The following is a 55,435-nucleotide window of genomic DNA, read 5'->3' as shown; positions in this document are numbered from 1 at the left end:
TAAGATTCGGCCATCATAAATCAGCCATGAACCAAACTGTTTTTGATATATTTGGGCTGTTTTTGAATTTGGATATTGAGGAAATTAATGTGGGTTGGTAGTTCAAAAGTTAAATTGAAAGTTGTGTTCGATAACCGTAAAGCTCGAAAATGAACTTAAAAATCAAGTAGAAAACTTGAAGAATTTTGGAAATAGTATTTGGTCTTTTAGTAAAGTCAAAATCATGGAAATAAAATTTATTTTTGATATTAAAATAGTAATTTAATAAAAATTGAAGTTAATTTTGTAATTATGTATAAGTTTGAAAGTATTTTGAGTCAAAAGTAAAAGTTTCGGGATAAACAGAATATTTTATAAAAGCTTAAGGTTATTTCAGAAATATGAAGTTAAATTAGTAATTTTATAAATATGAAGCTAAATTAGTAATTTTATAAAATATTGGGATAAACATAAAAATTTTAAAAGTTTAAAGAATAAGACGTCAATAAACAAGTTTTGATATAAAAATAATAATAGTAATACTCTTTTATTATTAACACTAGTTTACTTATAGCAATATAAACTATTATCTTTTTATTAAAGATATTATTTTATAATTAAAGAGTAAAACATTAATATTCCCTAAAAATTTTAGAAAGTCAGAATTAATCTAAGAATTCTATAATTCTCCCTTCACAAAACATCTAGGAAAATGTGAGAACAAAGTGTGAAGTTTAAAAGAGAAAATTAAAAAAAAGATAACAAAGAACTGATAACTAAACGAAAGAAAAGAAAAGAAAAGAATGAAAGATTAAAGAGATCTCTACCATAGTAGAGTAGAGAGCAAAAACTAAAGAGAATCTAAAAAATCTCTGTCATATGAGAGTAGAGACCAAAGATAAAAAAAAAAGAGTAATTGATGCTGAATAATAAAAAAGATTATGTGAGAATCTGCTGCAGAATGACAGTTAGATAGATGATGGTGCAACCACTAATATTTTCTTTCCAGAAAATCTTCAGCTTAGGGTCGCAGCCTGTGACGATAGCGGGTGTTCACAGAAGTTTTGTTAGACATATTTTCGACCTGCGGCCGCAACCTGTGATGATAGGGGTATTCATAGAGGTATGTCAGGCATAAGTTAGCAAAGAAAAGCCACTATGTATTGACAGGGGGTGTGTACAGGAGGTATGCCAAGCTGAAAGTCGTATTCAGATGTGATTATCTAATATTGTCAGGAGCAAGTATGTAACCGATAAATGAGCTCATTACCTGCACTAGGGATAGATATGCATCACAGTTGTTTGCGCATATTTCCTGTTAATTCTATTTTCTGTGATTGTGTATGTAATGTGCTTGATTTTCTATATTTTTTAGTTATTATGCCTTGTTGTGTTTGTTGAATGTTGTTGTTGACTGAGTATAGTATTAAAACGGACTTAACTAACTACCTCGGCCTTACTAAGAACTTCTCAGTTTTTACTCCATATTTCCACCCCTTTCATCTAAGGTGCGAAAGCTTATTGCGAAGTTGTAGGAGTATAGAAGAATATGCTTGCAAATTGAGTTGTTGTTAGAATTTATTTTTTTCCTTACCTTGTTAGTTGAAGTTTTATTCAGAAGGATAGGTTTTATAATTGGTTTTGTATGTAATACTATAATATATTATTAATATTAAATATATGAATATGCGTTATTTGTTCTTGATGGAAAAGTTTTAACCTTTTAAAAAGGCTGTCTACAGATTATTGCGTAAAGGCTCAATATTAAATAGATAATATAGGAATTAGGTTAGCAACGCCATACTTTTCGTACGATCAATGCCCCCCTTTGGCCACCCAACACTCTATACCATAATGCATAGCCAGCCTGATAATAGTGCGATAGAATTTACCTTTAAGTTTTAAATGCACTTTTTTTATCACATATAAAACCAGACGTACTTTGCCATTTTGACCAACCTGCTTGGATCCTGTGATTTACATCATGTTCAATTTTTCCATTATCCTGTATGATGCACCCAAGATACTTAAAACTTTTAACTTTTCGTAAGATGTTTTCTCCAATCTTTACCTCTATATTAAGGTTTTTCCTTTGGTGACCAAACTTACATCCTATATATTCCGTCTTGCTAGGGTTTATGCGTTGACCATACACTTCTAGAGCTTCTCTCCATAGATTCAACTTCGTATTTAGGTCTTTCCTTAACTCTCTCATAAGGATGAGATCATTGGCAAAAAGCATACACCATGGCACAAGCTCTTGGATATGCTATATGAGTATTTCCAAGACTAATATGAAAAGATATGGACTTAAGGATGATTCCTTGTGTAATCTTATCCGAATAAGAAATTCTTCTGTCACACCACCTTAAAGCCTTCACACTAATTGTAGCTCCATCATACATGCCTTTAATTGCACAAATATATGCGATCCTTACTCTCTTCCTTTTCAAAACCTTCCATAAGGCCTCCCTTGATACCTTATCGTACGCTTTTTCCAAATCAATAAACACGATACGTAGATCTCTTTTATTACTATGATACCTCTCTATTATCCTTCTTAACAGGTATGTAATTTTAGTGTGGATCTTTCTGACATAAAAACCAAATTGATTATCTATTACATGTATCTCTTATCTCAGCCTTCGTTCTATCTCCCTTTCCCATAACTTCATAGTATGGCTCATGAGTTTGATCCCTCTATAGTTTTTGCAACTCTGTATATCTCTCTTATTCTTGTAGATAGGCACCAAGATGCTCTTTTTTCACTCATCTGACATTTTTTTACCTTAAAAAAATCTCATTAAAAAATTGATTAACCAGTTGATGCCTTCTCTCCAAAGCCCTTTCAAACTTCAATCGGAATATTATCGGGTCTTATTGTCCTACCATTTTTCATCAGCTTTAGAGTCTCTTTTACCTCAAAGTCTCAAATCCTTCGATAGTGGTTGAAGTTTTGATCTTCTTCCTTTGTGCAAAACTGTTGAAGGCTCGGAAGAGTCTTTTATCCTTCATTAAATAACTCGTAGAAGTAACTCTTCCACCTTTCATTGATCTTCTCATCTTGAGCTAAAATCTCTTCGTCTTTGTTCTTTATGCACTTAACCTGATCTAAGTCTCTTGTTTTTCTTTTATAGTTCTTTGCGATTATATATATACCTTTTTTTCCTTCTTTCATGCCTAAAAACTGGTAGAGACCTTCATGTGCTCTTATTCTTGCTTCACTTATAGCCACTTTTGTCTCTTTCTTAGCTGCCTTATAATTTTTCCAATTATCTGCATTGCGGCACAAAGACCACCCTTTAAAGCACTTTTTTTTTGCCTTTATCTTTTTTTGTACACGCGCATTCTACCACTAGGACTCCTTGTCTCTTGATCCTATTCCTCTAGATTCACCAAAACTTTCTTTTGCTATTCTTCTAATTCTGCCATCTTTCTCCACATCTCCTCTGCACTTCTATCCCATTCCCACTTTGCCTATTCTCTTACCCGTCTTAGGAAGTTTCTTTGTTTCTCACCTTTTATTTGCCACCACCTCGTCTTTAGATTTTCTCATATGATGTCTTTTCCTTAACTTTTGCTCAATATGAAAATTCATTACGAATATCCTATGTTGTGTTATTAAATTCTCTGCCGAAATAATTTTACAATTAATGCAAAATTTCTGGTTGACTCTCTTCAATAAGAAGAAGTCAAATTGAGAACTTGTTATGGCACTCTTATAGGTTATAAGATGTTCGTCTCTCTTTTTTAAAGCATGTATTTGCAATGAGAAGATCAAAAGTTGAGGAAAAATCCAAAATAGTTTTACCCTCAGTATTGATCACCCCAAAACCATGACCTCCGTGAATACTTCCATATCCAGTCATTTCTCTTCCAACATAATCACTTCCTACAAAAAATCTTATCTTCTGAAGGTATGTCTTGGACCAAACTCTCTAGATTCTTCCAAAACCTTATCTTGTGTTGCTTGTTCGAACCCCACTTGCGGTGCATAGGCACTAATCACATAAAAAGTACCTCCTTCCACCACAGATTTGATAGAAATGATCTGATCACCCATTCTCTTAACATTCACTATGTCTTTCTTCCACTGACTTATCCACGATAATACCAACTCCATTCTTATTTTTCACCTTTCCTGTATACTAAAGTTTGAACCTGGGGTATCCAACTTCTTAGTCTTTGCGCCGACCAATTTTGTTTCTTGTAGGCATATGATGTTAATCTTCCTCATTATTTAACACTACACCCAGACACCGATGCAGCGGCTCTTGCTCATTTGACACTGTACGCGAGCCATACAATGCGTTTCTTCCAGGCAATGACCTAATTTTAGCACAATAACATTTTTAATTCATGTCATGAAGATTCAGCTAAGTTTTTATGTTGGTTGTCGAAGACCTAACACAACTTTTCTCCGTTATCAGGATTTGAGACTGACTATGTACGGTAGGTATAGTATAAGCGGAGTTAGTGATAGAATATAATAAAAATATAAATTAATAATTTAAAAAAATAATAAAATTAAAGATCATTCAAGAAATTAAATATAAAATTAAAAAATAAATTATTTTTTATTCATTAGAATTATACATAAAAATAAAGAGTATTTTGAATATAAATTTTTATCTCTTTTTCAAATTAGATACTATTAAAAAATAAATAAATAAATTTAATAATATTTATAAATAATTAAATTATAATATTTATAAATTTTTATCTTAATTTTGTTACATATAATAATGACATAATAAATTTTTTAATATCATATTTAATTTAAATTTATAAATTTAATACATTCTAAAAATTAACTAACTTATAAAATTTTTATATTTATTTTTAAATTTTAAATTATTTTATTGAATTTATAATTTTAAAAATAAAAATATAAAAATGAATCTTTTAAAAAGCAACAAAAAAGTGATTCTAGTGTTTATAACGTGGTTACCTATTGCGAAATATAAATTGTCACGTATTTATGTGAAAACTTTTTTTTATAGGTTGAAAAATAATATAATTTTTAAATTTATTTAAATAAAAAATCTAATATTTATGATATGCTAATTGATATATTTATAAAAATAAAAATTTATTCACAATTATTTTTATATAAATTTAATAATTAAAAATAATTAATAATTTAATAAATTTAATTAATTATTATTTAACTATTTTCAAGTATTAACTTCTTACGAAGATTGAAGAATTTGAGTTTTTACCGTTTATGAATTTATCAAACAAATACTTTTTACGTAAACATGTGGTATATTAGTCATTTCGTTGCGGAATCAACTCTCATCGTCCAACGCCACACGAAACAGCGTTCTATTCGAATGCGAAGAAGGGGAACAGTTTCCATAGAAAGAAACGATACTCTCGCCATCATCGACATCCGCTTCCTTCTCTCAAAACTTCCGAACTTCCTTTCTTTTGTTCTCTTAAAGCCACCACCGCCACCATCATCTTCGTTGCTTCTTCTTCTACTTCTTCCATTTCGGGTTTGATATGGGTGCCGAGGTTAAGATCTGGAATCCCGTGGAAGTAGCAGAGCAAGCCCGCAAAGACTATGCCTCGCAGATTCATTCTTCTCAGCTCATCATTGACCCTTCGCTCTCTTTCTCTCAAATGAAGCCTCTGATCATGTTCGTATTTCTAACGTTTCTTTTCTTTTTTTTTATTTATTTTTTTCGTGTGCTTCTTGGACCTGCCTTGTTTGCTTCGTTTCGTTTCTTGTTGGATTTCCTTTCTTTCATTTTATGGTGCTTTGAGTCGAAGCTTTTTCCATGAGAATGGGGAGCTTACTTTCAGTTGATATTGACTGAGTCAGATTTTTGCAATTCCCGAGTTTTGGGAACGATTCTATTCCTTTTGATTTGGTATTGTGTGGGTCTTGTAAATCGTTGTTTGTTAGGGTTGTTTATTAGTTGAAGGTTACTTCCCTGTTTCTTGAATTCTGTTCGTTACATCCATGCTACGCCTATATATATGATTTTTTGATACGTCGAGTTGTGGCTTTGTGCAGCAAGTTGTGTAAGGATATGTTCAAGGATTGGTCAAATTTGGATGATTCTTGCTTTGATGTTGATAAAATATCTGGAGGCATAACAAATTTGTGTAAGTAATTTCTCGTTATTCCTTTAGATTTGATTTTCCACTAAATGAATCGCTTTCTATGGCAAAGGCTTACTTGTTAGATATCATATAAATATAAATAACGTTGAGATTGATTTTTGTCTGGTTGCTTAGTTAAATCTTATTCGCTGTTACCATTTTGGTTATTGATATAGAACCTAACTAGTAATTTGGCATTGTCAGTACTCAAGGTTAGAGTTAAGGACGGAAATTCTGTTGATGACATTATTACAATCAGACTGTATGGACCAAACACTGAGCACATTATTGATCGTCACAGGGAGTTGCAGGTTAGACACTATAACCATTACTATCTTAGTCACTGAATTGTTCTGCATGGCATAATTGAGTGAAATTTTGGTTCATTGTGCATTATTTTTTTATTTTTTATGTTTTGTTTTCTTTTTCTAATGCACTGAAAACGTTTAAAAGTTTGTTATAAATATTCAATCATGTATTGTCAACAACCAACTAGTTTGAAACTCTTAAGAGTACAAATATATAATTAGATTTCTGTTTCCATTGGAAAAAAAGAATTATGTGATTTAATGTTAAAAATCTTATTATAAAACCAGAGCTTTTAGGATAGAGGATGTTGCATATAAAGGTTCAAGTTATTTGTAGTTTCCTAGAGTTTGCCTATAAATTTGATTCACTATTAATACATCAATGCTTTTTATCTATTCCTGAAATTCCATTATTCCACAATATGCTTGATAGGTCAAATTTTTCAAATAAGTTAGCAAGGGATAGGCAGACTTAAACTCCCGATAACAATAATCTCAACTTGAAGAATAATCCCTTTTAGATGCAATGGTTCTGAGGCTTATTTACTTTTGGAAGAGAAACTCCCCCAAGGAAAACCAATGAGCTTTGTTCTACTCATTAAGAAAAAAAAAAGTGAGCTTTGTCCTACCCAATGAGGTTGCACACATATCTGACACACCAATGTCTTTGATTGTAAACTAGTAGGCTGTTTTGGTTGATGTCCATGTCTACCAAAGACAGGGACATGGTGGTATGCATCTACCTTTGGTTAGAAGACTCAAATTTTGTTGGGACAGGCTGATGCAGAAATGCGCCCAAAATCCATTTATTCTAGTCCTTCCATAATTCTTAGATACAGAAATTGGACATGACTAAGATATGTATTACAAGTTTGTCCCTTAATTGGTAGATTATTGAATGTGCACATAGTATTTCAGTTTTGATCGAAGAAAAGTATGATTCTTAATTGTTCACATGTCTGCCAAACGTTGTGGTTAGATTGATTTCTTCGCTGCATATACTCATTAACTGCCGTTTTACTTTGTGAATGCTTGTGAAATTTGGTGTTTAGGCTACCAAATACATCACATCTGCAGGATTTGGTGCTAAGTGGCTTGGAATTTTTGGAAATGGCATGGTGCAATCTTTTATAAATGCACATACTCTCAGCCCATCAGGTACCCAAAAAATAAAAACTATTCAAAATCCTGTTTGGAGAAGGACTGACATGTCATAAATGTGGGTTTTTTCAAACTACTCACTTTGGAGTGTTAATAAATATCTGTTAGACACTAAGTATCTCTAAACAGTGTATCTCTACCCTGTATTGCATTTATTATATAGACATTGTTGTAGGATATATGTGACATTCTTGGCTGTATATGTTTCATTATGGGAATAGTGTGAGGGACTATAGCTTCTACTTAAGTCCTTACTGGAAAAATTTAACTCTTACCATATTGCAATCACTGGGTTTTTACCATATGATTGGAATCACTATATTGCACCTGATCCTATTATTGCCTAGAATAAATGCTGAAAGTTTGAGCTTGCCTTCCCTTAACAGAGAATATTGTTGTTTACTCTTAACCTGATAAGGCTCCTTGAAAAGTTGTAATTATTACTTAATACTAATTTTGTAACTTAAAAGCTAAATATTTTATGTTAGCATGATATATATAATATTTCTTCTTTCTTATGTGTTTATGAAGTACCATGCGGTGTAAAGCTTTGAGTCTGTTAGTAGCTCACATAGATCATACTTAACATGTTCCTTAATAAATGCTTTTGGTGAACCCTAGACCTGTCTAGAGTGTGTTTCATACTGATTAGTTATGGAAATAAGAGTATTTCAATAATGGATTATAAGCTTAACTAATTACTTTATAATTAATTAATATTAGTGTAAAATCATTCTTATGTTTGGATATATGAAAACATTATTCAATAATGGTAGGAAGTGATTTCTTTATGATTTATAATGTTTGATATTTAAGATTCATTCTTTGAAAATTTTACAACTCCCAAATAGTGCTTAAAATGCATTCCTTAAAAGAACTTTATATTGTCTTGTGTAAGTAAGATACATACCACTTTTGCCTATATTTCTGAAATTCATCAAATTGCATTCAAAACATTTTCTATGTGAAAATGCAAGTGATAACTCTCCCGAACATGCCCAAGTGATGAATTCTTTTATATTCTGGCAGATATGCGAGAGCCAAAGTTGGCTGCTAAAATAGCAAATGCATTGAGAAGATTTCATCATTTGGAAGTTCCTGGTTCTAGGGAACCCCAATTATGGAATGATGTTTGGAAGTTCTTTGAGAAAGGTCCCTTAAATTTCCTTCTCTATGTTGGATAGAACTCCTTTGACTTTCTAACTATAATTCTAATATAGAATCTATTTCGATCAAGGAAAAGTGTATCTATTTGTTCGTTTGGCATTAATCTTAGTAGTTGATTTAGACATTTTTCATATGTTTGTTTTACAGCTTCCACTCTAAAGTTTGATGATAGCGAAAAGCAAAAGGCTTATGATACTATTTCATTCAAGGAAGTTCACAATGAAATTGTTGAACTGCAGGTGCTACCTTGTTCCCAAAAATATCTTGATGTTTTGTGTTTGTATTTATCTTTCATTTAGTCAGCTTTCAACATGAACAGTTTCAGATATTAGAAACTGGTTCTCAGTTAGTTAGAAAAAGAGTTATAAAAGGTGTTAGAGAAATAGAGAAGAGGTTGAGAATTTAGAAATTGGGAAACTAGGAGAGCAAGGGCCTTCTTGAATATCTATTTTTAGCAATAATAAATACTTTGTAGCATATTCTAACCCAGTTCCTTTCAATGTATTTACTATACCAATTGAATGAAGGTATTTAATCATTTTACCTTTTATGTTATATATTCTAGTGGATTAATTGGCACATTAATTGATCCTTTTATTTATTAAATGTGTGTAACCTGCACACTAATCTTCGTAACCTGGATACAAGATTTGGCTCTGATATGAACCCATCAAGTAAAAATAAGAGGGGAGGTGTGCCTGCAGCCATGTAGGCCTATTTGTAGTCACTCATAACAGAGAAAATTGGTTTAGAGGGATAAGCCGTGTACATCAGATAGTGAAGGGGATAGAGACAAATAGTGATATAATAGAATGGACAGAGCATAGAGAGTATTTGGCAGTAATGGCATATGGAAAGGGGCAGAGGAGATAAGTACTCAAGAAAAGTGTGGAACTACACTTTAAGAGGTAGCTCTCTCCTCAAATACAACATGAAGCATCCCATAGTATGATACCACCCCCCCATGGAAAGCTGTCGCCCACAATGGCTTCACTCTATCGGCACTCTATCGCTATTTGGTATTCACCTTAATCCAACCTAGAGGTAGCCCCCTTTCTATGGCGCTAACAACCTAGCCTTGATGTCATTGTTAAGTACTAGAAAAAATGGTAAACCACTTGGTATTTGGTTATCACTACTTGGTATTCACCTTAATCCACAGTAGCCATTGTTAACTATCTAAGGAAAGTGGAGAACCACATGTTTAAAAGCTAGCCCTTGAGGGTGTAAGAACTTCTCTCTCAACATCAAACATCTCATGCTACTTGATGTGTGACTTTGGGCACCCACTCCCATGATACCCAAGTCCATAACAGAAAGCCTCAGAAATTTTCCTCCATAGTCTTAAAGGGGATTAATTGGGAAAATAAGGTATCAATAAAAGTTAGACTGCAAACATAAAGCAAGGCATGGGTTTAAATAATTTCATATAGGCATTGTTCATGATAAAATGACGTCATTTATGAAAAAAGTTAGAAAAACTTGAATTCAGTAGCTAACGACTCATTTTATTTTTGTCAACAATTTATTCTAGACTGAATTTTATTTTATTTTATTTTTTTGGGTTGTGCGACAGGAGTTGACTGACTGTCTCAATTCTCCAGTCATCTTTTCTCACAATGACTTGCTTTCTGGAAATATAATGGTTAATGCTGAAGAAGGTATTAATATTCTTTGATTATAATAAGCATGTTTGTGCTTCCACCCTATGATTTTAGAAGTAAAAGCATGTTTCCACCCCTTCCCCTCTTTTTTCTTTTTGGGGCAATGAACTATTCCGTGGTTAGTGCCTTAAGTAGTTCACTTTGACATCTATTTTGCTAAAATGCATGCATGGTATTGAAAAGTCACCACTTATGAGCCAACTGTCAATGCAGTTTACTTATTAGGGAGCATATTTAAATGTAATGATGTAGCACTGCTTGTTAATAAGGTCTAGCATTTAAATTTTACTTAAAATGTTGCTTTGTTGATTAGTACAAAATTAGTCCAAAGTTTAGGAACATGACCTTCGATTTTCACCAATATTAACTTATTGGGTTTATTTGTTTACTTACTCTTGATAGAAAACTGAATTTTATTAAGATAGAGAATACTATACAAAAGAGGATGAGGATTAGATATCCTCACAAAAATATAAAAACGGTTAAGACCGTGTAGTAGAGTATGCCAATCCCTTTGAATGTCGGCTAAAGGAACTCCCTTAAACGAACCATGTGCAAAGTACCAAAGGGAAGCATCAAGGTAACCCCCTATCCTAGATAAAGTCAAAATTCGAAAGGAACTATTAATTGGAGTATGATTACTGGTGATACTGGATCTCAGCTCACAGTTGAAGGGAAGATAGAAGACAATTAGCAAACGGGCAAAGGGAATCAGGGAACTTAGCAGCCCTACTCTCTGAAGCCAATTCCCAAATTCTGCCTCCTCTTTCTTCTTTTTCTCTACCCACTTGTATCATTCTTTCCCATCACAGAAAACATACATGCAGTCTGAGCGCACTCAGTGGCATTCTGATGCTCTCAATTTCTGCCTAACTTAGTTAGGCCTTGGGGACCCACTCAGTTCTCTCACTCCCTGATATTGCTTAATTCCCAAAATGCCTCTGAACCTCTTATGCATATACACTGGCAGCTCTTTGTAGATATTATCCTTAAAGCTAATACTCTCCTTAGGAACTACTCCCTTGTCCTCAAAATGGAAGTCAGGGAAACTGATTTTAATATCAGCTGCCAGCACCCAAGGAGTTTCAAACTCTGCAATGTTCTACTATTTTACTGGAACCTCTAACTCACCTAAAGTGTTCTGCCACACTGCCAAAATTTCAGCAGGATAGAAATGTAATTCTCAATCTTCTGCAAGATCTTGGGGTAACATTTGACGGGAACACATTCTGCAATGCATTTCTTAACAGGGATACATGAAAGAAGGGGTATAACATGCGCGGGGAGGGAGTTGCAACTTATATGCCACTTCCCCCAATACTTTCAGCAACCTCAACATTCTGGCATAAGCGATGCGATGCGATGAATATGCAGTTGCTTTGGAAAACCAGAGAAAATGTAAGGGGCCGAGAGAGAGAACAATCACTAGAGAATACGTGCTCAATACTAAAAAACGTTAGAGAGTATGTGAGGTGGAAAGAAAACTAGAGAGTATGTGAGGGGGCGGTAAATACTTGGGTGGGCTAAACAAAGAATTATAGATTCTAGGGTATGGAAGACAGATGAATCTAGAAGATTAGATGAAGAACCCTACACCGTTTTTATTGGGAACTTGCCACATAACATATCAAAGAATGAAATTCTTCAACAATTTAAATGGATAGGGGGAGATCAAGGATGTATATCTATATCGCAAAAACAGAGGAAGGGATATTTTTATGTTTGCTTTTGTAAGATACAAGATGAAAAAGAGAGCAATCAAAGCAATTTTGGAGATGAAGGACAATGTCCTGAGAGCGCGCCGAACGGAGGTTATAGAGGCAAAGTATGGAAAGAACAAAGGGATCATCTAGAGAGCACATGGTTGGAAGGAAAAATGTTAGGTTAGCATGAAAAAAAGAAGCCATAAATGGGTAAGAAAGAGGGAACGAAAATTGATGATGATGAGAAAGAGAGGAACCATAGAAAATAAAACTCAACAAAATGAGTATGATAGGAGGAGAGAGCAAGGTACAATATTGGTGGAAGGAGAGGTAGTTGATGAAAACATCCCATGGTTCAAGAGGAGCTTTATAGGAGGAAAAACTTCACTACTGAGTCTAGAAACCTTGTCAAAGATGCTAGAGGATGTGTGGACGGATGAAATAGTTGTGGTGAGGGAAGCAGGGGCTTATAAAATGGTGGTTTGCTTTCTTGATATGGATGAAGATGAGATTTGGATGGAAGCATGAAGGAGGGAGTTGTGTTCTTTTTTCTATGATGTTTGGTTGGAATGCTTTGGGATGCCATTTCATTCCTGGCCTCCAAGAAAATTTTTAAAAAGAGGGAAAGTTTGGGGATCATTTGTGAAGTGTGATGAGCTAACAAAGAGGGATTTACCCTATAGCTCTGGAAAGCTTCTCATTGACTCTTGTCAGATGAACAGAATTGAAAGAGAGGTTTGGATGAAGATTGATGGAAGATGCTATTCGATTCAGGTTAGAGAAGTGGGATGTGAAATATGTGGACCTGAATGCTTCCCAGACAAAAGGATTGGAACAGAGATGCTGTTCTCGGATGAAGAAGAGATCAACCGTGAAGAACACATTCAAGTGGAAAGCTTTAAACAGTATGACGCTGGCATAGGAAGGAAGAAGGAAGAGGGACGAAATGGAGAAAGTGGAGGCAAATAGGATGGCTGCCATGGAAAAGTCCTTGAAGATGAGCCATTGTGGTGGTTGAAGAGGAGTACGGCGGAGTGCTTCCTGATGAAGTTGGAGCACGTTGTATTGGGAAATGAGTGGAAGTTTGATTTCCAAGAGAATAGCAACGATAGGGAAGCATTACAAATAAGAAGCAGCGTTAGTGCAATGGCAGAAACGAGTGAAGAAAGTGACTTTGAAGAACATAAATCGATAATTATAGGGTGGAAATTAGCAGAAGAATCAGGCTTTGAAGCTATTGATGAAGATGAAACACTAATGCAGATTTTGAAGATGCAAAATGTGAAAATTGAAGAGCAAAGAAAATTGAAGAAGGCAAGGGATAGGGCACGTAGAAGTAGAGGAGCCGACAAGAGAAGGGTTGGTAGTAAAATTTCAAATGATTATTTCTTCTTGGAATGTCAGGGGTTAGGGGGGAAGGGAAAGACTGCTATGATAAAGAAGTTTAGGAAAGCAAAAAACCAATGATACTAAGTATTATTGAAACTAGGGAGAGCTTGTCATAGTGGGAAGTAGCTGGGATTTGGGGAAGGAAAGGATTGCAAATGGAAGCTGTGAAATCTGTTGGAGTGTTGGGGGGCATATTAGCTATGTCGAATCTTGTGTATTTTTTTTTGTGGATTTATGTGAGAAGGGGGAAAGGTGGCTGCCTTTGAAAGGATGCCTAAGGGAGGAGAGTTTTGAATGTGCTGTTTGTTTCGTTTATGGAGTTTTTGATAAAGGAAGAAAAGATGTGGGAAGAGTTGAGTGGGTTATTGAAATGTATCAAGTGCCCATGATGATTATTGCCGACTACAATGAGAGTGGTGGAGCTTTAACAACTACGGCCAAAAGTAAGCTGTTTTATCATTTTTGGAATCCGGAATGAGCTGAGAATAAGCAAAAGAAAAATTAATATGCATTGGTTTGTTTGGTATATGGACAAGAGGTAGTGGTTTGATTTTGGATGAGTTTTTGTGGTTTTCTAAACCAGCTGATGGCTATGCCGAAGGTTGGGATTAGGAACCATGTATGAAGGAATGGAAAAGGAGGAGACTGGGAGGATTTGTTTGAATCAGAGGATATAAAATTGATTTGTTGTTGTCTTTGCTATCTTTTATGCTTTATGTAGTTAGGATTGAAGAAATATATTTGTTGAGTTCTTTTGTTTAGTACTAGGTATGTACTCTCTGATGTTGTTGTACTCTGACTAGCAGTTTGGTCTCACTATAATGATTCTATTAGAGTTTCTTTGTAATGGTGGAAAAAAAAAACCCAGCAACCTCAAACCTGACATAGAACTTAGGACTGAGCTTTATCCCTCCGATACTTATCTGCATATTGCACCTCCTACACTTGTCGGCCTTATTCTTCACGTGGTATTAATTTGTCTAGGACTGCATGCCTTTTTGCAAGCATTTGGTTAACTTCCTTTACTGCAGAATGCAAATCACCCCTTCAGAGGAGAGTGGGAGGGTTTCTTCCATATAAGGCCATGGATGGAGTTGTTTTAGTAGATGCACTGCAGGTGGTGAACCACAATTCTGCCCAGCAGAGAAGTTTGGATCACTGCTTGGGTTTTATGACCGCAAAACACTGTAAATGTCTCGAGGTACCTATTCTCCTTCTCGGCTTGGCCATCATTCTGAGGATGGTACGCGGTGCTTTATTTTAGCTTAGTTCCTGCGCTTGAACAACTCTGACCAGAAGGAACACAGAAAAGCATTATCTATTTGTGATTGCCCAAAGAAAATCCCTAAACCCTTGACTAAAGGAAATCCTGGACCAACGAAATCCCTCGAGTTTTTCAATCCGTACAGCAAGTATAAGGGAAATTTAGATAAACAGTGAGGATGATATTACCTCCCAGAGATAAATGAGCAAGTTACCAACATTCTAGCTTCTTAGGTGATATTCGTATCGAGTTTTGAAGGGGAGGGATGGTTTGGATAGCTTGTAGTGTAAAATTTACACTACAAGCCTCCTCTTCCCCTTAGAGATCTTGAATACCACAAGATCCCAAAAAGAAAGAACTCAGGGATTTCCTTCCAAAGGAAAGCTACTCGGTAAGTGAGTTTATTTGATAACTGGAATGTATGATATGAATATATTGTGTCAGTTTTATAGCGAAGTATCAAGGAGACAAGCATGCCTAATTGGGATTACTGTAACCTTCACATGTTAAGAGATAATGCTTACATTATTAATTCATTCAAGGTTTTCCGTCTTCAAAATTTCATTATTTGTTCTGACAAATCTCCAGATAAAGTTTACATCATTGATTATGAATATGCCTCGTACAACTACAGAGGCTTCGACATTGGAAACCACTTTGCAGAATATGCTGGCTTTGATTGTGATTTTGAGTTGTAAGTTCTTTGCTTGCTTCGCATCCTTTCTTAGGCATGATTTTGTTGCTACTTCTTGAGCATCTTTCTCATGCAGGTACCCAAACATGAATCAACAATACCATTTCTTCAGGCATTACATACAACCTGACAGACCAAATGAGGTACACAAAAGGGCCTTTTTTTTTTTGGTGGTTTGGATGATCAATCCTATATAAAATCAAATGCACCTATCAGTTATTCAGAGTTAGATATTTAGCTAAGGATTTAGTTTGGATTGTTTTAGCCTTTTAGGTTAAAGACCACCTAAGGCATACTTATCATTTATAAGGATCTCCTAATTATTTTTTTTAACTCTATGCCTATTGGGTCTTAGATTTTTCTGTAATGATCTGTGTGTTTCCGCTTCCTATAGAAGTAAATTATCTTTTATTTATTTATTATTAATACTTTTACGGGGTGGAAGACTGAAATTAAGTGCAGTGGTAAAGCTCCTGGCTTTATAATGGAAAACACTTAAAAAGTGAAAATGGAATATTTTCACAAGTCAAACAAACATTGTTAAGAAAAGAGAACCTTTGAAGTTCCATATGTTGGAGGGTCAATGTTTGCACATATCTGCCTCTTGACAATATTTGATGTTTTGTTTTATGCTGATATAGAATAATTTTGTACTTTCCTATCCTGTACCAGTCACTGGAGATAATAACAAAAATAATTGGTCAAAAGCTCTCATAATCTCTTAACTTGAGATTCTGTTCTTGTGTTGCGTGCTTGGGAACAAAAAAAACATTTACATTAAAGCTGATTTTCTTCTGTTTCAAGACGTCCTCTCCCATAACTACTATTCTCAGTTTCTCAGTAGTCATATAAACAAAGGACACACAAGAATATAAAACTTCAGGCGTGATGGGAGAAGTATGAAATTGACCCATTCTTCCTACCTATGGCACACTTGGATAAATTCACTTGCCTATCATTGATTAATCTCCGTTGCCATCATATTGATTTGATTAGTAGTGGTGATTACATTTTTACCCAATACATTTTATTAGATTTCCCTATAATGTAGTCACTTCTAATTTCTAACCTAACCCTTTTGTTTTCTAATATATATGTTTTATGGTTAATCTTTACTGCTATCATCAGACGGGCAGTGTTTTGAGATATTAGCCTGGGATCTCCAGGTTAAACTACACAGTAACCTCGTTGTATGCAACAAGATTCAATTATTTGCATGCAGATAAAAATGTAAACTTACATATGATGCATTTTAGCTATGCGCATTAATGTATTTTGCTATCTCATGTGTCCTCTAGCTAATTTTATACTCTTCTTTTCCTATATTTGTTTTTAATAAATCATTTTATACTTGTAAATACAGGTTTCTGAGAAAGATCTTGAAACATTTTATGTTGAGGCAAATACATATGCATTGGCTTCGCACCTTTTCTGGTCTTTGTGGGGGATAATTCAGGTAGTGTATTGCCTCCTAATATGTTACATTTTCGCAGTAATGACTTCCATGTCTATAATTGTTTCGTTCGATATTTCTCAGGCAAGGATGTCGCCGATCGATTTTGATTATCTTGGTTACTTTTTTCTTCGATACAATGAATACAAAAGGCGGAAAGAAAGTTTTATGTCGATGGCGCGATCCTATATTTCTGGTGGCAAGAATAAATAGAATATGCTTAATCAGCCACAAATGTACCCCCCTCTTTTCTTTTTTGCTTTTTCTTTACTTTTTCGGTCAAATTTGTTGTACGATGAGGCTCCAGAGTCCAGAGCCATGTAGTTCATTATTTTTGTAAAATATCTTGTGTAGCTGCTGATGAGAATAATGGCAATTTTGTGCGTCTAGTTTGAGCTTTAGAGGCTCTTTGCTTTTCATGTAGTCCTGTTACTCTTGCTTTCTGTATGTTATTCTTTCTCCTTTAGTCTTCTACAGTGACATTAACACATTTTTTTGGCTGTTAGTGCAGTCCTTATTGTTTGTTGTAAGAAATAACATTTAACAGCAGTAGAAAGAACTACTGATATTCTCAGTTGTGATATATATAGCTCGGGCAGAAAGATTAATATTCGAAGGATATGCAATAATTTGTTCATAACTAATTCAATACATAATTGATTCAAATTAATTTGTAACTGTTTCATGATTGATTCATAAATAATTGATTTATAACTACATCAGATATTTAACTTATCAGCCATTTCTCTGTTAGTAAGTACAACAAACACGAGCGGGTTTTTAATTGATAAGTATATTTTAGTTTTTTTTTTTAAATTAATCTTATGAAGCTATTTTTGTCAAAATATTCAATATCCTTTTTAGACTTGGGTAGAGTGTTTTTTGTCTAAACATTTGTGATTTAAAAAAAAATATATTCTTAATATTTAATTTGATTTTTAATATTTCGATTTGTATCAAAATTATTTTTAAATATTAACTTTATTTCAAATGTTAGAATAAAATTAAATGAATAAAAATATTAAAGACAAAATTGAATCAAATTAAATATCAAGGATATTTTAAAAAAATTATAAATATCAAAGACAAAAAATTATACTTTAGTCTTTCTACAACATTACTTAAAAAAATATTTTACTCTTTTCACATTATCCTTAATTAAGAGGAATATGACAAAAATCACTTTTCTTACCGTTAGGAGTAATAAATTTTGTTGGTCATATAATATCTCTCTAATAATAATAATACTAGAAAAAGTATATAAAAATTAGTTTTAATTTTTTTAAAAAACGGACATTTTGTTTAGTTACCGTATCAGTATGCACGTGTCTTCCGTATTCAAACGTATCCTGTCCAAAGATATAAAAAAAACCAGCCGGACACGGCCCAATAGTGTTTTGAAAAGTTCTCTTCAGTTTTACACTTTTACTTTGATAAAAGTAAAAAACCTAACTTTGTACCACCACTCCCGGGAATGGATCATTGATATTGAGAATTAGTGTTGATCTAGAATTTCTTAATAGAATTCCTTCGTTACAAGTATAATCTAAACCAACAAATAACTCTCAATCAAATTTTAATTCAAAGGTGTTACAATCAATACAAAATAATCGGGAGTTTTTAAGCCCCGGATCGTCTTCCTTAGGGGTTGCAATGAAATGCTCAATTATTGGCTATGGGGGATTTGGGGGTTTTGATTGCAAGAGGCAAGTAATTAAATGAAAAGCAAGTAAAAGCAATGAAAATATAAATTAAATGGAAAAAGGGCTCTTGGCAAGAATTGGAGAATTAAGGATTCCTATCCTGGTTATGGACCACAAACATGGTAATTGTGTAGAATTAATTCCAATTAGTCAATCCTAACATCGAGGGTTAGTCAAAATGGCATAAATGATCTCAATCCACAAGTCTTAGCCAACTCTATTAATGGAAGGTTTAGAGTTAGTGGAAATCAAATCAACTAACAATCCTCACACAATGTAGAATGGACATCCACCACTCAAGTTTACCTAATTACCCAATTTTTCAACCAAGAGTGTGAAAAAATAGGCAAAAATCCAACCAAACATTTTATCAAACACTTGGAAGGCATAAAAAAAAAGTATGGTAAAATAACAAGGAATAATAAATTCTACAACTATCATATGGATGAAAACAATAATAACAACTAAATTAAACAATAAGAAACATAAAACATGAATTGCATTAATTGAAATTAAAAGTAACAAAATGTCATAAACATAAAGGAACAAAAGAAGGAAAATAACAAATAGAAGTAAAGAACAAAGGTGCAATAACAATAAATGGTAAGAAAAACTAAATGAAAACAAGAATTAAACCTAAATCTAAGAGAGATCTACCCTACTCTACTATAATTCTAGAGAGAAGGGGAGCTTCTCTCTCTAGAATATGACCTAAAACATGTTTCTAATCTATCCTAATTGCTCCCCCCTTGACATGGAATGATGCCCCTTTGATATAGCACTCAATTAGTTTCAGAAAGTCCAAAACTGGGCTCTGGAGGCCCAGAAATCTCTTCAGCGTTTTTCTTTAAGTGAGTCACGTGCGCTGATACGTGCACGTGCTGAATTTTTCTCTTTTGCATACGCAACATGGTTGTGTGCTTCTCCTTTGATTTCTCCATGTTTTCTCCCTATTGCATGCTTCTCTTCCACTCTCATCAAGGCACTCCTACCTATTATACCTGAAATCACTCATCAAAACCATTAAGGCATCGAATGGGATGAAAGTAGGATACAATTAATTAAATTAAGTACAAAATAGCATGTTTTCATAATTAAGCTCAACTTAGGGAGAGAACACAAAAGTATGCTATTTGGATGAATAAATGTGGGTTTATATGATGAAATCCACTCAAATGAATCCAAAATTTATCATAAAATATGGATTTATCAATCCTCTCAATTGTTAAAAAAAATTGAGTGTAAAGTGTGATCTCTAATCCTTCATTGCGCTCTCTCTCTCTCTCATATTTATTCTTGGTTCCACTTATAAAATTAATGGTGAAAAATCACACTTTACTCCCTCAATTGTTAAAAAAAATGAGAGGATCCATTTCTCCCCAGACCCGTCTCTGGCTCCACTTCCACTCACCCTTTCCTCACTGCCGGTCTGCCGCCACCTTCGGTCGTCGCCGCCGAGGGTGTTTGTCGTCCCTCTCCACACCCACTCACTCTCAATCTCAGCATCTCCTCTTCATTGCCACCACTTCTGCGGTGCTTGTCGTCGCTGTTTGCTGTCGTTCACTGCCTCTCTAGCCGCCACTTCCGTTGTGCTCTTCGTCGTTATTCCCATGCTCGCTGCTGTGTTCGTCGCTTCTCCAACCACCACTTGTTGTCATCATTGCTCCAGTTCTCGCTGCCATGTTCGCCGCTTCCCCAGTTGCCACTTCTACCGTAATCGTTGTCGCTGCTCCCGTGCTCTTTCGCCATGCTCTTCGTCCTCCATTTCAAGTAAGGGAGAATGTTTATTTTTTCTATCAATCGATTTCTGGTTCTGTATTTCAATTTTGTTCTGGTCTTTGTGCTTCTCTTTGGTTCTGATTTGTTTTGTCAGTTTTGTGCTTCTATTTGGTTCTGGACTTCTATTTTGTTCTATGCATCTCCTTAGTTTTGTTTTATTTTGTGCTTCTAAAATTAGGTATTATTAGAGACTTCTTTCAGAATTTTTTACTGGCTGTTATGAGAAGATTAGAAAGACACAGAAGAAAGACAAGAGAAAAGAAAACTGAATTGATCGTTATTGTGTTTTTTAGCATATATACTAAAAGACTATTTGTTTCATTGAACTTTTCATTCATATCTCCTAAGTCGTAACAGAGGCATGTTTATATTTGGTAGTATACTAGGATTATGTAACAATTTATATTTTGTAGTATACTAAATTCAGCTAGTGCTGTGTTGAATTTTGCAATCACAAATCCTTTCTTTGGACTTCTAAGTACTTAGATCTTTTCTTTATTATTTCAGTGATTATCATTCAAAATTAAAAATAGTGTAAGAAATTAAGTGTCTTTCTAATATTGTCAAAAATGAATTTATATGCTTGTCAAGAATTGAATATTTTAGTAAACAATAATGGCTGGGAATGAACTCAGCTCACTTTGTTGATATAACATCTTTGTTCATATTATTATTTAGAGTAATACCCCAAATAGGTCCCCAAAAAATTTACCATCCGACAGTTTTGTCCCCCACAAAATTTAACTAAGATTTTGACCCTGAGATTCTCAGATATCCCCCAAATACGTCCCCAAAACCGTTTGATCCGGTTAAAGTGGTGACGTGTCAGGTCAATTGTGACATGTCACCTTTAGGACATTTTGGTCCCCATCCACGCTGGACAAAACGACGTCGTATTGGAACCAGTGGCAAAACGACGTCGTTTCGGGGAGGACAAATTCGTCCCCACTTAGACAGAGAATGCAAACGGCGTCGTTTTCATGTTGGGGACCTATTTGTCTTATAATAGTATCTTAGGGGACCTATTTGACCTATAATTTGTGATGTTAAAAGAAGCTATATTTACTTCAACGCAAACTTTAAAAACACATTGACATTGGTCTGTTCATTTATCAAAATGGAAACATAAATCTGAGAACTCAAACATGTTAACCACACAAATATTTGGCTTAATAGCAACACAAACCAAATCAAGTCAAAGAAGGTTTATTTTCTTTAACACAAACTAAACGAAACCATTCTAAATAACATAACGTCTTCTTCCTCCAACATAACAAAAGGTGGTAACATAACTAAGACAATAACTTTCACACTAATTCTTAGAAGTATCATTTCTTGAAAGACTGGTTCAACCCTCGTGTGCAACAAGTGGCACAGTATCTAAGTTGTTCAAATTCATTCCAATACGAGGGTTGAACCAGTCTTTCAAAAAATGATGCTTGTAACAGCCCAGACCACCCGCTAGCACGATATTGTCCGCTTTAGCCCACAAAGCCTCACGATTTTACCTTTGACGATAGGGATGCTAGTCGAAACCCCCCATACTCACTCGTCAAAACGCGTTATGCTAGGGAGAGGTATCCGCATCCTTATAAGGCATGCTTCATTCCCCTCCCCAACCGATGTGGGACCTTACAATCCACCCCCCTAAGGGAGCCCAGCGCCCTCGCTGGCACATCGATTCGGGCTCTGACTCTGATACCATCTGTAACAGTCCAAACCACTCGCTAGCACGATATTGTCCGCTTTGGCACACAAGGCCTCACGGTTTTGTCTTTGACGATAGGGATGTTAGCCGAAGACCCCCACACTCACTCGTCAAAACGCGTCATGCTAGGGAGAGGTATCCACACCCTTATAAGGCATGCTTCGTTCCCTTTCCCAACCAATATGGGACCTTACAATGCTTCTAAGCATTAGTGTGAAAGTTGTTGTCTTAGTTATGTTACCACCTTTTGTTATGTTGGAGGAAAAAGACGTTATGTTATTTAAAATGGTTTCGTTTAGTTTGTGTTGAAGAAAATAAACCTTCTTTTAACTTGATTTGGTTTGTGTTGCTATTGAAGCCAAATATTTGTGTGGTTAACATGTTTGAGTTCTCAGGTTTATGTTACTATTTTGATAAATGAACAGACCAATGTCAATGTGTTTTTAAGGGATTTGCGTTGAAGTAAATATAACTTTTTTTAACATCACGAATTATAGGTCAAATAGGTCCCCTAAGATACTATTATAAGACAAATAGGTCCCCAACATGAAAACGACGCCGTTTGCATTCTCTGTCTAAGTGGGGACGAATTTGTCCTCCCCAAAACGACGTCGTTTTGCCACTGGTTCCAATACGACGTCGTTTTGTCCAGTGTGGATGGGGACCAAAATGTCCTAAAGGTGACATGTCACAATTAACCTGACACGTCACCACTTTAACCGGATCAAACGGTTTTGGGGACGTATTTGGGGGATATCTGAGAACCTTAGGGTCAAAATCTTAGTTAAATTTTGTGGGGGACAAAACTGTCGGATGGTAAATTTCTTGGGGACCTATTTGGGGTATTACTCTATTATTTATCTTGAATCGGATGGAGAACTGAATAAAGAGCAATTAAAAACTTACACAAATGTTTAGTATTAAATAATAATTTTTTTTGGTTTTGTTTTTTTTTATGCTTTTTTTTGTTCTGTTTTGTTCAAGAAATTAAATTCTGAAAAAATAATTTTGGTTCTTAAATTATTGTAGGATTATAAGAGATGAGTTCAGAGAATGTTTAAAACGATTTTAAAAAAAGTGTTGATAAACCTTTATGAAAATTTTTAATAAAAAAAGATAAAATTAAAGGTGGTGGAAATCTTGAATTTCAATGTAAATTTTGCAAAATTTTATTCAGTGGTTCTTTCACTAGAGTAAGAGTGTATTTATTGAGGATTTTAGGAAAAGAAATTAGATTTTGTGCAAAAGTTATATCAACAAAGCTTGAAGAACTTAAGAAAGTTGATAGTGAAAGTACATTGTTGCATGAAAGTAAAAAGGCTAAGTCAATTCCTCTTCCATCCTTATCTAATGCAAGTGAATTTGATTCAAGAAAAAGAAGAGCTACTGGACCTTTGGACAAAACTTTTAATGTGAATACAAAGGAGACTCTAGATTTACATATTGTTAGAATATTTTTTTCATCTGGATTACCTTTTCATCTAGCAAAAAATTCGTATTTTGTCAAAACTTTTTCTTATGCTGCTAATAATTATATTAATGGTTATATTCCTCCTAGATATAATAAATTGAGGACAACTTTACTTGAGAAAGAGAAGCAACATGTGGAGATAATGTTAGAACCTACTAAGAATTCATAGAGTGGAAACGGAGTGAGCATTGTAAGTGATGGATGGAGTGATTCCCAAAGGAGGTCTTTTCTTAAGTTTATGGCTTAACTGAAAGTGGGCCTATGTTTTTGAAAGCTGTAGATTGTTCAGATGAGATCAAAGACAAGGATTATTTTGCAAAGCAAATAAGAGATGTGATCAGAGAAGTCGATCTCTCAAATGTAGTGCAGATTGTGACTGATAATGTGCCGGTTTGTAAAGCTGCTGGTTTATTGATTGAAGCTGAATTCCATCTGTTTATTGGACTCCTTGTGTTGTTTATACTCTCAACCTTACCTTAAAGGATATTTATGTAGCTAAAAATACAAAGAAGAATAATTTTGTTTATCAAGAATGCTCATGGATTACTCAAATTGCTGAAGATGCTTCTTTCATAAAAAATTTCATTGTTAATCATCATATGAGGTTATCTATTTTCAATGAATTTAATACATTAAAGTTGCTTAATGTTGCTCCTATTCGATTTGCTTTTATTATTGTGATGCTCAAAACATTTAAATTGTTAAAACAAGGACTCAAAAAGATGGTTATAAGTGAGAAGTGGTCTTCATACAAGGAAGATAATATTGGCAAAGTTGAGTTTGTTACAGAAAAGATTTTGAGTGAAAATTGGTAGCAAAAAATTGAATATATTCTTGCTTTCACAAATTCTATTTATGATGTTTTAAAAAGTACAGATATGGATGTACTTACTCTTCATTTGGTCCATGAGATGTGGGATTCAATGATAAAAAAGGTAAAAAGTGCTATATATTTCTATGAAAGAAAAGATAAACAAGAGACATTGTCCTTCTACAATATTATGCACTCAATATTAGTTCAAAGATGGACACAAAGTAGCACACCTCTTTATTGTTTAGCACATTCATTGAATCCAAGGCAACCTTTTACATATATTGTTTATAACTTTTATTTATAAGCGAAGATAATTGAATTATTACTAATTTCTGTTTAACCACTAATTATATAGGTATTATAACCACTAATGGTTGAGATAAGATCCTACATGAGTTTCTTCTCATCAAGATATTGAGATCACTAATGAGAAAGTTAAATGCTTGAAGAGGTATTTTTGTGATGAAGAAAAGAGGAGAAAGGTAAACATTGAATTTGTAAGCTTTTCTGATGGTAGAGGTATCTTTGATGATTATGACTCTTTGAATGATAGAGACAGTTAATACAAAATTTTAGTAGCTAATTCATGATGGTAAAGCAAAATTTCTTTGATCAATTGTTCTTAGGCTATTAGGACAACTATCTTCATCTTATTGTGAAAGGAATTGGAACACTTATTCTTTTATCTATTCCCTAACAAGAAACAAGTTGAAGCATAAATGTACAGAAAATTTAGTATTTGTCCACACTAATCTTCGTCTTCTTTCAAGAAAAATTCCACAATACAATAAAGGAGAAACTATGATGTGAGATATTGATGGAGATGTTTTTTCACCAATTGATGAAGAAAATGGTGTTCTTAAAGTTAGTCACCTTTCTCTTGATGAACCAGAGTTAAAAAGAGTAACTTTTTTTAATGATAAAGATATCAACCATATATGAAAAATAATATGACTTTAGATAACTTTTTTTTTGTGTACATGTGATGTACAAAATTTTTATTATTTCTATTAAGATATATAAGTTTAAGATTTTATCTTTTGAATACCTATTACATTTTAAAAAAAATGCGTATCATATAATTATTTTTTAAAATATCTCTATTAAAACATATCTCTATTTAATGAATATATTATATTATTAATATATGCGTATCCTTGTGTTCGACAACTTTTTAAAATTTGCGTATCACTGTATTATATTCTATATCTATATTTATGTCTGTACTTCATAGCTGATATTGAATGAAAAATTAAAATTGACTTCGTTCTTAACATCAGCGACAACAGCAATCATTGGAGAATGCAGTTACGTCTTCTGCCACGAGAATGCAACATTAATTATTGAATTGGACAAGTTGAATCTATTTTCATTTGAACTCTTATCTTTTATATTTATGGTTCATTTATTATTTCCTTATTTATTTGTATTTAGAAACTGATATTTTTTTAAATGAATCTAAAATAACTCAAATTATTGTAAAACCAATATAAATTTATTGAAAGATCTCAGAAAATATCTTTTTGATATCTCAAAATCTGGATTAACAAAATATAAAACAAATTTGTTATTTAAGGACGCTAACTTAAATTTTCATGACACGTAAATAAAGACCTGAAAAGCTTTTTAAATTTATTTAGATAAAAAAGAAATTAAGTACCTTTTAGTCTTTTTTCATATAGATTTTACAACTAAAATAAAATACTTATTTTTTTGAAAAATTCTCTTGTTAACTTTTAGTTAAAAATTAAAACTATTTGATTTAACTATTATTTCTAATAAAAAAAAAAATTCATGAATTTGCTGTGGCAACACCCAACCAGCCAGGTAATCAACACTCAATCAGTCAACTACCAGCCAATTTGTCATTAATTAATAATCTTGATTTTTTAAATATTATTAATTAGTAATTATTTAAATTTTATTATTTAAAAATATAAAATCAATAAGTATTAACAATATAATATTAGACATGTCTGACACGAAAATTTAAAATTTTACAAGACACGGAAACATACATACTTATAAAATATAATATAAAATATTTTTTAAATAAATTATAATAATGTTTTGATATTTTATCGATATTAAAATATAATTTAATTTTTTTAATTATTTTTAATGTCTTATTTTAATTATATCAAGTAGTTAAAATATTTTTTTATTTTAATAAATAATAATATATATTATATCTAAATTATTTTTGTTAAGAATCAAATTGAACACGCTGACACGTGATGGTATTTAAATGTGTCCAAACGTGTCCATAAAAAAAAAATTTTATTTTTATTTACACACGGTTAGACACAACGAAGCAACTCAACGAAGTTTGTGCTTCATAGGTAAAAAAGTCTACGAACTCAATTAATATGGAGTTACAGTGGCTCACAGAATTTCCAGCAAGAAGAGTGAAGACAAATCTGATGACCTAAACAGAACTGTTACTTAAATCTTTTTATTAATAGTAGATATAGACTTATTTATTGTAATTTTTTATAACAGGAGTACATAAGAAGTACAAGAAATAATAACTCAACAAATATTTTTTTTAAAATGAGAAGAATTTATTTTTCTCTCAATTCTTTTATGGATGCGCATCCAGTGTGTGAACAAGGATCAAACTGCACTTGTTCACCGCTTGAGGACGCTGCTTATGTTCTTTTTGAGAATCACCATCTTATGATGAAGCACCGGTGGTTCTTGATGAGAATCCAATTGCATTGTCCTTATTTTCTGTGAGAAATATATTTAAAATATTTACGTTTGAAGAATTACATCTCTTTATAGAGGTGTGACTTATTTAAAATTTGCACCTTATTAAAAGGTTATTGTTATCTAGATTTTTTTTATTAATAATAGATGCAGGTTTACTTGTAATTTTTTTATAGTAGAATTATATAAGGAGTACATAATATATAAGGTGCAATAATTCTTCTCATTTTAAAGAGAATGAAAAATCTCTTAAAAAGAATATTTGTTGAGCTATTCCACCTCATATACTATGTACTTCTTATGTACTCCTACCGTAAAAAAAATTACAACAAGTAAACTTACATCTACCAATAATAAAAAAATAATATAGAGAACAATAACCTTTTAACAAGTTGCAACCTTTGGATAAGTCACAACCACTACTAGAAAATTACTTATTACATATGGAAACACGATAAATTTTGTGAGAAAATTTTTATTGGAAACAAAAGAAAATGAATTAGCATGAATTACAGACAGAAAAGACAATCTGTCGATAATTCTGTCAGAAAAAAATATTTTTTTGTAGAAAATAGTTACCGATGAAAAATCCATCTGTATTTAGGTTTATCATACTCTGCTTTTGTGTTTCGTGAATCTGCGGATTTACTCTAATTTTGATATTTTTTTTTGCAATCGAAGCTTTTTTTTTTACCTAAAATTCATAGTTTTTAGGTAGAACACTTAGTGGTAGGCCATTGCTTTGATCGAAGGCTCTTTCACTTATTATCATTCTATGGCGGTTAATTTTCTATATGGTTATTATTTGCTTGGACTAACAAAAGATCATATTAAGACAACAGAACAAGTTAATGCTGCACTTGTTGAATGCAAAAGTTTGAAGCTTGATGGCCGTTATCAGTGGAGGTATACTTACTTTTTTGGAACTTCATATGTTGCTTAATGTTGAATTTTAAAAGAGGTTTCTAACCATTGAGATGTATGATGTTTTAGGTGATACATGAAACACGGATGTTGCGCAGCTTGCAGAAACTTTTGCAGTAGCAAAATGCCCTACAAAGGTATATTACTGGTGGCTCTAGACTTCTGTAATAATGTTGACCTATGCGAAACAATGGCATAATATCTTTTGTTATTCTAATTGATTGGTTTAATAGACTAAGGTATTGGGATTGTGCAGGTGGTTGGTGTTCCTGTAACTTTGAATGGAGATCTTAAGAACCAGTTTGTTGAAACCAATGTTGGTTTTGATACAATTTGCAAGGTACTTGTCCTTCGAACTTCAGTTTACATGATTCTCAAGTTTCAATGTATGATGAAGCACAATTAATATGGTTCTTTTTAGGCTTTATATAGGAAATATGTTGCTATTTTAGAAGCTGATAATGTTGATTATTTCTGATGAGTTTAGAAAACTCAGATTTATTTTGATAATGAACAAACATTATTGAAACCGCCTATTTTCCCTATTATTTGAACATTCCATTTTAAGAGTTTGGTCTAATTTAAATTATTAATATATTTTATTATTTTTAAAAATGATATTTTTATATTTACAAATACACATATGACATTTGTTTACATGGTAAACGAATCATTTTGAATGTATCTTGTTTACACGTTAAACAAATTACGTGTATTTTTTTTAAATTTCATATATATCGTTTACAATATAAACGAAATATATTCATAATTATATCGTTTACAGTATAAATAAACGAGATAAGATTGGGAAATGCATTTTTGTAGTAATTTTTATAATTATTTATTCTAATAAATAAAATATTTATTTAATTTATTTAAATAAATCCCATTTTTATTAACTTCACAGCTTTTTCTATTTTATTTTTTTTTCCTTCCATGTATTTATATTTTTTTTATAACTTAGTTTTTTTCATTTTTAATGTAATTCACAAAAGCATATTCTTAGAATGTTTTTCACTATATTCAATCATTTCACATGTTAATTTTCAATTTTTGGGTCAATCTTTAACCACTTTTGGGCACCATTATCTTAGTTACAAGAGAACTCCCCTATTGTAAATGTACCAAATTCTGTGAAATGCTTCTTTCTAACATATGCTCAAAGTTATTATGTTCAACCAATTAAAGAGTATGTCAAAGTTATTTATTTTCCAATTTTTATTTATTTATTTTGTGTTGTATCTATGCAAATTCTTCCAAGTTTCTAGAATAACATAATGATATGGTTTTTTAATAGTTCTGTCTAGTTCATCCTTTCTTGTATTACCTTTTGCAGGTTATATGGAATTAATGTTTGTGGTGGAGGGGAATATGAAACGTTAACTCTTGATTATCCTGTCTTCGTTGTAAGTTCATACTGTCTCTCTTTTGGCTATGTAATATTTGGATTATTTGTCCTACCTTCCTAGTGCTCTAGCTGGTCCACTATATATTATGAATTTGGAGCTATTCCTTACATATTTGTTACCGTTCATAAAGTTGGTCTTAATTAGCTTTCATTCATATTGATGTCAATTTTGTGACCACACTGAACTTGAGAGTTCAATCTTGTAATTGTTACTCATTTTGCTTCAATTTTAATCCCTATTTGTATTTCTATTTTCTTCTTTCATCATAATATTCCTTTGAATCTCCAGAATGCTCGAATTGTGCTTGATGAATATCAAGTTGTGAGACACTTTTCAGATTCTATAGCTCCTGTTGGAATCCTTCATCCCTTGGAATTTTCATTTGGAAAAGAAGGTAGATATTCAATCTTTAATATCACCAGAGAACATAAGTGAAACTTCAGTTCAGAAACTGGGAACTGTGTTTGAAGTGGAAGACACTTTAGAAAGATGTGAAGACACATTTAAGCCGTTGGATTGCAGTGCTGACCCAATTGATGACCTAGCACATAAATTTAACATCTCAAGAACAAATAACAAGAGAACACTCTCCTTAAGTTGCTAGTTACAAGATTCATGCAACGGTGGTCTTCATTATTTTCCTGTTTATTTTCAGATTATTTCAATGCCTCGTTATATTTGTGCATAGTTTCTTTCCTTGACGGACATGTATCTTATTTTTCAAGAGCAGATTTGCGGGAAGATTTGATGACTGTTTTGGCAAAAATTGAATCACTATTAGCTGGCTTTGGCTTTGGGTGGGATAATGTTGTCTATGTTGCAGGTAATTGATTTATTTATTCAATTTTATAAGCTTACTTCAAAGAATGTAATTAAATAATTCAAATAATAATCTCACTTTTAGGTACATTTGGATACTTGTCTCCTGAGTGTTTCCAACGCCTGACCGTTACAGATAAATGTGACGTTTACTCCTTTGGTATGGTTCTACTTGTAATGGTATGCATGAAGGAGAAGGATTTGTTTCTTAATAAGGCCAACATGTTTGGTAACCAACATTTGGAGGGGAAGAGTGAAATCAAATACTTAGAGAAGTTCATTGATGATCAAGTTCAACCATGGAATGTAGTAGCCTTTATGTAGCGATTCCCAATCGAAGAGATCATTGATCCAACCCTTAGGGGAAAGATTGCACCAGAGTGCTAGGAAGTATTCATGGATGTTACACAAAGATGCTTGAAGCATGAACCTGATGGCTTTATTTTCAACTATAAAATTACTTTTGGGATAAATTAGAAGACAACTACAGATGGTGTAGGTTCTTATTTTTATTACACTGAGAAAAGCTCAGTATTTGATTAATGGCCTGAGTCAATACACTTTGTTGATGTATGGTCGTTACTTATTATAGTTGATATATCAATACACTTTGTTTCTGTTTTGAATTATATTGACTTGCTTGTTTATAGTACTTTTCTTTTAGTTTGATAATACGATGAACTTGTTTAAATTTATATTTATTTTGTATGAAATCAGGTTTATTTTGTAATGAAAAAATCTAAAAAAAATTCTGTTTTACTTTACGGATGGATTTACAGATGAATTTTCTGTCTGTTTTACTTTACGGATATATTATATATGAAAATTCAATAATCAATATTACTATGATTTTGATTCGATATTCTAGATGCTTTTAATTTGTTTCAGAATCTTTCAGGAGCAACTCGCCTTGCTTATATGACTAACTACTTATTACTTGAAATAAAAATCACAAATTTACAGTTAGTGACACAGCATTAACAGCTACAACCTTATACATATGGACTCCATATTAGTCTTACTGAATATAAAGATATAGTTGGCTGAGCTAGATTTTGCAATATTCTGTGACAATTTTCACAGTGAATTGCAGCATTTTCGGTTTGTTATCTCATCCAACAAACAATTAACGGTGTTCTTCAATGCCTATTGCAAACGCAGCTGGTTCTATTGATGGCCTAACCAAACAAAATATAGTTACTTGAACTGTTGTGTATAAAGCATTATTCATTTTTTTCTGAATTAGTGTCTAGAATAGTACAGTTGAAATTAAAGAAGAGGAAGCATGTGTTAAGCTATATATATGTGAGGTTCATTTGAATAAGGGAAGACATATAACAATAACAGTACCTTTTGGTGTTCTTTATTGGAGGAAGGGGTATGGAAGGGAGGGAGTTAAGCATGTACAGGTATGGAGGAACTCATGCAGACTTAGCCTTTTAAGCGTTCAATGAGGTTTCTGCTGACAAGTCTTGAAGATGAGTTAAGGGAAGTCCCTCCTTCACGCATTCATCGTACTTCTCAAGAGTGGCCACTATGTCACTGAAGTCCGGCCTCTTCCATGGGTTCGCCGCCCAGCAACGCTTTATGAGGTGTGCTAGTGCTGGCTGCCAACTCGCCGGCAGTGGTGGCCTCTCATTCTGCTCCAAACACAATTTGCAATTAGGCCTTCCTTTATTATTAAGTAGTGAGGTGCACAAAGATTTTATACATGCATTAATTCAATTTAATACCTATTCTAGGGTCCTTAAATTACTCCATATTTCTATGTCTGGAGTGTTAGCTACTGTGCTATGTAATAAGTAATAACTGACCACAATAAATGTATTAAAAACTAAATTTACATTTATTTTAGAGTAAAGTATCGTTTTTGTCCTCGATGTTTGGGTAAATCCTATTTGTGTCCCTAACGTTTAAATCGTCCTATTTGTATCCCTAATGTTTGTAAAAGTGATTCAATATTATCCTGCCGTCAATTACACATTATGAAAGCTTTAGTTTGAGTTTTAAAAATCTCTTCTTGAAGTTAGAATACAAATGTCTGGGATAGAATCGACGATCCACTCCGAAAATTAGCTCATCAAAAGTTGAAACTAATTCCTACAACATTTACATAATTCACTTTTTTAGGGACATAATTGAATCTAAACACAAATAGTGGGTATAATATTAAAATCGAACACATCCAAGTAAGACATAATTGAGAATGAATACAAATATAATTGAAAAATATAATCTAATTTGTTAGCATAATTGATAGTAAGATAACATTGAATCATTTTTATAAACGTTAGGGATACAAATAGAACGATTTAAACGTTAGGGACACAAATAAGACTTATCCCAAACGTTGGGAACAAAAACGATACTTTACTCTTTATTTTATTAGTAAGTTTAAAAGACACATATTAGCTAAATTAAAAAAATACATATATATGAAACACATGTGAAAGAATATTAAATAAACAAATAATGACAATAATTTTCTTTTAATACACTGCTTATATTGAAATTCAAATCTATAACCTAATTTGTGAAATTACATATAATAGATGACCCACTCCTTACAGCTAAATAATTATTATTACAACTATATATATAAACAAACACATTTGGGAACTACATATAATAACATGACGTAGCCAACTAATGAAACAAAATGTACATCTAAATAACCTGCCCAAACTAGAAGTAAAAAGCTTTAAATCCAGAAACAATCTGTTTAAGAAACACTAAATGTGAATACTTTTGTGGTTGGGATTTCAACTGCGATTCACCAATGAGAGGATTAGCTCTTTCATAAACCATGCCACCAATTGTATATAGCAGGATGTTGAAGTGTGTAATGTGTATTGAATTTAAGACAATTTCTCAAATGCCTGAGCGTCACGGGCAACCTTGATGAAGACATCTTCCAATGTGGTGTCAGCTAAACCCCATGCAGAGACTGTGAAGTTTCGCTTTGCAGTTTCGACGGCTCGGAACACACTAGCTATCCTGACCTCTTCTTTGGGGAGCTCAAACTTCTGGGTGCCAGAGATGTGGTAAACCTTCTTAGCAGCCGGGTAGAGTTGTTGCACCATGCTCTCCACATCTTTCTCATGATCCATAGTTGTTGTCATTGTGAACACATAAGTTCCCCCATATCTGGCTTTCAGCTGTGAGAAACCAACACAAGTATACACAAGCATGGTTTAGATATGTGCAAGTTCTAATTTGCCGATGATTTTGAAGATTAATATTGCATTTAGTTTGCATTTTCATTTTCTGTTTTCATTTTCAATATTCTCTTGTTTTCAAAATTTTGTGGAAAAATAAAAAACAGAAACAGGATTTTATTATTTTTATTGTTTTCTCTTTTTACTTCACAGAATCCTAAAAACAAAAAACCCTTAAATTGAATATAGAAAATAAAAATACAAATCAAGCACAGGTAAGGAAAAAATACTGTCCTTACATAATGTGAAAAATGTCTACATGCATCAACATTGAACTCTTAAAATTTCATCCTATGGAGCTTATTATCGAGAATGAAAGTAAAATGTCTATGGCAATAGATGGCCCTAAACCCATTTATTGAATTCATAGCGTGTACTTGAGTTAGCTTATTTCATGTTCAAATATTTGTAGATAATTAATACGAACATAAGGAATTGGTTTTGTTAAAGCATATATCACTTTATGTATCATACCTCCTTTGGATTTCCTATGCACTGCAAGCTACCATCGACAAATATTCCTAACCGATCACATAAGACCTCTGCCTCTTCCATGGAATGTGCTGAAAATAAAGCATGTAAACAAGTTGAATCAATGTATTTATGCATAAAGTAAGGAAGAAAACATTTTAATCATGATGTTATGTAACAATAAGCTAAAATATCCAATCCAAGAAAGCAAGCAGAACAATGGATATAATAGTAACACAGCAGCAGAACAATTTGTATCAGTGCTTCAAAAACCAATGTGTATGAGCTTACTGGTGAGGATGATAGCACGATCCTGTTTCGCGCGCCTAACAACATTCCACAAGTTGTTTCTTGATGCTGGGTCCAATCCAGTACTTGGCTCATCCATGTAAACAACCTTTAACAAATTTATTAGTATTCACAAAATTAGATTACATAGCATGAATACTCTATTTCTTTCTTCTTCTTTTTTTTTTCATTCGTCCAAATTTATATGTAATAGAACTGTTTTGGCAGAAACCATACTCTAGGATCCCCAATCAATGAAATTGCAACACTAAGCCTCCTCTTCATTCCCCCACTGTATTTTCCAGCATGTTTATCAGCAACTCCTCCATGGAAAAGGTTTACACTCTTCAATGATTCTTCCACTGCCTGTAGCATTAGATTGGGAAATTAAGTACTTCTCAAGTCTTATCCGCTACATAAATGTTTGAAGAGATAGTTGTACAATTTGTATCCACACTTTCTCTCGCTCAATACTCGAATCTAACAATTTAAGAACCTCTCAGATTATAATGTCAAGCAAGCTTACTTGTGTTAAGGCTGAACCCTTAAGATTCTTAAGTCTTCCATAAAAGAGTAGGTGTTCTCTTCCTGTCAGGGTTTCCCACAGCAAGCTATAATATCAGATTTAGAAGGAGAAAAAAACATTAAATTTCTCATTCGTTATAAATGCAAGATGAGATAGAGAACATAAAAATAGGAGGAGAATCCAACTTACTCATGTTGTGGACAGACACCCATGCTAGTATATATTCCATCCATATGAGTTCTTATGTCCAGACCTTGAACAAATGCTGTACCAGAGGTTGGCTTTGTGAGGCCGATCATCTGTAAGCATGATCAAGCTGGTCAGGTTTCAAAATTAAGGAGAACCGGTCAATAAAAGCACAACATTCATGGCATTTTATCAAATATCTTTAAGTATTCATAAATTGGAATTCTTCTTATCAAGGTATTTTATAAAATTATTCTTTTCTCCTACAAAATAGACTCGCTTTAACTGACCATATTGATAAAGGAGGTCTTCCCAGCACCATTGGGACCAAGCATACCGAAGCATTCCCCGTTGGGCAAAGCAAGGGATAAGCCTCTTACTGCAAACTTCTCTGGATTACCATCCCTCCCGGGATAGACCTTTTTTAGGTTGTCACATACGATTGCTTGATTAATAGTTGGTTCAAGTAGCAGTTGCTCCACCTTCTCCCTCTGAAGAGAAAAAAAAAAGAAATAAAAAAGAAAAAGTAACACATTAGTGTAACTAAGAAACCATATTGAGTAAGCTAAATCACATTTTCGGGGATGGGAAGATGCAGCGCATGGTTCTTCCACCAAAAAAATACCATTAGATTTATAGGATTTGGGTCCTCTAAAAGTCAAGAGACTTGAAAAATGAAAAACTGTTAGAATAACTATCCTCTGATCAATGACTTCCATAGTACGTGGGTACTCCATTATTTTATCACTTTATAAGTTTCCTCAATTTAAGGGTGCATTTGATTTGCGTTTTCATATTTTCTATTGTCTGGATTTTGTAAAGAAAAATGTAAGAGAAAAGGACAAATCGATCCAGACTTTTTGGTCCGCGGATATTTAAGTCCCTGAGGATTTAAAAATACATTTAAGTTCTCGACCTCTTCAAAATCTGGACATATCGATCCCTGAGTCTAATTTGTTCAATTTTAAAAACTCTCTTATGTCATCATCCGTATCAACCAGGTCAATACAACGAGAGTCACGTTTGATTTTTCCGTTGTGTTTGACTGACCCAAATGAACATGAAGGATCAATATGTCTAGGTTTTGAAAAGGTCAGGACTTAAATGTATTTTTAAATCCTCGAGAACTTAAATGTCTGTAGATCAAAAGGTCAATGATCTATTTATCCTTTTCTCAAAAAGTAAAAATAAGAGGTGAAGACAGAAAACAATATTTTATTGTTTTCACTTTTTCTTTCACAAAATCCAAAAACCAGAAAACACTAAAAATGAAAACGCAAACCAAACGCACCCAAGTGATCCAAAACAAAATGTATGCCTAGTCTAACTTTAATGTTGCATTCATGTTGAAATTTTTTCCACTAGAATATTTATGTAAATGCCTAGAGTTACTTTTTCACTAATGGAATCAACCCATGCCTATATTAAACTTCACCAAGCTATGCCAAGTTATTCAAGTATTGTGCATTTGTACATAATACTACCACTATTCACAGGTAGCATCATCACACCAAATTCTAAATCTAGAAAGCAAAACCCTTTACTGATGGACATCCATTTTTTTCTATCCAGATAGGATCCTGCTTTTAATTTCTATAATCAGTAATCAAGACAAGTGAAACTCACCTCTTGGCTAACATCAGGTTTATCCATCTGAATGAAAACTTTAGATCCCTGCTTTCCCAAACTAGGCTTCCGAAAAGAAGAGAGCGGCTTTTTCTGAAACCTTTTCAAGAAAAAGAAGGGACCTTTTGCACTTCCAGACAAAAAAACTTGATCAATGTAATAAGCAAAGAAAAGGACGAATATCCATTCGACAAACATGATAATTAAGACATCCTTCATGCCATTTGTGCTATTGCTTAGATCTCCCCAGCGCATACCATGAGTTTCCAATTTATCCCCACTGAAGGCAGATTGCGAAAACTCATACAGACCACGATATAAACTAAAACCAGGATACAATTCCAAAACAATGATCCACCCTCCTGAGAAGTAGCAAAGGCAATCAATAAGATAGAATAATGTTTATGTAAAGACAACTGATACGAGACACATAAAGATCACTGACATGAAATACAATACAAGTACATGTAAATTCTAATGACAATAATCATGTTAGTCCATTGGTTACTAGAGGATTAAACGTGGTGTTCCCTTCAATTCATCAATACAATGTTAAATGCCAACCCACATCATTCAATGTGACTCTGCTCATCTTGAACAAAACCCACATCACAGCCGTTTTTGTCAAGAAATTTAGAGAATGTGTAATTATTATGATGAATATTTCATAGAAAATTGTCTAATTCTGTCAAAAAACAATTAGCATCCATCCATCTAGCAATAATTCCTTCAGAATGACCATACATGAATGATCAAAGATGGGTGAACCAACTTACTTGGGAATGATGTATCCTGAACAAAAAACTGGAAAAGAAAACCACCTAACAGCCCAGTTCCAAATACCCCTATGTATGCAGTTACTGCAGTTATTTAAAAACGCATCAGAAATCTGATCCGAGAAGAGAAAATATTCATCAATTGATTTCGTGAACAATGTGGAGTAGTTATCATCAAACCTGTAGCAGTCTTGACATTTGAAAACATGGAAGCCAATAGAAATGCCAGCGAAATTTGTAAATTTATATAGATGAAGTAAAACACGAATTGGATGCTGTAGTCATTCTTTGTAAAGAATTTTAACCCTGAAATTGAAAACCCAGTTGAATTGAAGAGAAATGGAAAAAGTTGGAGGGAAAAAAAATGAAAGGAAATAGTTTGCTGGTTACATTCTTACCTATGCCTGAACCAAATAGCACAAAACACAGCATGTAGATCACAGATAGTGCAAGAAAATAACCATATGAAATCATCCAATATGGTCCATCACTAAGACCATGCATTTTCATCATGATTCTTAACTTTTGTTGCTTCTCATAAACTAGAGATGTTAGAACAACCTACATCAATAAATGCACATGTAAATAATTAAGGATTGTGTTTGATTGTGAAATTTGATTATTCTAGATACACTTTTACAACTTTATAATTTTATACAGTAGAAAAAAAAAGCTGAGAACTGAATTTAATCAGATGCTACTTGATTTAGCTTTTACAAAAAAAAAAAAAAAAAAAAAAAGAAAGGCTGAAACTGAATTAGTTGTTATAAACTCTTACAGGGAAAAGCTGTAGGACGACCCATGTAAAGAAGAGACCACCCAAAAGAGAAGCCAAATCAAACTTGATTTTGGTCTCAGGTTTTGGCATTTCCTTCACAAACTCAAACAACAGTTTGGTATTAGGACCCATCAAAAATTGAAGGTAGGCATTTGATACCTGCAAGAGAAATACAGACATGTCAGTCCCTTCATAATCTGTCAGGTGCACAAAGTTAGATACTCAAATGTTAATTAAAGTGGAAAAAGGAACACTATAACACCAAAAATAAGCATCACTTATCATCTTAGAAACAACGGTTAATTTTAGCCATTGATTAATTTCAAATTTTCAAAACAACAGTAACTGAATACTTCCTTCATTTATCACCAGGATCATGATTCCACTTACTAATTACTACTTACTCAAATATGCTTTTCAAAAATAGTAACGATTAAACAAGGGTCTTGTCAAGAAACTGCATAGTTTCCTGGCTAATCCAAATCTATTCTTGCAACACTGATCAGTCAATTATCTGTTTTGACTTTTAAATATGTGTTCAATTAAGAGAATAAATAACAACTAATAGATTCACTACATTGACTAACAAGTAAGTAGTAATTTTATATACTGAGGACTGAGAGCATTCGAGATAACAATCAATTTGGTCCCTGAGTTTTGTAACCAAATCGGGTTAGTCCCTCCCATACATTCCATCTTGATGCCGTTAATGGGATGCTGATGTAAACCGTTCAGTATCAAATTGATTATTATCTCAAGAGCATTGAGTTTCACATGCTTTATCAATTATTCTGATAATAACAATGAGGATGTACAAATAGAAGAAATCTTTTACATATACCAGATTTACGGAACGAGGAACCCTTGCCAATGCAATAGGATCAAAGCCAGTGTCATTTTTGTAGGTTGAGTTGTACCATATGCTGACATTATATATATTGTGATTGGAATTTAGAAAATCGTAACCTGTTAAAAGAATATAAAAATAAGTATACCCTTCCAAAATGTATATAAATAGAAGTAAATCATAAGTATCGACCTGCAGCTATCTCATTGATCTGTCTCTCGGAGTTCCCTTTTCGATAACCTTTATATAGTTCATTGTTCACTTCAGAAGGACTATTACGCCACAAAGGTAAAACCTGAGCACATGTTACCTCTAAAGAGAGTTGGAAAAAAATATATAGCATTAGATACAAACCTTGAACATAACCAACCTAGATATTCAAAATGACTTTACCCTATGAGTGTGTAAAGAAAAGGATTAGTATACTCCATGCAAACAAATAAAATGATTTGCGGGAGCACTTATTTGCCACAAGAGTAATATCCTTATGAAAGTGATTCAAATGCATCCAAAAAGTTGCAACCATGGCCTTTGGACATGTAAACAAGAAACTCTAGTGCAGTATTTTATCTTGTATACTTTGTCCATATACATCATAGAGCATCATCTATGATTAAGTAACTTTCCCATTGACTGTTAAGTAAGTTTAATGATCCTTAATTAAATTTTCTCATTGACAAAGTAAATACTCTATGATTAGTCAAACTGCATCAAGCAAGCACTAAGCTACATACACAAACCAATAAATTATGCAAAGGCCAATTATAAAGCATTTCTTCCACTTCTGATACCATTATCATAACTTCCAGCTAGTTCAATTACTCTTCAGCACATGCATATTTTTCGATGATTCACAAACAAGAATGGCAAAAGGGATTGTCAATTTTCATTATAAAGACCGCATAAACAGCACAGCCATAAGCCCATAACTATATTCACTTTTCAGTTACCACTTTCATACACGAAACCTTATCAATACAGGAATGTCCCATACCTTGCTGTATACTATAGGATTCTATCTGGAGTGGAAAGGAAAATGTAGAGTTCTCTGTGCATTGCTTTTGTAGATAATAAACAGGAAGGCCTGAAAAGAAAGCGGATTCAAGAAAATTGGTGTTTTCTGTCTTTGATGCTGATCCCTATTATGATATTTGCAGCAGTATCCAATTTTCACATAGAAAGAACACAAAAATTGAAATCAAAATTAGATTTACACTTAGAAACTAAAACTTTGCCATCAACAAGAGAACATTGTAAATTAAAATAAAAAAATAACTCACCAGCAGATCTGTGGCCAAACTAGCCATCACATTAGATGTATTCATAGTAAAGTTACTAGGGATCATATTCCTGTACAAAACTGTCAAAGAGAAGAAACGCACAGGTTTAAGAAATTTAAAAGTTTGAACCTCATCATGCTATTCAAGTAGTACGGAAGAAAAATTGGAACAAGTAACACAATGCAACTGTTTAGAGATTAATTTATAACTAGAAAAAATGGCAAGAAGTAATTCAATTTAAAGGCTACAATACAGCAGCAAAAAAAAAAAACGAAATAAGCACAAACAATAAAAAACAAAAACGAATTCTTAAGATGGCATTTAATCAAACCGACGTCGTTTAGATCCTGACTCTTGAAACAGTACAAAGACGCCGTTCTGCTCCTCCTTCTTATCTCTATTATAAAAAACGATAAACCCTTGAGCTTCCAAACTGCAATCCCTTCTCCCTTTTCCGTTTTGTTTCTTTGCCCAATTTGGATTTTAAAAATTCTGTTTACTGTAGTACTAGTTATCCAAAAGGTTTATGATCGTAACTGCTAAATTAAATCGCTGTGTTTTCTCATTCAATTGCTTACTTCAGATTTTATATTAATCACTTTGTGTATCTAGTTGCTTTGACTTATTTTCACGCATTTTTTGTTTTCTGTTTCTATGAATCTTTTGTTCTGATGCTTAACGGTTTTAATATTATGGCATGGCAATAGCAATGAATATATAGGTATACATACTTTGACCAAATGATTGGTTTTTTCCCGTGAAGAGCATGGTGATAGGACAAGAGCCGTTACTCCTGCAGGAGCGGTTTGGAAGATCGGACTCGGAAATAAAGTCAGCGGAGACGGCTCTGTAATTAGGGGCAGGCACTTGTTGCACGGGAGGCCACTCAGGAGGATTGGGAACGGCACAAGCACCAACTTGGTCCAAATCTGAGTACTGAGCACCACACACTTTCTCAAGGCACTGCCCATCTTCTGACTTGGTACAGGTGCAACCACACTTGTATTTGTCCTTGTCCAGCTGGTTGTCCACCAGCTTCTGGAGAAGCAGCAGCAGCAGGCACAGCACGAATGGGAACATGATTAGCCTCACATTTGTCTTCGCATTTCTCTTCTGCAAGAAACAAAAAAGAAATATTAAACTGGCTCCATATGAAGACAGAAGAAGAAGAGTTTGCTCAAGGACCTGGAATGTTAAATTCTTCCGGAGGAGAGCGTTTGCTTGAGTCCAGAAACTTGCAGGTTCGTTCGCATGATTATCCATTGTATCTCCTCTGTTTCTTTTCTTCTTCTTCTTCCTTTTTTTTTTTTTTACCTTTCCCTTCTTATTAGCTTTAAAGATCCTTTGGAGTTTGGATTACACTCCAAGAAACTTGATTCTGCTTAGCCAAATTTCAGCGGAACATAAACCTCAACGAAATTTTGAACTCTTTCAAATGGTTTTATAGATTAAAAAAAAAATGCATATCATGGTTTTCTAATTTCTACTAAATCATCCCTCAACTTCAAGTTATTTTCGAGTGTGAACTGAGGCTTGCTTTGACTAGATAAGTAGTGAACCAATTATGCCGTATTGCCGTCTGTGGAGTCGCGACTCACGACAAATCCACAATGCCTCTAGTTCACTTGATGCGGAATTGCTGAGTAATTTATGGGTTTAATTCTTATGGTAATCTATATAATTTTATTTTATTCATTTTTAGTTAATTCTTTATAATTTAAAAATTTATAATTAAATTTATATATCAGTCTATGGACGAATTAATTTTCGTAAAAATGAAGTGACTAATATTTTTTATTGTATTTATTTTATATAAATTAACGTTAGTCAATTTTTTGTTTTTTATTGAATGTGCTGTTGGTCTTTAATTTTTCTTATTTTCATTATTATTATGTTCTATTGTTAAAAGTTTAGTTAAAAACAATTAGGTTTGCAATTTAATAGTTAAGGTTTTTTACATTGTTTATTTTAAAATATTTATTATTATTATTATTTAATATTTTAAATTTGACTATAATAATTGGAAAATACTAGTTATATTTATTTAAAAATAATTTTGCCCATAGTACGATTTTAAGTATTATTACCTTTTTTTTAATATATGTAACTTTAGTTTTGAACTATTATTATCAGGTAGAATATTTTATTTAATCTGAAATTTATGAGTTCTACTTTTATTTTTCTCCTTTTATCAATATAAAGGATTAGTTGTACAATATAGCATATATATAGGATTAGTTGTTAGCACTACTAATTTTTTGTCAAATAACATTGCTCACACTTTTAATTTTCTGTCGGATTATGTTAGGTAACGAATAATTTTTTTGAACAACTATCAATTAAATTAAAATACATTATATTTTTAAATTACTCACCTAAATCTTAATATTAGAATAACCATCCATACACCTAGTAAAATGAACATTCGATTTATTATTCACATTGTTTAATATTTTCATTATTTATCTGTACTTTATCTTTTCTAAATTATTCCTGTCTAATTTATTTTAGAGTTTTAAAAAATACTCTAATATTTATCATTAGACCCTATACTAATGTTTATTTACTATATATTACTATATTAGTGGTAGTAAAACTAATAAATAAATTAATATTGTTTGAAATGTAAATAAATAAATAAATTATTAGTATCATAACTAATTACGTCATAATTTTTTTCTATATCAAAAGAAAGAAGAAGAATTATTGTTATGAGTTTACAATTTACATCGATTAAGTATACTTAAGAACGAAAAGTTAATTAGTTATTCGAATTAATAATAATATTTTCATGTAATCCAAAAATAAATAATAATAAGTACTAAGGTTAACAATTTAAATTATATATTACATAAGTAATGCCAGTGTAACACTCTAAAAAACACAGCGTTATTATATTAGAGTGAAAGTTACCAACAAGCTCACTTAGTCCTTTTTTTTTTTAATCCTATAACAATGTAACGAAGCATATAACGTCTTTTAATATATATAAACTAGTCCATCTTTTTGGCCTTTGGAAAAAATAGAAAGTGCAATATTCTTTAGACAATATTTATAATATAATAATTATTTTAAATTATAAATTATGACTATTATCAAAAGCTAAGAGTATACTTAAATAAATACTTAAACAGCGGGTACTTAATTGAACTTTAAATAATTTAATAACAAAATTTAAAATTATATTTAACTTGTTATTAGGACTGTCAATAGGCAAATGGTATAGTGCAATAATAGCTCAACCCTTCTTGTTATATGACTAAAATGTTCTCTTTATTATAACAATTCTTAATCCATACGCACACAGTCACAAAATATTATTTAAAGGTCAAATATAAAGATTCATATATTATTTAAAGGTCAAATCATTTTAAACATACATGATTTTTTATATTTGGTAAAATATATTTTTTGTTTTTAATTTTGTTGTAAAAAATTTTGATTTGTATTAAATATATCATAACAACCAAATTTTTAAAAAATTATGACTAATTTAATAATAAGACATGATAATTATATTTTATTTATTTATATTAAAAATTATTTTTATAAAATTGTTGTTGAATTAAATTTAATTTTTTTTAAAAATTAATCATTAAAGGGATATATATATATATATATATATATATATATATATTTGATACAAATAAAAAAATTTTAAAATAAAATTAAAATAAAATAAAATTAAAAAATATTTTAAAATTTTTAATAAATTTTAAAGTTAAAAGATATATTTTATCCGTTTTTATATTATTATCACGTGAATCTATGTATTATTATCAATAGTTTTGTGTATTAACAAAATCAATAATAATTAAAATTCTAATTTTAGGTTTTAAATGTAATGGTATATTATAATTTTATACCGGGAAATTTAACAAGTCTCCATTGAGTGAGAACCTCTTTTCCGCTCATCCATTTATTCATAGAGCTTATTTCCATCCCATAAGAAACTTGACTAATCACTGCTTTTGTTTCTATAATAATAGATAACTCCTGCGAACATAGTTTAATGTTTTTTTTTTTTTTTCAATCCCTATTGCTTAACCGTCACGCACCAGTTAAAATATGCCGAATTGTGAAGTCCATATGACCATATACAATATACATCAATCCATTTTTTAACTTCATTCAATTCTTAACGCGATATCTCAGGGTACCAAGCTAAGGAAACGATCGCATACCATTTCTTGCTAGTTGCTATAGACGTGTGTTACGTCATCAATCAATTTATAGTAGCATATTAGTGTATTTAATTATATTTTAATGTAGCTAGATTGAGTGAGATATGTGATGAAGTACATAGTATGATAAACTCTTTTTTTTTGTATAAATGATTAGATATCTATTTTATTTTTATTAATTTTTTTGAAGTTAATTACACATTTTTTTTTATCTCTTCACACGAAAACTTCTTTATTCTAGAATTATTTATACGATGATGAGCATATAGTATATGATATGACATATGATCAATTTCCAGGAAATCACATAATTTATTAAGATAATTTGACTTTTCACTTCGTTCAAAATCCACTTCTTGGGTCGTAGCCGCGTCCGGCGATTGTTTTATTTAACAGTGTAATATTGCATGATTTCAATAACATATACATATAACATTGACCTGCACGTGATATATATATATGCGCTATGCGAGGCTTATAAAATAATCTAAATTATCATGACTTTAACTTTTTGCACTTTGCTTTTTTTCCTATCCTGTTATTAGGGTTGAAATTCAATGCCTTCTAAGTGCCGCAATTTGATCTCCTTAAAGATATTGTTAAGAAATAAATTATGTCAGCTATTTCAGATTCGAATGGCTATATGATATACTTCTTCTTTTTCCCCCATTTTTTTAGTTGGGGCAGTTGATTTCCTAAAGGTAATATGAAGTTGCTTTCAGACATCAAATGGCTCTTGTTTGCCAATTGCCATGTAAAAACCTCCAAGTACAATTTCCCTTTTATTTCTTTAATTCCTATAACACCAATAATTTTCTGCCGTCCAATGCGACAGAAAAAATATTATTCCCACGGAAAACACTTATTACTTGTTTGACAACACTAAACATTGGAATTATTTTTTTATTTTTTTGTAAGTATTGTACCAAAAAAATAGATTTTTTCGATTATCAGTAATTTCGACCACAAATATAATATTTTGACTACAGAAGTACATTAGAAATAGACAAGTCGAAGAAAGATAGAACAAAGAGCGTTAGAATTAGAAGGGTAAAATTTGGGGTCAAGATTCTTCGTGTCAAGGCAAGATTATGGCTGAGAAAAAGAAGGAAGTAAGGTAGTGGACAAACATGCTCTATAGCAAGTCTATTTCCACGATCTATAAATAGTAGAAACTCAGAAGAGTTCGGGGACTTCAATCAGGAATACTATATCATCACATAAGCACATCAAATTCCCGGTCTCCGTAACGCAACAAAAGAACATGGAATGCAAAAACATGTGAGTGTTAGAAGTCAATTTTTAACTTGTTTCTTTTTGTTTATTTTGTTCAGTTTCATTTAATTTTTTTGAATTTCGTTATTTCTTTGTTTAAATTAATATTTGGTGCTTTTATTTCTTTGTTGTTTATTATAAAGTTTACCACTAGTAATCTTGACATAGATTGCCTTGACACTAATTAAGTAATTTTCGGGTCGAGCTCACTCTTTTTTAGAGGATTCGTGTCTCTCGGCCTCTCGCTGACGTTCGGCCTCTTGTTCAAGCTGTTTGAGGCGATCCTGCTGTTCACGGATGGCATATAAGATTTCTGTGTTTTGAGGTTGTTTGTCTCCCTTGGATTGGTGTGTGTCTTTTGGGGAGGTTGGTGTGGCATCCGTGTTCTTGAGTGGCGTTCCTTCTTCTAATCCGGAGTTAAGGTCGTTGGTAGGGTTGTTTGCCATGTTGATGTGATGACTTCCAGATTTTTCGGCAACGGCGCCAATGTTCCGAGGGTTACTTGAAACGTTGAGAATGATCTCAGACGAGATCTTTTGCGGAGCCGCGTATCCGACTTGTCGGAGCTTGAGGTGCTGCTGGTCTTTGATCACCGAAAGGTGGTGGTACCTGCAAGAGACTCCGATGCTTAAGTCAGTATGGACTTTTATGCAGATTTTTTGTAGAATTGGAGTGTGTGTTATACCTGGGTGCTCCAATGTATTTATAGTAGTGTGGAGTGACCTTCCTTAAGATAAGTTTAGTTATCTTATCTTATCTTTTGTGGGTGAGATCACTTATCGTTTGGCCAGCCCCCTTCAGGTGGGCTGCGACCCTCTGCTTTGGGCCTTCTTGGGCCTCTGTAGTGATTTGGCAGAGCTCTTTGAGAAGAGATCAGTGACGAGCCAACCTTAAAAGAGGTCGGTCATTTTTGTCTTCGTCCAACCCGGACCGTATAACTCGGTCAGGGTATGAACAGAAAGTGATAATGAAATTGATATAGATAATGATTCTGAATATATATATATATATATATATATATATATATATATATATATATATATATATATATATATACCTTCCTGGGTAAATGTAGTGGCATTGATCCACTTGCTCTGGGTTTGGATTGAGTCTCCCGGAGTAGATGTAGTAATTCGCCCCTACTTGCTCTTGGTTGAGAATGATATGTGATTTTAAAACTTTATCTGATTCCTATATTTTCCTGGGTAGATGCAGTGGATCAGCTCCACTTGCTCCAGGTTGAGAATTGAGTTTTTGTTGACCCTCCATCGTAAAATGTGGCCGGACACTTAGACCTTTCCAGATGGTGCACCAAATGCATTTGATATATGAATATGAATTTTGAGCTTGGGGATGCGCGCACGCAGGGATTGTCCAATGATTAGCCACTATGACATGTTGGGTTGGCTATATAACTGACAGATGAACTCATTAGCCATAGGGCAGTCATGCATCATTTGTATTTATGTGTATTATTTAGGTGTGAATCTTGTTCTTGGTTTGACTAATTGAGTAATTGCATCTATATGCTAGTTGATCTAATTGCTCTATCTGTACTCTTTATTTGTGTATACTTTTCATTATTTTGTCTATGTTTGACAACTAAGAGATTCTTCATGCTGGTGGTGGTAACGCTGAGGGTTGTTTATGATATGTGGTGATGGAGGTTGAGGCAGGTGGACTAGGCGTTGCTTTATTACTCTAATTTATGTATTGGTTGGTTAGGAGTGAGTGATATAAGTTGGGTAGGAAGCACTTACGCACGTCCTTGGTCCTTTTCATTTCTTTAAACTATTTGCCTTACTAAATTGTAAACTAAAAAAGTTTCTTTACAACTTTTTAAAATAAGTTTTTGCACAAAGCTTTTCCAAAAGGTTATTTTAAGGATAAACTGTTTTATAATGAAATTAATTCTATTTGCAAGTATTGCTTTGCTTTGATGGTATTTTCTTCTCTACTGAGAACCTATGAAGATGATGTTCTCACCCCCTACGGAATTTCTTTTTCAGTGATAGGTTCAGAAAGTTTTGGCACGAAGTCGCAACCGATCTACAAGCTTTATATATGTTGTATTTTTTTGTTGGTTTAGTTGAGATTTTTTCTCTCGTCAATTTTCATTTTGAGATTTTAGAGGGGCAAAACTTCTATTTGATAATTTTTGAATAAGTTTAAGTATTTATTATTATGTAGATATAATTGTGTGATTAAGTAAATAGTAAAGACTTTTTTATTTCGTAACTAAGGATTCGGTTTATATTTGTGAAAGTTCCATATTAAATAAATATAGTATGAAATTAAAAGGATTAAAGGTAAGTAATGCCTGAACTTTTAGTATGATCATGAGGTGTTAAAAGTAAGGGTGTTACAAAAGTAAAGAAAAGTCGAAAGTGTTGGACAAAATAACAAGTTTTAAAGATTTTGTCGACAAAATAAGGGCAACTAGAGGAAGCTCCTTAACATAAGTATCAGACCCTGTTGGCGTTGGTCCAGGTTTGAAGATTCTTGTGCTGCTTCCTGAGTAGTGGTGGCTCGAGCGACGGCTTTGACTAAAGCGTTTCGACCTGAAAGCTTGGAAGCATGAGTTTTTTCAATCAGTTCTAGTCGAAGAGAAAGAGCACCATTGGTAGACGAAACTTTGTCTCTTCCTGATTTTAGGTCAACCAATTCTTTCTCTATGGTTGTAATATTTGATACTAGTTGTTGTTCTTTTGTCCGACGCTCTGACAAAACATCAATAATTTGAGACTTAGTTGCGTCATATTTGGTTAGTTGTGTGTCGTAATCAACTAAAGTCTCAAGTGATCTGTTCAGTTCTTGATCAGCATCGTGAATTCTAGTAAAGTGGGAGGAGACGTCCTCAATAAATGAATCAAGAGTAGAATACATGTTGGAGGAAATATGTTGCTTGAGAAAGGCGAGAGCATCAACAAATTGAACCATTAGAACGTTATTGTTAATATCCTCAATAGAATAATTAAACCAGTCAAGAAGAACATTGATGTTATCAACGACCTGAAGATCTGGACTCATGGCCATAAGGGGAATAGACTATTTTGTAACCTCTTCTTTTTTGGTCGACGCTACCTAAGTCAATTTTTCAATTGTTTTCAACCCTGGATCAGAAGACATTGCTATCATTTCTTCAGAGGAGTAGACTTGTCGGGCTTCAGACAGGAGATTTTCCATGTCGAAGTCAAAGTCGTCGAAATTAAAACCACCAGTTTTTTTAGAAGGAACATCTAATGATTTTACAACTTAATTGACGAATTTCTGTGTCGACAGTGTGGGAGTGGTGTCTTTGTTGACAAATTTCTGTGTCTAAAAGCCAGGAAAGCATAGGGATCAGGTGGCAGTCGAAAGGAACATAACATCAAAATTTAAATAAAAATACCATTGGAAAACAAGTCGAAATATGAGATGCTATGGTCGATGGCAGATTCTGAATAAGAGTTGGAATAGGGGCAGACGGACCAACAGTCAGAGTAGTCTGAATAAGCTGAAGGAATTCTATATCAGCATAAGCTGGTTGATCAACTTCTGGATCAGGAGGATTGTCGACACTAGAAACCCGAGAGAAAGTTCCTTTCTGAGATTGATTCGACTGCAATATGTTAGAAAATTGCATATATAAGTTGAAATTTTTGGATAATAATAGGAGTTATTAAGTATGCACCTTTGAGGAAGTAGGACCAACTTTTTGAGGCTTTAGTGTGTCAACTCTTTTCAAAACATCAATAGACCCATGTTTCTTATAAGTAAGTGTCACACCACTCGATCATCCTCTGCTCTGACTTCTACCTTGTGTATTCAAGTTCTCCTCAACTGGTTGTCGGCCAGTAACAATTGGAACAATAGGTGTTTATCGAGTAACTGAAGGAATTGAAAGATAAAAGTGAAATTATGCCTATGAAAGTACTAAGTATTGGGGAGAATAATTTCTTTTGCTTACCTCTGATTTTCTTTGACGTTATCCGTGTAGTAAAGAAGACCATATTTGAGAGAACTTCATCGACAAATGTGCAATGAGCAAAAAAGTACTTTGACCACCATTTTGAAAGTCATGAGTTGATAGGAAGGAATGTGTGATATTAAGATGTTAGTATTAAGTCGACATCCTTTGGTGGTTCATTTTTAATATTCTGTCAAATTCTTGTATCTCTGACACCTCATAGTGAATCTTTTGAGCTACAGGATCGAGAGACAAAGGAGAAGGTAAGGCTTGGGCTAAACCAAACTGTCGAGCCACATATTGGGGTGAATAAACAATTATTTTCTTTTTGAGAGCTCAGGTCGATTCATGAGGTAAGCCAACAGGTAGAATTTGAGGGGTTAAGATTCTAGCTCACATATCATCGATTAATGATTGATTTTCTAGTTGAAAACTGAAAAAAAAATTTAGACATGAAATAGAACTGGGTCGAAATGAAAATGGATTTGAAAAATATGAGATATTATTGTCTTTATTAATGTCAAACAAAGTTCTAACAAAGTGTCGAAAAGAACCAATAGGGGACATGGTTTTTGGTTTCGTCTAGAAAAATTGAAAAAGATGAATGCCATCAATTAGAGTCTTGGGGTTTTCCAATTCAAAAACTGTGAGTCAAGGCTCTAAAATAGCTTTGAGCCACAAATTTACAACCCAAAGGACTAAAAGGGTTGGTTGAAGGATCCCCTTGACGAATTTCACCAACAATCAAAGAAAGAGTTTCAAAAAGCTAGCTCAGGATCAAAGCAGGAAGGTCGATGAGTTTTTTTTTATAATGGAGCATAATAGCCAGGGGCAAGTAATTATTTTTTTGAATTTGAACTGACTTAGAGCAGAAAACAAAAGAATTGAGTCAAAGTAAGAGAAAGGCTACATGTTCACTATCAGAAATAGGGCCTTCGTCAGAACCTATGTTGTTTTGAATAAAGTTTGATATGGAATTTGATTCAAAATTGATATCAAAATCATCTTTAGGGCAGTCAGTCGACCATGACACAAATTCACCATCGACTAATAAACCGGTCAGGGCCAAAATATCCATCAAGGTCAGGCCCATCATTCCATAAGAAAAATGAAATTATTGGTGGCAATTCACCATAAGTACAAACTGGCCCCTAATAAAGGAGCAATATAAGAGAGGTTAAAGGTAGCTAATTCTAAGGCATACACAATATTTAGAGATTCCTAAATTGGCTTATATACAGGTGCTAGTTGAGACATCCATATTGAAAAAAGAGGACTCAAATCTTTAGGGGGAGCAGTTTTGAACACTCGACTAGCAGAATATGAAGCCTTGATGTTCTTACAGAAAATCAATGGTAGATGTTCTAGTGATGATGGAAAGAAAGAAGAAACAGAATCAATCTGTTCTTGGGTTTCCAAAGGTCCTAAAAAGGAATACAACACTCTATTAACTGAAAATGGCAAAAGTACTTGGCAACGCCAGAGACTAGAGGTTTCTAGATTTGGATTTGGAGCTCTTAAAGCTCCATCTTCATCATAAAGCTGTGTATTTTAGCTACTAATGGAATAAGAGGAAAGATTTTATCTCTTTTTTCACGAGAATGAGAAGTAGCGGCCATGGATGTTGAAGAAGAAAACGTGGCGATGATGTTTGGCGTAAAGGTTGAATGGAAGAGCAATTAAGAAACTGTGGGAAGCGCGTTGCCTAGAGAGAAAAAAGATTAGGGTTTTCAAGAAGCAACTTTCTTGAAAATTGGGAATGATTTAATTCAATTTGTGAAGCAATCCAAGGAATGGCCCATTAAGACCCAGGAAACGTTATGTGTTTTCAAAAAAGCCTGCGTCATTTTAAATAGTGTGTAGCTGTCCTTTCAAATTTTAAGAATTTGAAAAGATTGCATGTGCCTGGCACAAGAAATATTAAAATTTATATTTTTGAATAAAATAACAAATTTTTACGGACAATTTGTTGGTACAAAAAAATAAATTTTTTCGACTATCAGTGATTTCGACCATAGAAGCAGTGTTTCGACTACAAAAGTAGAAATAGGCAAATCGAAATCGAAGAAAGATTGTACAAAGAGAGTCAAAGTCGGAAGAGTAGTTATTTGTTTTCTTTGATCATCAAGACTTGCTACTCGACCTTTAAGGTGAATGGAGGACATGGATGCGAAATCTGAAGAGCAAATTGAAAAAACGTGAGACTTTGAAGACCAAAGAAAACGTGGGTGTCAAAACTTAGGGGTCAAGATTATTCATGGTCAAGGCAAGGTCATGGCTGAAAAAAAAAAGAAGGAAGTAAGATAGTGGACAAACATGCTCTATGGCAAGTCTATTTCCATGATCTATAAATAGTAAAAACTCAAAAGAGTTCGGGAACTTCAATCAAGAACACTAGATCATCACATAAGCTCATCAAATTCCCAGTCTCTGCAGCGCAACGGAAGAACATGGAGTGCAAGTGCATGGGAGTGTTAGAAGTCAAATTTTAACTTGTTTCCTTTTGTTTATTTAGTTTAGTTTTGTTTAATTTTTTTTGAATTTCGTTATTCCTTTGTTTAAATCAATATTTGATGCTTTTATTCCTTTATTGTTTATCATAAAGTTTACCACTAGCAATCTCGACATAAATTGCCTTGACACTAATTAAGTAATTCTCAGGTCGAGCTCATTTTTTTTTCAGAGGAGTCGTGTCTGCTTCTCGATACTTGAGATCTTGATATAAGCTCGTTTCGACGCCACCTGCCGAAGATAAATAAAAAATGAGTAAAACAGTAAGTTATTGTGTAACAATTATTTTGACTCCTCAGACAGAAAAAATATACTGTTGATATAAATTTCGACCCATAGGGATTCAACTCATAAGTAATCAAAATTTGACAAGTATCACTTGATTATAGAAATTCTCTTTTGACTACAGAAACGAAGGACACTTGAGGGCGAAAAATTGATGGTCCAAAGTAAGTCGAGAATACCATCTGGATCGACATCACGTGGTCAAATACAGGCACGATGCAATAACGTGGGACTTGAAGGACAAGATAAAAGAACGTGGGAGCATCACGATGAAGATTCTTCATGGGCAAGACAAGGTCATAGCCTAAGAAGAAGGAGGAACCAGGTCGTAGTCAATATTATTCAGGAGCAAGTTTGTCATTGTGACTTATAAATAAGAGGAACTAGGAAAGGTTTAGGGACTCCAATCAAAAACACTAGATCATCACAAAAACTCATAAAATCTCCAATCTCAACGGCGTAACGAAAGAACATGGAGTGCAAGTGTATATGAGTGTTAGAAGTCAATTTTTAATATGTTTTCTTTTGTTCATTTGATTCATTTTCTTTCCTTTTCTTGCATTTTCATTATTATTCTGCTTTCATTGAAATTTTGACACTTTCATTTATTCAATGTTTTCTTTATTTAATTATTTATTTATCTATTTTAATTTATTCGTTATAAATTTGCTATCAGTATCTCGCGCAAATTGTTTCGACACTATTTTTAAGTAATTTACGAATCGAACTCACTCTTTTTTCAAAAGAGTCATATCTGTTCTTTAAATTGAGATCTTGATACAAGTTCGATTTGACATTTGTTAATAAATACCAAAATTTGAGTGAGTCATATTCAGTCAACTTTTAGTTAGTTAAGATTAATTATTTTTTAATTTTAATAATTTATATTTTTTAAATATGTAAAACTAAAGATTTATAATCTAAAATTTTAGATAAATAAAATAATTTAAAAAAATCAGCTATAAAAAATTAGCTGCATATCATCATTCCGTCGTAGATGCGCGGCTAATTTTGTCAAACAAACAAAATCATTTTCAATTACACGTTATACTGTATTAAGAAAAAAATGTCCGTGTTTCATTTTCAAGAGAATAAACGAGTGGTTAAAAGTATTTTGGATTTTTGGATATTTAATAAAGTGTTGACTTTGTACATATATCATTACTCATTTTAGAATATAAGTTAGCCTGTGTGCTATTATTGTTATTATTCTATCCTTTCGAATTGGAAAGTCAAATGGAATTAAAAAAATATATTCAAATTTATTTGAAGCATTTGTGTTTGACTAGGTTGTCAAAAAAAAAAAAAAAAAGAAAAGAATGAAACAAAGGGTCACTTCCACAGTTCCACTGCTTATGGCCAGTTATGGGTGATGATGATCGCATACACGTTTAATACGGAACGGAAGTAAAAGTGCAGTTTGCTGGGTTTTTTTTTTCAAAAACAAAAATGTTATATTTATACTAAAAATTAATATTATGTATTTATATATAAATATATATTATTTAATTTATTTTTAATATATATTTAAATTTTAATATATTATATATAAATAATTAATTTAATAATTAATTTTTCAAATATACATAATATGATTGTTTTTTTTCACTCCATGCATGAGCTCAATTTCTCACTATGATAGCTATGTTACAATAAATTAGAATTAAAAGGTCATAATAAATTTAATTTTAATGCAACAAAATAATATTTTTATAATTTTGTATATATATATATATATATATATATATGTGATGATGATGATAAAAAATATTTTGAAAAACAATTCTACACTAGCTCTTTTTTATATTTCCATTATATATAACATGTATGTATTAATATTAATAAGAAGTTGCTTTCAGAGTACAGACATCAAATGGCCCCTGTTTTATTTCTTTAATCCCTATATCACCCATAATTTTTTTTCTCGTCATTCAATAGGAACAGAAATTTCCCGGGATAACTGTTACCCATAAATTGATTTTTCTGAAGAAGTATTATCCTTTTATAGATAATATTGCTTCAAAATTTCCTTGTGATTCATGTCATTTTGCAAAACAAAAGAAATTATCTTTTAATCTTAGTACAACTAAAATAAAAGATTGTTTTGATTTAGTTCATATGAATATCTGGGGTCCTATTTCTGTCCCTTCCAATGAAGGACATAGGTATTTTTTGACTGTGGTGGATGGTAAGAGCAAATTTACTTGGATTTTTTTTATGAAAACCAAATCTGAAGCATCACAATTGGTTATTAATTTTGTGAATTTTGTCAGAGTACATTTTGAAAAACAAGTTAAGTGTATAAGGACCGACAATGGGCCAGAATTCACTCTAAAATCCTTTTTTGCATCAACTGGAATTTTACACCAAACTTCTTGTGTAGAAACACCAGAGCAAAACGGGATTGTAGAGAGAAAACACCAGCATATTTTAGGTGTTGCTAGAGCACTGCTATTTCAATCAGGAATTCCACATTGTTTTTGGCAATACGCAGTTGCTCACGCCATTCACCTAATTAATAGGCTGCCCAGCACTAACCTGAATAATGCTAGTCCTTATAAGCTTTTGTATGGCAACTTACCTGACCTTTCATATTTAAGAGTATTTGGTTCTCTTGCATATGCCTCCACATTAACAAATTCAAGAACAAAATTAGACCCAAGAGCCAGAAAAACAGCTTTTCTTGGTTTTAAATTAGGAACAAAGGGTTTTCGACTTATTGATTTAAAATCAAAGGAAATTTTCATATCCAGAAATGTAATTTTTTATGAAACTCATTTTCCATTTTTACATTCCACTAGCACTGACATTTCTGTAGTGCCCATTCGTACTCCACAATGCATTGATCTTTTTCAATATGATACACCATCCACACATCATTTGCAATCACCCACACATACCACACTCATAGATTCAAATGAACATTTCTCAAGCTCAATGCACTCACCAATTTCCTCACACACCATTGCACCCATTACCACACCACACACTAATAATGCA

General features: G+C 32.8%; 2 protein-coding genes and 1 long non-coding RNA gene across 5 annotated transcripts; 2 read left to right on the top strand and 1 right to left on the bottom strand.

The window, feature by feature from the left end:
• The first annotated feature begins 5,256 nt into the window (after positions 1-5,256).
• Positions 5,257-17,515, top strand: LOC112802626 (probable ethanolamine kinase). The gene is made up of 11 exons (XM_025845910.3): positions 5,257-5,624; positions 6,005-6,096; positions 6,298-6,404; positions 7,454-7,559; positions 8,592-8,714; positions 8,877-8,968; positions 10,306-10,390; positions 15,338-15,443; positions 15,520-15,586; positions 16,807-16,899; positions 16,981-17,515. Exons 1-11 carry the CDS (start codon positions 5,488-5,490, stop codon positions 17,107-17,109), a joined length of 1,137 nt encoding a protein of 378 aa, XP_025701695.1. The 5' UTR covers positions 5,257-5,487; the 3' UTR covers positions 17,110-17,515.
• Positions 17,516-29,069: 11,554 nt separating this feature from the next.
• On the top strand, positions 29,070-30,887 carry LOC112799843 (uncharacterized). Of its 2 annotated transcripts, XR_003201236.3 has the most exons (5): positions 29,070-29,196; positions 29,344-29,413; positions 29,705-30,039; positions 30,147-30,239; positions 30,321-30,887. It is a non-coding gene; the product is annotated as an uncharacterized lncRNA (long non-coding RNA). The 2 variants fall into 2 exon arrangements; XR_011881720.1 differs by lacking the exon at positions 29,070-29,196 and having other exon boundaries at positions 29,261-29,413.
• Positions 30,888-32,717: 1,830 nt separating this feature from the next.
• Positions 32,718-41,876, bottom strand: LOC112802625 (ABC transporter A family member 7). 2 transcript variants are annotated; one of them, XM_025845909.3, is made up of 18 exons: positions 41,417-41,876; positions 40,963-41,344; positions 40,232-40,311; positions 39,946-40,090; positions 39,144-39,263; positions 38,946-39,070; positions 38,105-38,263; positions 37,725-37,887; positions 37,507-37,632; positions 37,327-37,410; positions 36,551-36,912; positions 35,215-35,415; positions 34,928-35,037; positions 34,739-34,823; positions 34,450-34,578; positions 34,216-34,321; positions 33,928-34,016; positions 32,718-33,393 (listed from the first exon to the last, which is right to left on the bottom strand). In XM_025845909.3, the coding sequence occupies exons 1-18, from the start codon at positions 41,492-41,494 to the stop codon at positions 33,094-33,096; spliced, it is 2,844 nt and encodes a 947-aa protein (XP_025701694.1). In that variant the 5' UTR covers positions 41,495-41,876; the 3' UTR covers positions 32,718-33,093. The 2 variants fall into 2 exon arrangements, with proteins under 2 accessions (XP_025701694.1, XP_025701693.1); XM_025845908.3 differs by having other exon boundaries at positions 40,963-41,637.
• Positions 41,877-55,435: the final 13,559 nt, after the last annotated feature.

Source organism: Arachis hypogaea, chromosome 5 (genome assembly GCF_003086295.3).
Source record: "Arachis hypogaea cultivar Tifrunner chromosome 5, arahy.Tifrunner.gnm2.J5K5, whole genome shotgun sequence".
In the NCBI taxonomy this organism is placed as follows: Eukaryota; Viridiplantae; Streptophyta; class Magnoliopsida; order Fabales; family Fabaceae; genus Arachis; species Arachis hypogaea.
Note: the sequence above shows the minus strand (reverse complement) of the source record. Positions and strands in the feature narration are given on the sequence as shown.

Excerpts from the sequence above, each read along its gene's own strand:
- LOC112802626 (XM_025845910.3), top strand. The coding sequence starts at position 5,488 with ATGGGTGCCGAGGTTAAGATCTGGAATCCCGTGGAAGTAGCAGAGCAA. Across the intron at positions 5,625-6,004 it reads CAAATGAAGCCTCTGATCAT|CAAGTTGTGTAAGGATATGT; the intron begins GTTCGTATTTCT and ends GGCTTTGTGCAG. Across the intron at positions 8,969-10,305 it reads ATGAAATTGTTGAACTGCAG|GAGTTGACTGACTGTCTCAA; the intron begins GTGCTACCTTGT and ends GTTGTGCGACAG.
- LOC112802625 (XM_025845908.3), bottom strand. The coding sequence starts at position 41,494 with ATGGATAATCATGCGAACGAACCTGCAAGTTTCTGGACTCAAGCAAAC. Across the intron at positions 35,416-36,550 it reads AACCTGATGTTAGCCAAGAG|AGGGAGAAGGTGGAGCAACT; the intron begins GTGAGTTTCACT and ends TTTTCTCTTCAG. Across the intron at positions 35,038-35,214 it reads AGACCTCCTTTATCAATATG|ATGATCGGCCTCACAAAGCC; the intron begins GTCAGTTAAAGC and ends TCATGCTTACAG.